Source organism: Amborella trichopoda, chromosome 10, assembly GCF_054954075.1.
Source record: "Amborella trichopoda isolate Santa Cruz 75 chromosome 10, AtrichopodaSantaCruz75HAP2 v2.0, whole genome shotgun sequence".
Taxonomy (NCBI): Eukaryota; Viridiplantae; Streptophyta; class Magnoliopsida; order Amborellales; family Amborellaceae; genus Amborella; species Amborella trichopoda.
The window spans coordinates 3,586,347-3,658,435 of record NC_142345.1 but is presented as its reverse complement, the minus strand read 5'-3'; the positions used below and the strand labels follow the sequence as shown (position 1 = coordinate 3,658,435).

At 35.9% G+C, this 72,089-nt stretch overlaps 6 protein-coding genes across 8 annotated transcripts; 3 read left to right on the top strand and 3 right to left on the bottom strand.

The window, feature by feature from the left end:
• The first annotated feature begins 1,221 nt into the window (after positions 1-1,221).
• On the top strand, positions 1,222-20,578 carry LOC18438455 (uncharacterized). Of its 2 annotated transcripts, none has more exons than XM_011626745.3 (4): positions 1,222-2,043; positions 6,990-7,222; positions 8,312-9,161; positions 18,504-20,578. In XM_011626745.3, exons 2-4 carry the CDS (start codon positions 6,992-6,994, stop codon positions 20,411-20,413), a joined length of 2,991 nt encoding a protein of 996 aa, XP_011625047.2. In that variant the 5' UTR covers positions 1,222-2,043; positions 6,990-6,991; the 3' UTR covers positions 20,414-20,578. The 2 variants fall into 2 exon arrangements, with proteins under 2 accessions (XP_011625047.2, XP_006848703.3); XM_006848640.4 differs by having other exon boundaries at positions 6,936-7,222.
• A 4,850-nt stretch (positions 20,579-25,428) lies between these two features.
• LOC18438456 (pentatricopeptide repeat-containing protein At2g03380, mitochondrial) lies at positions 25,429-29,213 on the top strand. The gene has a single exon (XM_011626751.3). It carries the CDS (start codon positions 25,429-25,431, stop codon positions 27,634-27,636), a length of 2,208 nt encoding a protein of 735 aa, XP_011625053.1. The 3' UTR covers positions 27,637-29,213.
• LOC18438457 (UDP-glycosyltransferase CGT) lies at positions 27,728-29,175 on the bottom strand. Its single transcript, XM_006848642.4, has one exon. It carries the CDS (start codon positions 29,085-29,087, stop codon positions 27,777-27,779), a length of 1,311 nt encoding a protein of 436 aa, XP_006848705.1. The 5' UTR covers positions 29,088-29,175; the 3' UTR covers positions 27,728-27,776.
• Positions 29,214-47,307: 18,094 nt separating the features above from the next.
• Positions 47,308-50,040, top strand: LOC18438463 (pentatricopeptide repeat-containing protein At4g21300). Its single transcript, XM_006848644.2, has one exon. The coding sequence runs from the start codon at positions 47,579-47,581 to the stop codon at positions 49,940-49,942; it is 2,364 nt and encodes a 787-aa protein (XP_006848707.2). The 5' UTR covers positions 47,308-47,578; the 3' UTR covers positions 49,943-50,040.
• A 30-nt stretch (positions 50,041-50,070) lies between these two features.
• LOC105420991 (pentatricopeptide repeat-containing protein At1g11290, chloroplastic) lies at positions 50,071-52,762 on the bottom strand. The gene has a single exon (XM_011626752.3). It carries the CDS (start codon positions 52,532-52,534, stop codon positions 50,210-50,212), a length of 2,325 nt encoding a protein of 774 aa, XP_011625054.3. The 5' UTR covers positions 52,535-52,762; the 3' UTR covers positions 50,071-50,209.
• Positions 52,763-56,769: 4,007 nt separating this feature from the next.
• LOC18438465 (uvrB/uvrC motif-containing protein) lies at positions 56,770-68,375 on the bottom strand. Of its 2 annotated transcripts, none has more exons than XM_006848646.4 (10): positions 67,982-68,375; positions 66,038-66,417; positions 60,814-60,873; positions 60,610-60,707; positions 59,350-59,428; positions 59,096-59,189; positions 58,682-58,794; positions 58,292-58,337; positions 57,522-57,562; positions 56,770-57,402 (listed from the first exon to the last, which is right to left on the bottom strand). In XM_006848646.4, the coding sequence occupies exons 2-10, from the start codon at positions 66,368-66,370 to the stop codon at positions 57,238-57,240; spliced, it is 1,029 nt and encodes a 342-aa protein (XP_006848709.2). In that variant the 5' UTR covers positions 66,371-66,417; positions 67,982-68,375; the 3' UTR covers positions 56,770-57,237. The 2 variants fall into 2 exon arrangements, with proteins under 2 accessions (XP_006848709.2, XP_088706210.1); XM_088850084.1 differs by having other exon boundaries at positions 66,038-66,529; positions 67,982-68,167.
• Positions 68,376-72,089: the final 3,714 nt, after the last annotated feature.

Here is a 72,089-nt window from a genome sequence, read left to right as displayed (position 1 = left end):
ATTTGCAAAGGAAAATGGTTGGATAGCGCCACACATATCAAAATAAGTAAAGCCTCGCCTCATAACTCATAAAAAATTGCAATTCAAGTGTTGAAAAACCTTTAAATAGTCATCTCAGCTTGAATATTATGATTGTGCAAAAAAAATTAGGATTTCAAATACTAAAAATAGCGTATATTATAACAAATCATCTAGACTATCCATTTCACCCTAAAAAAATGTATTTACATATCCATAATATCTGTATCATTTTTTGAGTTTCAAAATTTATGGTCGGTGTTGAAAATTAATTAGAGCAATCGTGACGATTTCCGATACCAAAAATTCATTCTAGCTGAAGATTTGAGATGATGATTTATTTTGTTTTTATAAAACCTAGGCACTATAGAGACTTCATCAATTTGCGAATTGCATTCTCTAAGCACTCGAAGAAAATAATGTATCAAGTTTGAATAGAGACCCTCACTATAGGGCGAGACCTATTTGTCAAAGGGTGTGGTTTTTTATAAGATTAACCTAAAACAATCCAAGTAAGGCATACGTCCAAATTTATCATAACACGTAATTTTGGTATAAAAAATTCTTAAGATTATCTGAAAATCTATTTTCATATCTTATTATACAATTTCAAATTTCAAAAATGGTTAAAATCAAGTAGGTCTATAAATATATGAAATTTTTGAAAATAGACGGTCCAGATAATGTATTGCAAGATGCACCATTTCTGAAACTCAAAACTTTTTTTTGTATTCATACATTTGAAAATCTAATTTTGTATTCATACATTTTCAAAATAACATTTTCCAGTGAATTTTTGGGTTGCGTCTTTAATTTTACATTTTAAGGTTGCAATCATATATAAACTTTTGCCTTTGCTTAAAATTCGAATTTTTATTTTAAAAATAATAATCTAGCGATTCTTAGGTGGTTCTCAAAATCTAGAGATTGAAAAAAAAAAGTCCCAAGAAGATAGGCTAATAAAGAAAGTTTACCAAAAGTATGATCCCGCGGGAGTATAGCATACACGCTCGGAAGGCTGAATGTAAAGATGTGGGGGTAATAGTTATTATTAAAAGATGAAAGGGAGTAGGAGACGTTTAGTCATTGAGAAATATGATAAGGGTATTTCGGGTCATTCTCACTTAGTTCTTCAACGCTAGGAGTGGGGTTCATCTAAAACAAATTCCCATAATATATTATAAAATGTAGAGAGAGAAAGTAGAGAGAACTCATATTAAACTCAGATTTTAGAGAGAGAAAGTAGAGAGAATGTGCGTCTGTGTGATTGCGGTTAATTAATTGTTTTGCAGAAAAGTAGGGAGTTTGTATTGTGTTATCAGTAGAGAGAGAGAGGGAGGGCGACCCCAAAGAAACGGAAGCCGAGTAGTGAGAGAAAGTGCGAAAGAGAGAGAATCTGCGTGTTGGGGCAGAGAGAGAATCTAGAAACTGAAGTTGGTTTTTTTATTTTCTCTCTCTACATCAACAGGGGCCAGAAAAGGATGAATTGAGGCACTGCAGAAGCAGGTTTGGAAGAGTGAGCCTAGAGAGAGAAAGAGAGTTAGAGAGAGAGAGAGAGAGAGTTTTAGAGGGACCGAATGTTGACAAATCTCATGTCACTGTTTTAACTCTCGCCTAGGATCTCTCGGTCCCCTTGCAGAGTGGCCCAGCAGAGATCATCAGCACACCATAATCCCTATCCCCGCAGCCCAAATCATCTGAAACCCATCACATACCTTTTTGTTTTTCCTTATTTTAATTCATTTTATTGTTGTTTTTCATTGTTGTTGGTCTTCTTTCTCTTCATGGCAATGGTTGTTGGACTGGTTGTGAAACCCATCTCCTTATTGTTTTTTTTGGGGATTTGTATGGGTGAGAGAATGGATTTGTGTTTTGCTTCATCTGAGATTGAATGGACAGTCAATGTATTGTGAATTCTTCTTGGGTCATTTTTTTCCCCTTGAAATTTTGCTTTTCTTTTCATGAAAATTTGCCATGGAGAAGATTTAGCAAAGGATGAGCAACACAAGAGAAGGTGGTCATAAGGTACTCTCTTTCTCTCTCTCTAGTGGGTACTTTTGTTATGGGATTTTTCTCCCTCCGTCCCTATCTCTCTCTCTCTCTCTCTCTGTGTATTGCCGCTGAATATTTTTGTTGGGGTTAGATTAGATTTTGATTTTTGATATTTTTTTTCCTTAATGGGGCTGAGGAGATGAGAATCACTAAGTTGGCTTTGGGGCTTTCATGTGTTCAATAATGGACACTGATCAATTCGACTAAATTTCCCCTTTTCTTTCCTTCATTTCTTATTCCTTTTTCTGTTCTACCTGAGATTATAGTTTGTGGTGATGTGTACAGATTCTTCTCTTGCAAATTGGGGTTTAGGTTTATTCCTTGATTGTATATTCAGTTATTTGATATTTTGTTGGGTTATAGTCATTTTTCGTTTCCCCTGTGATTTGAGACTTTTTCAGGTCTTAGTTTCTATCATCTATCCTTCTGAGATTGTTTATTCATGTAATTACTGAAAGAGCAAGAAAGAAGATGTTCTTTATAATGGGCTTGCATTTTCAAATTTTTTAGGCATTTTGTTTCCATTCTTTATGCGTGAATGGTCTTACTTGAGTTTGTGGAGCATGTGATTTTCTTGCTTATAGTTGTTAAATAGGGATTATATGTGTTTTTCTTTCTCATAGTTGTTAAATTGGGCTTGCATACTCTGTTTAACTTCTCAAAGTGAATATGGGACTTGGAAAATTAGAAATTCTGCTTTTTCTCATGACTCTAAAATGTAGGTTTGGCTTGTGTTGAAGTTCAGGTTTGGATGTTATATGTTGCTGCACCATCTAGGGTTTTCCATTAGATACAAGGTTATAGACTTACAATTATGTCATTGTATGCTTAAAGAGTTTCCTGGATTATTTAGAGAATGGCCTTTCAGGAATGTTTATTCCCAATAATCTGGATTATCTCAACTGTCTATGCAGTTTTCAAGTCTGAAAGTTAGCACAATTAGTAATTTGCATTGCTTGGGTTGGAAACATGGGATTTGAAGTCATAAAGGTGTTGGTTGATGCAAAGAGGTCAATGCATCTGATTGTGATGCATGAGCTATTAGGGGACATTAACAGGATGAGTTATTGGATATTTGGTTTGAGCTGAATATAAATTTTCTTTTCAGTTCAACTTGACTTGAATATCAATGTCTAGCTACAGATGAGTACTGTTTAAACAACTATGTGCTCAGTTCAAGGGGAAGCTACAGTTTGATAGCCATCAAGTGATAAATAAACAAGGAAGAAATGAGGTGGAGTATATGGTGGGATGCCACTGAAAATGCTTAATCCATATATACAAGCATATACTCGGGGAAAAAAATAAAGGAAAAATAGAAAGGAGCAAATTATAACTTCAAGAAAAAAAAAGAAAGGAGCAAACTATTACTTCAAGAAAAAGAAAAGAAGCACTGAGTAAATGATGGTTTGATGGTCGATGAGGCTAAGGCATCAACTTAATGTGGTTTAGCAAAATGGATGATTTTAGTTAGATGGGTATTTGTGATGCAGACTACAAACTAGCTTGTCTTGTTGAGTTTCTTTTTTTCTTGCTTAGCAACATTCAATTAAGCAGCATAAGAAGTATATATAAGTAGTGCAATACATCTATGGAAAGTACAGAATTGAAATCTGGGTAGGGATCTCTCACTGGTAATTCATCTATTCGTTTGGCTATTGAGTCGCTAACTTGTTGGCCTCACGTGGAATGTGATAAAACAAGACTTCCAAGGCTTGATTATCTCGAAATTATGTTGAATCACACCTGTAATCAACCATGGGGCTGCAGCCTAATGTCTTTCCATCTCTTCATGGATAGAAAATCACATTCTGTGAGCGGCTCAACAAATGTATTGTGAATTAAAATGTCCCTAGCATTCCTCATAAAGAGTTAAAATGTCCTAAGGGCCAATGAAAGGCCTTTGTCTTAACATCTTGTTTGTCCCATAGCAGGTGTCCCATTCCCATGACTCAGATTCTTGAATGATTTGTCATCACAGTTAAGCTTGTGCCAATGAGGTCTGGAATGTGGGTTGGCTGCTCTCTTGAAAGCAATGCATTCTATTTACAAGTTCGATCACCCATCCTGATGCTGCCAAACTCTTAACTAACCAGGTGACCGTCTCTCTTAACTGACCAGTTTCCAAACAACCATCTGACAACGACAGTGGTCAATGGTGCATTGATCGAGCTCTTCCAAAGCGCAAACTAGAAATGAATTCAACTCTCCTTGCAAATGCATAATGAGTATGCTGGTGATCTATGCTTTATTTTTTTCGGTAATAGGTGATCAATGCATTTCCTTCCTCACTTTAAACATAATGCAAAAAAGTATAGGATTGGAGTCCAATGCTGTGAATGATCCCAGTGAAATTTCACACAGTATTGACAACCATCCAAAACCAAGAACCCTTTGGGGGTTGGACAATAACCCTTTGGGAGTTGGAGTGTCGGATACAAATGCCCTGTGGATGCTCTAGGACCTTCCTACTATTTTCCTAAAATTGACTTGGATATTACTGGATAAACCCTAGAACGCTTCTAGTCCCATATTCTCTTGTCATTCTCTATTGTAGGAAATAAATGTCTCATACACCCTAGCAGAAAACCTAATCGGCTTGTTATCTCTTCATCTATTCAGACCCCTCCTCATTTTGTTTTCCATGGAATTCTAGCACTTCAATTGGATCTGTAAAAAGGACCAAACTACCCTTTTATGCTTCTTATGTTGCTTTGAATTGTTAGTCTTTTGGACCTCTGTAGTTTTTTATATGATATTGATTTTAAGGATGTTAAGGCAGCCGTAGTTTATCATCTCGGTGTTGATCAACTTTAGGAGTACTATGGGATCACACATTGTGAGGAGATTGCTGAGTGCCATGGGATTGACGGTCTAGATTTTTTTTCTTTCTTTTTTTTTTTTCTCTTTTTTTTTTTTCTTTGCAATTATAGAGGCTATAACTATTTGGCCAATAGGCTAGCTAGCATGGTGCTCCAATATTTTTATTTGGGTATTCATCCTATTGGTCCAGTAATATTTGGTGGTGAGTTTCCTCTAAGGATTTTCCGCATAGCTTGTATTCCTTTCTAACGAATCATAATTATATATGGAGACCCATGTAAGTATGACTACTTCGACATGGATTCTTGGCTCCGTCCCGCTTTTGATGGGAAAAGATGCTAGAAAACTTCTTTGTGTGTAAATGAACATACTAGCATTTCTATTGGTGGGAACACTTACTGATTCTTAGTGTTTCCTGGTTTAAGTGTGTTCATGTTGACAGTTTGTGTAAGTTCAAATTTTGATTGACTCAGTTGTGCCTATGATGTTATTATGTGAAACTGTTCTCCTGTTTTTCCTTGGGAGGAAAGGGAGGGCGGTATAGATTTTTTTGTTCTCTTTTGGGTTAGAATATACAATACAGAAAAAGCAAAGATGGCATGACAAGATGAATTTACATATACTTAAAAGGGTTGGTATTGCGTCCACATGTTGTGGATACTTAAAAGGTACACAAGCACCTTTTAGTGGTTCAGATTGAACAAGCCTTATCCAAGGGCCAAAAACGACTTTTGCTTTCTATTTTTAATTTTTTTTAAGAGTGTTATTACTAAGAAATTTGGATTTTAGCTTCATTTTTATAAGTATAATTAAATGAAAATAATAATAAAATATTTCAGATGAAAAATATTGATCAAAATAAAATATTTTTCAATGACGATTTTTTTGGCACTCTTTATAAAAGTAATCATACACTCCAAAATTCAGATAAATATTTTATTTAATATAAATTAAAAATAAAATATAAAAAGAATTTTGGCTATTAGATATGGCCTTGCGAAATCTCAACCATTGGAAGGGTGCTTGTGCACCCTTCGACTTGTCCACATGATATTGATGTGATACTTTTCCTACTTCAAATGGAACTGGCACGATAAACCATGCAAAGTGCTGCTTTTTAGGGGTTAATTATCATATAAGTGTATCTAAATATTTTTGGACTTGCCCTTATTGCATTGTTTTCAATTATGTAAATTGAAAGACATTTAGTATGCTTTTATTTCTGGGTTGGTATTGTGTCCACATGCTTTGGATGCTCAAAAGGTGCACAATCACCTTTTAATGGTTCAGATTAACCATCCTCATCCAAGGGCTTAAAATAAATTGTGTTTTTTTATTTTTATTTATATTTTAAAATGATATTGATCTGAAATTTGGGTTTTAGCTTCATTTTTATGTAGACTTTAATAAGTATAATAAAAATTATTTTGAATAAAACATATTGATAAAAATAAATTTAAGTGTATTTTGGTCATTTTTTGTTTGACAGATTTGTTAGTAAATTTTATTTAGTTCTATTTATAAATATAAAACTGCACCCGCCCTAACATTCAGATAATTTTTTATTTAAATAAAAAATAAAACTGGAAATCAATTATTAGGTGTTAGATATGGCCTTGCGAAATCTCAACCATTGGAAGGGTGCTTGTGCACCCTGCCACCCGACCACATCATGTGGACGGGTTACTTTTCCTTTATTTATTTATTTACTTCCAGTATGGATATTGGTTGCTCTATCTTCATTCCAGCCTAATGATACTCACTGTGGTGTAAACAATAGTGAAGAATAGGCAAAAGGGTGTTGGGCCCTGTCATATATTTATTTGCACAATGGTTACGTGTCAAAAATAGTTATCTGTCAATCACAAAAATAAAAGTATAGTTACCTGAAAAAATGCTATGTTTGCTTGTCGTATTTGGTGAGGACAAGTTCTAAATTCATTAGATAGCGTAGTTGCTAAATTTGGAGCATATTATCCTGTATCAAATTCTTTTCTAGAGATTAAAGTTTATATTGTCGAAAATGAAGTATCTTCTTCCAGGTCCTTTGAAGACTATATTTGTTCTCATTTCTATTGCCATTGCAAACTCGGTAGGCATGGGTGCTAAAGTACAATTCAAAAGCTACGCGCCACTGTATTACTCAATGAAGGATCTGAATGAAGATGCTAAGAGTGATGCTTGGTCACATATTTATGAAGACAAAATGTTAAGGGGAGGGCATTATTATAATGGTTTCAGGCCTGTACATATGGATGGACATCTGGAGTATGACAAAGAAATACTTAAGCAGACAATGCTTAAGCATGAAGCCGTATTCAGGAATCAGGTATGTCCTTTCTCTCTTCCTAGTTCTTGTAGCAGGTAATTTTATGTAGCTAAAGTGAATTCTAGAATGCAACTGTATCTATTGGTAGAGGAAAATAGTATGCAACTACAAGTCTGGTATAATTATTCGAAAAGAAAAATTGTGCATTATATATGAAAAGAAAAATTGTGCATCCTTGTTAAGTGCCGTAGTAATGTTTTTTATCCCTTTTTGTCCCATTTGAAAATGACCAAAGTGCGTTAATCAATTAAATATCTTTAAGCCGTAGTTAAAAAAAAAAAGAAAGACATATTTTTATTTGTGCCAAAATTTTATACTCTTGGGGGAGTATGCTGTGTCCATTTACTCCCTCTGGTAAAATCCAATCTAGGAATAACTTTATGACTCCAAATTCTGGGGAAGTAACCTCTTCAATCTATAGACCAACCTTAATAAAACAATTTCCAAATTGCACTCTATCCACTTGAAAGAAAAAAAAAAGTCTCAAGAATGAACACAGACATTCCAATTTTTGAAGGGTGAGATTTAAGTGTTAGAAACTTAAAATTCAAATTTTTTCTTCTGAAAATAATCATCTAGTGATTCTTAGGTGGTTCTAAACATTTCAGATTGAAAAAAAATCTTCTCAAGTAGGTCTTCCGACTGGGGGAGTAGGTGTACAGTTTGCTCCTTCAGCAGCATAGTATGCATGCTCTTCATTTGTAGTTATTTCTAAGTTTCCAATGTGTTTTTTAATAATGAATATAAAAAGCAGAGGAAATGTTTGTAATTTGGAGAAAATGTTTGTCGGTTCGTTTTTTTTTTTTTTGGGTAAAAAGGATCCCTATGTCCAAGACTCCCTATCATGTCTTGTATTTCTAATTTTACTTTTTTTTTCCTCATTACTTTGAAATATCTGTTCTTATTCAAAATTTTGTTTCCATTTTTATATGATATGTATACCGGCAACTAGTTAATCATTAAGTCGGAACTACTCAATTGTGTTGGATTCATGGGTGAACTGTTCCTATGCAATTCTGGATTCGATTTCTTGATGGAAATTTTTTCGAGAGTATAAAACCTGGTTTTGAGCATATTCTTGTGTTCCAGGTCCACGAACTGCACCGCCTCTACAGAGTACAAAAAGAGTTGATGGAAGACCTTAAGACAAAAGAAAACAATAAAAATTCTTTACAGATGGGAGGTCCCCAAGCAAACCCATTATTCTTTCAAATGGCATCAGAGGGGAGAGAAAAAACAATTAAAACACCAATCATTGGCATGGGTATGGCACACGCAAGTTCTTTTAGTGGATCATCTATACCAGGTACTAACAATCTTCCATCTTCTGTGAAATTTTTGATGGAGAGTAGCACAGAGGTGGTATCAAAGCATGTCCATAATGAAGGGATGGTGAAAAATAATGCATGGTTGAAAGCCACAAAGCCGAGAAGAACTTTTGATCTCTGTCTTCCAGCTGATGAGTATATAGACATAGACGACCAAGAAAATGTAAAGGAAGAAAATATAGGTGGCGCATCTTTTAATGCTTATTCTGGAACTGGGTCTTCCCTTAAAGATCGTGGGATGCATCTTGAGAGTGAGGTGAAGCTTACACTTGGCAGTGGAAAACCAAGTTGTAAAGAAGATGGTTTGAAACTTGATAGCCTTGCATATTCCAATCCATACATTCAGAACTTGATCCAATTAAATGGACCCAAAGAAGGCTTATGCAATAAGGATGCAACTGGTTTGGCTTCGGTTGGTATTTTGGGTCCATTGATCCAGGGTGAAGATACTTCTAAGACACAATATTCCTTGCAACCAGTTACTGGTCTTCCAGGACCTTCGAGGGAGTTTTTCTCTTACAGTCAGAGAGACAATGATCCTAAGACTCACGGGAATCACACTGAACCAGGGGCAAGCAGAAGGGAGTGGCCAGCTTTTAATCTTGAACCTGGTGAGCATCTTACATCTGAAAGGCTTTTGTTTTTTGTTGTTGGATTGGTTATTTTATTCCTGAAATTTAAATCCATGCAGACAAAGTGGCTGCATTTTCCACAATTTTTATATTTGTTGAAGTCAATTTACGTTGGTATGTTCTGCTTATGCCTGCTTATGCAAGTATACATGTGAACACGCACATGCATGCACATCATGCATGTTTATAGGCATGCATAGTGCATATGTTTGTGTTGTGCAATGTATAAAGATTGTGCAGTTATTAATCTACCTTAGTCTTTTACCACTTAGTCATGGAGACTGTGGTAAATATGTATAACCTGTTCACTTAAATAATGTTGCAAATTATTAATTGTGATTTATTGGTTGCTTGTATGCCTTTCGAAAACATTTTGAATGGCCTTAAAAGTGTTAAAGGATGTATGGGGAACTTTAACATTTGAAGTCATTGAGTTATCATCATTATCCAAGCCTTATCCCAATTATTTGAGGTTGGCTACATGAATCATGTTATTCCATTCTTCTCTAACAAGGGCCATACCCTCAGTAAGATCAAAAGTCATCATATCTTTTCTCACTACTTATATCCATGTCCTTTTGCGTCTTTCCCTAGCTCTCTTAGAGCCTTTCACTTGAACCAAATCTCACCTCCTAACAGGTATTGCATTAAGTCTACGCTGCACATGATCAGGCTACCTAAGTCTACTTTCCCGCATCTTGTCGCCTATTGAAGCTACACCTAAGCTCTCTTGTATGTATTCATTCCAAATTCTATCTCATCTCAGCTATGCTCATCCTATGGATATGTTGTTTCTTGACCACTCAACACTCTATCCCATAAAGTATAGCTAGTGCTACAGCTGTCCTATAGAACTTCTCCTTTAGTCTCAATGGTGTGCTGCGATTACATAAAACTCCAGATGCACATCCTGACTTTGTCCATCCAGCTCTAATTCTATCTTCCTCAATCTCTCCATTCTCTTAGATTATCGACTCTAGATAACGGAAACAATCTCTTTTAGGCATTTCTTGACCATAAATCTTAATTACTTCCTCATTTCATCCTATTATTACTAAGCTTGCATTCCAAAATAGACCTTGGGGGCTTGTTGATTCTTTATGGTTCATTAGTAATTAGTAAAACTAGCGAGGGAAAGTTGTCAAAGTGGCATTAGAATGGTGAATTCATTCATTTTCATTGTAATTGTTATGTAATGAAAATGTAAACGTGCTTTCATTTTGGCCTTCTTTTCCTTGTCTCTTACTACATAAGCATGGTATAATATGAAAACACCTACTTTTTTCTTTTTTGTTGTAATCCGTTGTGTGTGAATAGCTTTCAATATCAAACATCTCAAGGATTGGGTTCAATTAGAATCCATATGATGAATGCGTACATATGTATGTGTAATTAGTGTAGGATGATCCATATTCATAATCTTTTCCCTTTATTGCCATGTACATATGAACAAATTATTTGTTGTTTTTGATGCGTTACACATTGATAATTAATAATTCAATGTTAAGCATCAGCTTACCACACAGGATTGAAGCCTACAGGGATATTGCTATCGTAAAGGAACCATACTGTTATCTCCCTTTCCTGTATACTACTGGCAATCCTTCCTTCTATAAGTCAGAACCATGTTCATAAAACTTACATTCAAATATTTATCGAGGGTACAGTTTTCGCAAGTCTGTCATTTATTATGCTCTACAATCGCCTATACTAACTATGATGATTTTTCATGCCAACCCGAGCTGATCAAAATTTTGCCCATCTTTTTGGTCTTTAAAATCACAATCTTACATTGTTAACTCACATGATTCCATGCATCCTATACTTGCACATTTTTTTCACATCAATGACATTTTGTTATAATTAACAATAAAAAAAAGTGTTTGAATTTCCTTTTCTTTTTTCTTATCTTCCTTCTTCTTTAAAGATGGCGGCCACCCTTTATGCTCTATTTTCTGATCTATTTTTTTTTTACCTGTTGATCGTGGATGGAGATTTTGTTGTTAATCCTTCTCAAGGCTTTACCTCATTAGATATTATCTCTCCTTCTTGATATCGAACCTTAACGAAGTAAGCAAACTGAAGCCAAATTTCTGGATGACTAAAGGCTCAGTTAGTAAATATGGTGTTTAACTTTGTACGGCATGTGTCCAATAAAATTCCTCTAAGTGATTCAACCAGTATCATTCATGGTCTATGGTAAATTTCTGGGGTGCTTTTTCAGCATAATAAATAATAAAGTACGTCGAGCTTTGCTCAGAAAAAAAGAAACGACCGAAACATCCACCTCTTCTACAAATATGACTAGAACACCTTAGTTCTTTAAAGACACCCATATAATCCTTCTTTTAAAATGCTAACTGTAAAAAGAAGTTTGGGAATGCCTCAATATATGGAATTTCATTGAACTGAAATTTGTGATTTTCTTGTTTCTAAGTTATTGGAATGTTTAGAATCAATTAATGGCATTAGACTTATCTAGTATTTTTTTTTGGGTGAAAGTTGACAATATATCGTTAAAATGTTATGGGTGTTATGGGGTACAAAAATGCTCACGAGGAGTGAGATGTTATGGAAGCCCACAGACCAGGTGCTCCTTTACAAAACTTATCAAGTGTTTTAACATTTGATACTTATGTTTGAGTAAAACTTGTTTCAGCAGTTATCCATTGAGTAAGCAGAAGTGCACCTGCCATTGCTTTAAACTTCTCTGGTGTAATTTCTTTGGGAGTTCTCAATGTAGTTAAGGATTTAGTTTTTTTTATTTTAGGGATATTCTGGTCATTTGTGTTAGAAAAGATTTTTTTTCTTTTTGGGGGGGGGGGGGGGGGGGGGGGGGAACTATAGGGTTGCAAAACTTTCCAGGTCTATCTGCTCGAGTTTGGGTTGGGCCCTGAAAGTTGGATGCAGTGGGTTGGATCTGGGTCTAGGCTGGACCTATCATGGTGGGTTTGAGCCTAGACCCATTGGGTCAGTCTAGGATTAGACCTGGGCCCTACTATGTTGGGTTTGACCTGACCCAGACTTGCCCTGTTTTTACCTCTTGTAAGATAACAATAAGCAACTAGGGTTTAGGTTTCTTTTGGGGCAAGTTTGCTTTATATGATTTTTCATTTTAAATATGTTTGCTGTTGTAAATAAATGAGAGGAGTTGAATTGAGTTAGGTCTTGGGAAAAGATCTCTGGGGTGACTCTAATTGTAGGCTTATTGACGGGACCAAATCTCTCAACGGTGGTGGAATTCCTTGCTAACCTTTGAGAGAGGGTATATTCTTTTAGTTCTCTTTTTTTCCCTATATTTGTACATTATTGGTATTCCAAAATATGGGCTTCCCTATTTGTTCTTTGAGTTTTTTTTTTCCCTCTTACTCTTGATGAGTAAGAGAATGATGAAATAGTGCTTCGAGTATACCTTATCCCTAATTACCATGAAATACACCAAAGTGGAATCATGTCTACTTTTAGTTCATTTGATGCATAAAATGCTTCCCAACCAAATGAAACCAGTCTTTACCTGGATCATAAGACAACTGGAACATCCATAACTAACCCTCATGGCCAACCAATGAAATCCTAATGAAAATTGCTCCGTTTCATTGGGAAAAAAGTTATGAGGGATATTAAGCCTTCCATCCATATCAGTCTGTGGCATGCCTTTGGAACAATTGGGTGAGATATTGTTATCCATCTCTTGTAGGAGGGTGTTATTGAATCATGTGGGGCTATTGCACGAAGAATTTAAGTCATATCTCATTGCAGTATGCTCAAACACATGGAGAGATTAAATTGAACCCCACAAATAACTCCTGGAATTAGTTGTTGGTCAGGATCATGCTCTTCTTTCAACAATTAATGGTCTCTTTTCATTAAGATATACTACTATTTCTCCTATTGTTGGAAGTTTAGTTTCTTGAATAGCCACAAGTTTTCCAAATAGAAAAGACACATAATGCTGCAATTGTTACATATCAGTCATTTCACTTGTGCTTGGTGTTGGAGACTTGATTGGCTTTCGACCTGTGAATTTGCAGAGGAATGCACAAAGCACAATCTCCTCGTCTCCTTATTCGTCAGGAAGTGGTAAACGGAACTCATGGACCAAAGAGCCAACATTTTCTAATAACATCAATGAAGGAAAATGTAGGAAAAAGATAGAGAAAGAAATATACCTCTCATAGGTCTACAAGGGTGTCCCCACTGAATTACCCAAAAAAAAAGGTCTATAAGGGTGTCCACCTAACATTTGAGAGATTTGACCCTCTCTCTATGCTAACAAGGGAGTCCACCCTACGGTAACTTTTTCATAAAACCTAGACTCAATTCAACTTCTCTCCTCCCTTTATAAAAAGCATATAAAAAGTCATAAATACCTAACTTGTCTCGGATGAAACCTAAACCTTAATTACTTGTTATGTTACCCCTAAAATTTCTACAAACACAAATGACTAAAAATATCTCTAGCAAAGAAAAAGATTATACCAAAACCCTAATCATTCGTAATTTAACCCCAAAATCTCTACAAATATAAATGACTAGAATTTCCTCAAGAGGAAAAAAAAGAAACCCTAATTCCCTAACTATGTCATTCTTCCGAGGTTGGGAGAAGCTCAATCTCGAGTCTTTTGAGCTGATCATATAGTTCAAAGACCTCTTCAGTAGTTGGTGATACCATTTCTCTAGGTATTTTTTCCATTTCAACCAACAAATTAATAAAACAATTAATGTGAAATTTGCAGTGAAACTCTGCAATATTGATTTCTCTTTTGTGCTCGAAGGTTTGTACTTCATATGACAGCTACCATTTGTTTTTTCTGTTCTTTTGGAAATGTTAACATTGTAATTTTGTAAAGAGGTATTACAGCTCAAAAGATTTCCAAAATGTTTTTGTTGTGATTTACCGATCTGGCTCCCTCTTTGGTGAGAGCATGCGCTCTAGAGTTTTCCTAGCACCACACAAGTCAAGAGTTGGTGCAAACATGCTTGCAAATATAAAACATTTGTTCAAAGATTATTGGAGTTTGTGGTGGTTTTCGGTTGATGTTGCAATCGAGATTTGATGATTGATTAACCAGATTGTGATCGACCTCTTCACCATAAAGATTTCTCTAATTCTTCAGACTGCTGATTTAATTTATGTATTTCTCCTTGAAGTTTCCAATCCATACTCGGAAACATAGACACGGGGAACTTAGTTGGGGGGTGGCAATCCCACTTGGATACTCTCCCCCCATGCAATCTTGGAGCTGGAGCCCAAGCGGAGCCTGCTCCTCCCATCATGGGAGCTCGATCCCTATCTTATAAGGATCTTGATCCCTGAATAAAAGGTATTTTTTTTGTTTTGGTTGGGGATCGCAACCCCATTGAAAATGGGGTGCCAACATGGTTTGAAGGGATCTTGACCCTAGGGGAAGTTTCAAAAGTTTCTGAATTTTGAAAGCAACACGTTTGTGTTATTTATTTGCTTTTTGTCGATTTCTTGCTAACGACCACTTGTAGACGATTTTTGTTTCCCGTTTTCATGGTCGCGGTATGAGCAAGTGGTTGAAAACTGGTGAGCCAACTGGGAATCATCTGAGTCAGCTTGGACCTAGGGTGCTCCCTAGTCTGGAATGGTCTTGAAGAAGGGAATTGCCAGGGTTGTCTAGAATCGGGCGGTTCTTACTGTGTATCGTTTAGTTAGGGACTTGGGCAATTCCTAAGTTCGGTTCTTATCATAGCTCTCCAATCTCATTTTTCTAAAAAATTTTATGGGACTTTCAAGCTATGGGTCTCATTGTGCATGTGTAGATAATGCTAAAAAGTGGATTATATATTTCTCAAACAATCTCAGCAACCCCATGGTCGGGAGCTTCAGCCATGGGTCAATCCAAGGTTTTCCAATCCCGCTACCGCTACCACACACACCCGTTCATTGTCAAAGCCTTTTCCCAACTAATTAGGGTCGGCTACACCAATCCTGACCCGTCATTCTGTTCTATTAAGCGCCATACTCTTAGTGAGGCTATAAGTACCCATATTTTTTCTCACTACTTCTAACTATGTCCTTTTGGGCCTACCCCTTGCCTTTTTTGAGCTAGATTTGGCAAAGTTTTATGTTGGCTGCCTACCTAACACAAGCTCGACAATCATCTCTTAAATTGGTCACAACCTAATTCATCTCCTTGAATTTTGAAATAAGATTCGCCATGAACTTTTGTAGCAAATCCTCGATCATGGGAGCGATCTTTGACAACATTGTTATGTAGGGATCTTCTAAAGCTATGATCATAGTTGTTGGAAATGATTTTAATTCCGACTCGTTTTTGGATTGGAATCGCGGAATCGTGGGTGGCTAAAAGATTCATGTTTTCGGAATCGACATCCGCACAAGAGGAATCATGAGAAATGAGATTATTATTTTATAGTAAAGAGATTCGACCAAAATGGAATCGAGATCCCTATGTAGATGGAATCAAGATTCCTAGCTCTATGGAATTGAGTTTCCGACCTATTTGGAATCGACCAATATGGAATCGAAATTCCTTCATTTACGGAATTAAGATTCCGCCATCTTTGAAATCGAGATTCTTAGGCATTTTGAATCGAGATTCATACCAATTTGGAATCGAGATTCATAGCAGTCTAGATTCGAGTTTTGACTCATCTGGCAATCAAGATTTGTACAGCCTTATAATCAAGCATCAAGCAGGCACATGGATAGATAATGACAAATATTAGACATTAGTTGGAGATTACATATTAGATCAATACAAAGCTTACTTAAAGAGTAAGTGCAGAATGTGGACAACCACTTTGGTTTCTATTGGTCATTCATGCCAAAAAAGATGGCTACACCTTGTAGTTTGAGATTGGGTGTCTAGCTCGAGTTGATGCCTTGAAAAAAAAGGAAAAAAAAGGAAATGGCAGAATTCCAGTAAATATTGAGGGATATGTGCCTTTGATACTAGGGGTGAAGACATGTAGTAATCAATTTTTAACGTTGCAAGGGAAAGTTATGTTATTTTAATACTCTCAGGCCCTACAAAAGAAGTCATGTTTGCCATTATTACGTGTAAGATAATTGTCTCCAGTTTCTATTTCCAAATAACCCAAATCAAAATCCATAAATATTTCAGCCAATTATAAATCACATATTTATGCACCTAGAATATTAGTATAATGATTTTATGGTATTACGATTCCAAAAAAACATATCAAGGTTCTATGAAGTGGAAACAAGATTCAATGTTTGATTAGTTTGATGTTTCTTGCATCTACAACTTGTTGTTCAGGAGTCTGGACTCGAAAACAATTGGATCGAGTATTGTGATGTGGAAACCAGTTTCAAGAAGTATGGAATTGAGATTCACCAATTGTAAATTTGAGAAACAATTAATATTTGAAATGAGATTCTATAAGTGTGAATCAAGATTCCAAAAATAAGGAGTTGAGATTCCAGACTTTCATGGAAATGGGTTCTGTGAAGAGTCCTCAACATAATCACCTAATTGGGGTTCCAAACTGGAATCGCTACCTTTAGTGAGAGATTCAGGTAACTATGGTTATGATACCAAATGATGCATGAAACAGAAATAAGAAATAAGAAAAAAACGAAAAAATAAAAACAAATACGAGAATATACCATTCTCAAAGGTCTGCAAAGGAGTCCGACGTGCATCTGAGAGATGTGATTCACTATGTAGTCCTACAAGGGAGTCAACCCCAAGAAATATTTCCACTTGACCTCAACTCAATTCAACTGCTTTCCTCTATTTACAAAAATATAGATAATTATAAAGAAAAATTAACTTGCCCCATAAGAATCTGATACCCTAGAACTTACTCATATTTTACCCCAAAAGCTCTACAAACACAAATGATTAGAAATCCCTCGGAATGGATAGAGAAACCTAAAATTTTTCTCAAACAATAGGACAGAGAAACCTAAAAGCTTAATTACTATTCCTATTTTACCCATGAAATATATGTATATATATATATATATATATATATATATATATATATATATATATATATATTTAGAGAAGTTCACTATAATTGTATTGCAGAATAATAGAGTATGCAAAAAGAGGTGACCAAAATGGTCACTGTACAATCCTGAGGGGGAAAGAGAGGCAAAGAACCACTCCTAGCAGAGGAAAAGGAATACAAATGGCAAAAAGGCTTATCAAACTCGGAAGCCGATAGATTGGCCAGAGAAGGGTACCCCTGAAATATTTACAAACACAGGATTGGAATATCTATAAGAAAGAAAAAGGGAAAATTTCTTATAGAATCCTAATTCCTCATATTATTTCATGGTAGACCCTCCTTCTGTTTTTTTTTCAAGAGGCATAAAAAAACCCCTAAATATTTCACCTTACCCTCTCATCTCTTATCTCCATCTGTTATTGACTTTTGATTGTAAAAATTAACCCCAAAAACTTTTTTAATGGGTGGAAAGAGAAAATGAGGGTTAAAAAAGTTTTTGGGTTGAAATGGGTATAAAAAGATTTGTTGGGGCTAATTTTTATGGTAAAAAGTCAATAAAAGAGGGAGATAAGAGATGAGCGGGTGCGGTGAAATCTTTAGGGGTTTCTTTATGCCGCTTGAAAGAAAAACGGAATGAGGGTCTATCATGAAATAATATGAGGAATTAGGGTTCTATATGAAATTTTCCCAAAGAAAAAAGAAACCCTAATTTCTCAAACACCAGCTTCCTTGGTTCTCAATGGCCTCTTACCATGCAATGCTGGCTTGATGTTATGTGTATTTACAATATCAAACCAAATTTAATCATACTTAACCAAAAAAAAACCAAATTTAATCATACTTATCCAAAAAAAAACCAAATTTAATCATGTAAAGCTTATGGTATTCTTGACCTAGTCTGTGTCTGTTCATGAAATAATTAAATAATGGGGATAAATCCTTGGGGAACTTTGTATGTACCTCAGTATTTAAAGCCATGGTGGAATTCTTATTCTCAAGGTTCTAAGAGAATTTGTAAAGATCAACTTCTGGGATGGAGATGAGCTTTTGGAATTCTTGATGTTGGAGCCTGGGGGTGTGGACAGAGAAAGTTATGGTAGAATCCTGTCTCTCTCTCTCTGTCTATCTATTTATCTACCTACCTATATATATATATATATATATATATATATATATATATATATGATAATTTGGTTAAATTCAGCTTATTGCTTTTGGGCAGGTTGTTCTGATTGCTCACCTTAATGCTTGTTGCATTTTACCAACCCTTGAAGCCAATTTTTTATTCTTTTAGATTATTCTTTTGGTTATCTATCAGATAGTAAAATGTCTACCTGCCTTTGATTACAGTGCACTGCAGAAGCAATGGGACTCCATTTCCCAATGGATTTAATCATTCTAATTTCCCCGTGGCTTATGAGCATCCACCATATTTATTGAAAAATGGTTTCGAGCTCCCTTCATTTCCATTGCCTGATCAGACGCAAAATGAAATATGGTTCAGAGAGAGAGCTGGCTATGGAATCCGAGTCCCTGAAACAAATTCTGGTCTAAATAAGCCCCCCTGTGCAGGAGCTGTATCTTCTTTCCCATCATTACCAGGTTCTGTGACACTTAAATTTCAACCTGTTGATCCCAATAGTGGGTCTTCCTCAACATTTAACAACTTGAATCATGTCCCATTTTTGAGTCCATATAAAGGTTCTGAGATATCCAAAAGTTCTGAATATACAGAGGAGAGGTGGCATCCAAATAGTAGTTCAGGGGTCTGCCAGAGCTCCAATTGTAAATCTTCCAACCAGAAAGGACATGCCCATGTATTGGAGTTTGACCTCAATGCATCCTCGTCTGAAGCCAATTTGTTCCTTTCTGAGAAGCCAAATGTTTCTAATGGTGAATGCGAGGCCTACAAGAGTCACGAAGACAAGGGCCCCAAAAAACGTTTTAAGGGCTTTGACTTAACGCTGATGCCTTCTGATGATTCTGAAGGGGAAACTGGACTCCAATCAGATAATGGAGAGAGAAAGCCTGATAGAGAGAGAAAGCAATTAGATACAACTGGGTCAAGCACTATAGAAACTCATTTGGTATTTAAGAATGCAACGGTTCCATCGGTTATTACCCAAGATTCAGAAATGGGTGATCTTTCCAACACCCTATTGGATATCTTGCCATCTGATTCTGTTCCAGCAAACTGCAAGAACATTAATGTTAAGGAACATGAAATTGTTGAGATTATACCAAGAGGTGTTTCAATTTGTTGCGTGGTTCCTCATTTTGAAGAGAAGTCTTTGGTGAATGTGAGAGAAAGAGGTACAGGTCTAGTGAGAGAAGGGAAGCTCTATGAAGGTTTATATGAGAAAAAAACTCCTCGAAAAAATGAAGGAATGTTAGCAGATGAGGGAGGGGGAGCTGGAAAAAATCATATAGCCGCATGTATTAATGAGAGAGAATCAGGTCTCAGTGAGGGAGAACTGGGCCTTGCAAATCACGAGGCACAAGAAGAAATAGTCTCCAAAGAAGGGAGCATCATGTCAGTGGCTGAAGCTCTCATCCTCTTGTCAGTGGACCAACACCAACCAGATTGTGGCACCGGTCATGAGCCTACACCTGCCACTTGGCAGCCCCTCGATTGCCTTGCTGAGGCTGCCTGTGAATCGCAGCTGCCAGATGAGGCAGTGGCCGCAAGGTGCGAGAGTGAAGAAAATGGCATTGATTTCTTTGAGTCCATGACGCTCATGCTTACTGAGACAAACTTCGAGGAAGAAGATTGGTTCAAATATAAAAGGGTAGAGGCTGAGGCAGGCCCTGGCCCGGGCTCTAATGGACCTGAGATGGGTTCATCAGGGCCCACGAGAGGAAGGCGGAGGCGACGTCGAGATTTTCAAAGAGAGATATTACCCGGCTTGGCATCGCTGGCTAGGCATGAGGTCACAGAGGACATGCAAATAATTGGTGGGCTTATTCGGGCCTCGGGTTGCTCATGGCCCATGGGCCCAGCGAGAAGGGGCACACGTGCTCGCCGCACAAGTTGCACTTTTCCCATTAATGATGCAGGCTTGGCCCTTGTTGGCACCATGGGCCTTGGAGGTGGACCTAGGGATAAGGTGGACCTTGGAGGCGAGCTGGAGAGTGAGGTGGGGCAATTGCAGGGGATTTCGTGGGGAAAGACGACGAGGAGGAGGCGTAGAGTGCAGAGATTTTCGGGGACGGTTTTGGCCCCGAGCCTTTCCTTTAAGGCAAGTGAGAATATGTGCTGAGAGAGAGAGAGAGAGAGGGAGCTCATGGGGCCTGGTGGTTTTTTAGTGTTATAGATGATGCCTTTGTAAATGTCAATGTGCGGGCCCAAATGGGTGTCCGACTATCTGTGAGTTAACAATTTGTATAATTAATTCCATAATAATGGTGATTATTGTTTTGTGTGAGTATGTAGTGTGACTGATTTCCTCTTCCTTAGTTTCTATTTTACAATTCATGTTATTCATCCTTTTCTGGTTTATGTCCATACATTTTACCCGTTTTCTTTGGCATTTCATAATTCACTCTCTATTTGCATCTTTTTCAAAAAACTTGGAAGCTTAGGAACCACGAGAGAAGGGATTTTTAATGTTTTATGGTTGAAAGAACTTTAAATTGGATAAACAAATCACGAGCTTGTATAAACTACTGCCGACCAAAAATGGAAGAATACACAACTTGGGTGATGAAGAATATCAATGCTTCTCACTAGTGTTTTAAAAAACGTCGAGTCGAACCGGACTCGACTGGTTCGACTCAGGAATCGGCACAGTCCGTGTCGGTTTTGGTATTTTACACAGAATTACCCGATTCTAGAGAGACCAGGCGATTCTGTATAGTGCATCGCCGATTCACTGTATAGAATCGGCGAGTCTCATGAAGAACACGGGCTGCACAGTATTCTTCACGGGTTTCTTTAAATTTTATCTTTTTTTTATCATTTTTCTTCTTCTTTTTGTCATGTGATCGAATATTTAGGCGTTATGCAGCTCTTTTTAGCCTTTTCATGCATTAAATGGTTGAAAAATTGCAATTTTTTGGTTCATGAAGTTGTGGGTTTTAGGGTTTCCGCTTTTCGTTTTGTTTCATTCCAAATAGGGCATGAATTTGTGAAAAGTTTGAGACATATTGATCGTAAATGTGTTCATTAGAAATTTCTATTACGCATTTGTGATTATCTTTGAGAAAAACATATTAATTTGGAGATTGAAGCCACGGGTTCACGAAACCAGGTAAGAACTCTGTGTTTTTTTTTTTCCGCCATTTGATCAATTTCAGTCCATACTCTGAAAATAATCAGTTAAATTTGTAGGGTTTTAATCTTTATCATGTATTTTATCATTTACCATATTCAATTTTATTAAATTTACTCAATTGCAGCCTGAGTTTTTAGAATAACACAGTGATGTCTGTGAAAAAAAAAATTTGCCTTTTTTTTTTTTTTGCCTTTCGATCTATTGTTCACGATATATTACAAATAATGTTTAGATTTCTAGGGTTTTGAATCGTTATAGTCCTGTTTATAATCAGATGTATTCAATTTGATTTGATTTATTCAATTTGAGCTTCATATTTTAGATTCAATAACTGTTGTCTGTGAAGAACTGCGTTTTTTTTTTTTTGCTCAATTTAATCGATTTGATTTGATTTATTAATGGTAATGTGTTCATAATTTAGGGTTTTGATTCTTTATAGTGTTGTTTATCAAAACATGTACTCAATTGGATGTAATTTATTCGTTTGGAGGTGGATTTTTGAGTTGAAATGGCTGATGTAAGGTGGCGCTGTGAAGAACAGAATTTTTTTTTTTTTGTCGCAATCCATGATCGAATTTTTTGAAAATTTGTGATTTTCCGAAAAGATGTGAAAATCGTGATAAGGTTTTGATTATCATGAGGTATTAAGCCATATTTTTAATTTTTATTGTTTGAGTTTGCTGTACTTTTCTTTTTATTTATTTTTATCCATGATTAAATTTTTGAAAAGTGATGATTTTCCTAAAAGATGTGAAAATCGTGACCAGGTTTTGATTATCATGAGGTACTAAACCATATTTTTACTTTTTATTGTTTTAGTTTGCTGTAATTTTTTTTTTTTTTTATCCATGATTGAATTTTTTGAAAAAGGATGATTTTCCTAAAAGATGTGAAAATCGTGACCAGGATTTGATTATCATAAGGTATTAAACCATATTTTTAATTTTTATTGTTAAAGTTTTTGTTGAAAAATTGTATGTTGATAGATTATTTATGCAAAAAAATACATGTTATTATATTTTTAATGCAAAACTATATCTTTTTAATTTGTTGTTAATGCATTTTTTAGTTGGAATGACTGATGTTAGGTGGCTCTGTGAAGAATTATTTTTTTTTGTTTTTTTATTTAATACATGATCGATTTTTCTTGAAAAATCGTGAATTTCCAAAAAGATGTGAAAATAGCGACGAGGTTTTGATTATGATGAGGTATTAAACCATATTTTTAATTTTTATTATTAAATTTTTTGTTGAAAAAGTTGTATGTTGATAGATTATTTATACAAAAAAATGCATGTTATTATATTTTTAATGCAAAATTGTATTTTTTTAATTTGTTGTTAATGCATTTTTGAGTTGGAATGAATGATGTTAGGTGGCTCTATGAAGAATTGTTTTTTTTTGTTTTTTGTTTTAATTATAATGAGGTATTAAACCATAGTTTTAATTTTTATTGTTAAAGTTTTTGTTGAAAAAATTACATGTTGATAGAATATTGATGCTTCGGGGATTTTGGATTGGAAACACAACAAAACACTAATACTCAGGGATTTGGCTATAGTCAGACGCCTGCTAATATCGATGATTCGTTTTTAGATCGAATCAATGAATTGTCAAACGAATTCAATCAATGGCACCAACGTGACCAAGAAGAAGAACAACGTCGTCTGTCATTTTATTTTTAGATCATATGTTACTAATTGTATGTTTTATTATAGTCCATGTATGTTGATATATTTATTCCATAATAATTCTATATTTATCCTATTGTGTGATGTAAATTAAATGGTAAATAGTAATTCACGCAGAGAAAGAACATATTAATATTCGCATATTCATACAAAGAAATGAAAATTCTTAATAGAGTACCCTCATTTTTTATTGAATTTCTAAAAAACAATATTTATAATGAATTTTAATAATTTTTTAGAATTTTTTTGAAACTTTAATATGACCGATACGGCCGATTTTCGATCCAGATCGCCGATTCATCGATCTGGATCAATTTTTGAGGGGCGCAACCTAAGTCACCGATCCGCTCTTTAAACCATTGCTTCGCACCCATTAAACCAGCGTTTTAAAAAACGCCGAGTCGAACCTGGTTCGACTCGAAAATCGCAAAAAGTGGATCGTATCGACTAAAAAATCGGAAATTGTCCGGTTCTAGAGAGAACCGGACGATTCTGTACAGTGACTCGCCGATTCATTGTACGGAATCGGCGAGTCCGAACAGTGAATCGGCGAGTCCAGTACGGAATTGTTTTTTTTTTTTTTTTTTTTTTTTTTTTTTTTTTTTTTTTGTTGTTTGTAATCCATGATAGATTTTTTTGTAATACTTGATCGATTTTTTTGTAATCCATGATCGAATTGTTTTTGTTTTTTTGTAATCCATGATCGAATTTTTTGCTTTTTTGTAACCCATGATAGAATTTTTTGTAATCCATGATCGAATTTTTTGTAATCCATGATCGAAATATTTGTTTTTTTTTCTTGTAATCCATGATCGAATTTTTTGATTTTTTTTTTTTTTTTGTAACCCATGATAGAATTTTTTGTAATCCATGATCGAACGTTTTGTAATACATGATCGAAATGTTTGTTTTTTTTTTGTAATCCATGATCGAAATGTTTGTTTTTTTTTTTGTAATCCATGATTGAATTTTTTGTTTTTTGCTTTTTTTGTAACCCATGATAGAGTTTTTTGTAATCCATGATTGAATTTTTTGTAATCCATGATCGAATTGTTTTTTTCTTTTTTTGTAATCCACGATTGAATTTTTTGTTTTTTTTTGTAATCCATGATCGAATTTTATGTAATCCATGATCGAATTTTATGTAATCCATGATCGAATTTTTTGTAATCCATGATCGAATTTTTTGTAATCCATGATTAAATTTTTTGAAAATTTGTGATTTTTTTTTTTTAATCCATGATCGAATTTTTTTTTGTAATCCATGATAGAATTTTTGGAAAATTTGTGATTTTTTTTTTTTTAATCCATGATCAAATTTTTTTTTGTAATCCATGATAGAATTTTTTGAAAATTTGTGATTTTTTTTTTTAATCCATGATCGATTTTTTTGAAAATTTGTTATTTTTTTTTTAATCCATATTATTCAAAGAGAAAATGAGAGAGATGATGATTCTGAGGCCACCCTATCCCAGCCATATTATTCACATATCGAGTCCTAACAGCAACAGTGTAGGGATGAGCACGACAGTGCAGGTGAGCATGAAGGATGGACAATCTTCGGAGATTTTAGATTGGGAACACAACAAAACACTAACACTCAGGGATTTGATAATAGTCAGACGCCTGCTAATATCGATGATTCGTTTTTAGATCGAATCAATGAATTGTTAAACGAATTCAATCAATGGCACCAGCGTGACCAAGAAGAACAATAACGTCGTCTATCATTTTATTTTTAGATCATATGTTACTAATTTTATGCTTTATTGTAGTCCATGTAAGTTGATATACTTATTCCATGATAATTATATGTTTATCCTTTTGTGTGATGTAAATTAAATGCTGAATGGCGGTTCATGCAGGGAAAGAACATATCAATATTCGCATATTCATTCAAAAACATGAAAATTCTTAATGGAGTACCCCCATTTTTTATTGAATTCCTAAAAAACAATATTTATAATGAATTTTAATAATTTTTTCGGATTTTTTTTTAAGCTTCATTATGACCGATGCACCCGATTTTCGATCCGAATAGCCGATTCGCCGATCCGGATCGATTTTTTGGAAGCCCAATCCGGGTTACCGATCCGTTTTTTAAACCATTGCTTGGCACCCGTTAAGAGCCCACATTGCTTTGCTTTGTATTACCAGATATGGTTTCTAGTAATCCTCTCTCTCTCTCATCCCCCCTCACACCCTTTTCTCTCTCTAGGCTTCTTCCTCAAAAATCGAAAACCTTCTCTCTCTTCCATTTGCGTGGACTGGTAAAACCAGTCTATTCAGATCGAAACACACTACTTTTCCATGCTGGGTTCTTGCAGGAGCCTGGGTACTCGTAGCTATCCTTCCTCACTGACAAACAATCATGTACTCTCTCTCACTGAAATTCTTTGCAAGAGTTTGCGATGTTTCACACTGGTTTCTGTTCAAGAGCAGCTGAAACCGGTGGAAATAGATCAAAACCGGCTGGTTTCCATGTTGGGTTCTTGCAAAAACGTGGAATCTTTAAAGAAGTTACACGCCCAGTTCTTGGTACTGGGTTTCTCTGAGAATTTATTTAGCGTAACAAAGATGTTAACGATGTATTTTATATTAGGAAGCTGGGAATCGGGCCGGTTGATTTTTAACCATATAAAAAACCCTGATCTTTATTCATGGAAGCTGATGCTTGGGCTATACTTAACATCTAATTTGTATTCTGAACTTCTTTGTTTTTACCGGAGCATGAAAGTTTACTGTCTAGAGAGTGATAATAGAGTTTTCGCTATAGTACTGAGGGCCTGTTCAGAACTAAGATCTTTGAATGTAGGGAGAGAAATACACTCCCAGATTATCAAAATGGGCAATCCTGATAGTTTTATCTTTTCGGGTTTGATCAATCTGTACATGAAATGCTCGATAATGGATGATGCCAAATTAGTCTTTGACGAAATGCCTGAGAAAAATGTGGTTGCTTGGACCTCCATGATTGCTGGCTTTTTGCAGAATGAAGCCCCTGAAGAAAGCTTGGTCTTCTTTAATCCAATGCAAAGGGCCAAGGTCAAACCTAACCAGTTTACTATGGTGAGCTTGCTTTCAGGTTGTTCTCGACTGAATTATGGGCATCAAGGCAAATGGGTTCACTGTTACATGATCAAAACTGGATTAAATTCTAATTCTTTCACTGCAACAGCTCTATTGGATATGTACTCGAAGTGTGGAACTCTTATTGATGCTTGTGCAATCTTTGATGATATGCATAGCACAGATGTGGTTTCATGGACAGCCATGATTTCCGGATACACCCAAAAAGGCTCCCCTTTTGATGCTCTGAAGCTTTTTAGGGAGATGCGAAGGCTGGCTTTATTGCCAAATTCTCTCACTATTGCGAGTGTTCTCTCAGCTTGTGCGAAATTAGGCTCCCCAAAACAAGGATTGTCAATTCATAAACTTGTAATTATGCTTGGATTAGAAGGCAATTTACTAGTAAGGAATGCACTAATAGATATGTATGGCAAGTGTGGTATGATAGATGAATCTTCCTGTATATTTGAAAGTATTCAAGAGAAGGATCTTGTTACATGGAATTCCATGATATCAGGTTATTCTCAATTGGGTTTTGGGCACGAAGCTCTAGTCTTGTTTCAGGGGATGAGATCGAATGATGTGCTTCCTGATCCAATCACAATGGTGAGTGTTATTTTAGCTTGTTCATGGTTGGGTTCTCTAAAAATGGGCGAGTCTTTTCATGGCTTTTCCACCAAAGCTGGATTTCTCTTGAATGTTTATGTGGGCACCTCTCTCATAGACCTTTACGCAAAATGTGGATATCCTAAGGTAGCAAGAAGTGTGTTCAATGAGATGAGAGAGAAAAACATTGTGAGTTACAGTGCAATGATAAGTGGGTATGGCATTCATGGCGACGCAGAAAATTCCCTCTCTTTGCTCAGAGACCTAGAAAGAGAAAAACTACAACCCAACGACATCATTTTCACAGGAATCTTAGCAGCTTGCAGTCACAAGGGGCTGGTCACCGAAGGCCGGAAGTGCTTTAATAGAATTAGTAGAGATTATGGAATTAGTCCTTCGATGAAGCATTATGCTTGTATGGTTGATCTTTTAGGGAGAGCTGGAAAGCTCAATGAAGCTCTGGAATTCATAACGAAGATGCCCATAAAGCCTCAAGAGGCTATATGGGGAGCCTTGCTTCATGCTTGTAGGCTTCACATGGACGTTGAGATTGCAGAAATTGCAGCTAATCAGCTATTTGATCTCAAGTCTGAAACACCAGGTTATTATGTGTTAATGTCGAATATATATGCGGAGGCAGGAAGGTGGGATGGTGTGAAAATGGTGAGAGAGATGATGAGAGAGCGAAGGGTGAGGAAATTGCCTGGTTGGAGCTCCATAGAGGTTGAGAACAGAGTGCACTCATTTACAGTCGGGGATGCATCGAGCCCATTGACTGTACAGATACATGACGTGCTTGAGAGGCTTTCAAGACATATGGAGGAGACTATGTGGGAGCTATAGGCATGCATATGTGCATTCATGTTTCCCTTTATGTGTTGGTCAGGTGCTGTTATATGAAGTTATTGAGAGAGAGAGAGAGAGAGATCAAATCTTATCATCAAACTCAAGCTTTTATTAATGATTTATCAACCATCAGCTACCTAATGGTGACTCCATTTTTCCATGGCTCTCACGAGCCCCAAATGAGAATCCCCACCATCAGCAACCGCTTTCCTTGCCTCCTCCCTCACTCTTGCTGCACCCTCCCTCGCACACACATCCCCCATAAATCCTTTTATTTGTTTGCAAACATCTTCTCGATTCACAACCCTTTCACCGCACCAACCCTGAGGCCACACCCCAAGCCCACTCTTCTCCACCACGCCAGCATTGATCATCTGATCGCCAAATTGAGGCCAAGCCAGTATAGGCACCCCATTCAAAGCCGCCTCAGCCACTGAGTTCCAACCACAATGGCTCACGAACCCACCAACTGATTGGTGCCCAAGCACTGAACCCTGATCAACCCAACCGTCCACCACTATTCCCCTTCCCTTAACCACAGACAACCCCTGAGCCCCCTCATCCACCACCTTGGACTTGACCACCGCCAAGAACCTCACTCCACTAGCCTCAAGCCCAGCCCCCAATTCGTCAACTTGGTTTTTCGATATGGTAGTTCGACTTCCAAAGCTCACATATATGACCGACCCATTCGGTTGCCCGTCAAGCCAATCCATGGGAGCTGATGGACCCAGTGGATCAGGAGGCAATGGGCCTATGGGGAAGATTGGGGGGACATGGGCTTGCATAGCAAGGGCACTGAGAGCGTCAGTCTCGAAAGCTCTAAAGGTATTTAAGATTATGCCTGTGGCCTTGGGGAGGGCATTCGAATTGGCTTGAAAGAGAGTGGTGAATGCATGGTTCGGGTCTTTCAAAGCTGGAGGGATCGAAGCTGGAGGAAATGGAGGTAGGCCTGGGATGTCAACTGGGTGGTTGGCGAAATCAGTCGAGAGGGATGGGAAGTGTGCAACGAAGGCTAGCATCAAGGCAGAGGAGGTAAAGAAGATATAATTTGGAATGCCCAATTGGTTAGTAAGGGGAAGCATTGCGCCCGCGAGGCTTATATCGGTTATGAGAGCAGAGAGGCCATTGAGGTTTTCAAGAATGGGCTTTAGTTCATCGATCGAGCGACTAATGAGACCCCATTGTTTAAAGAATGGGTCGATGTTATCAGAGAGAGGTGGGGGAAGAGAGTAGGGGAGACGGTGGATGTCGAGGCCTGAGGAGAAGAGGGCATCGAGGGTTCGCGACTCAGGAACTGAGACAAGTGAAGTAGGCACAAGGATCGTGACGGTGAAGCCATGGTCTTTTGCGAGGAGGGTGGCGAGGCGAGTGAACGGGGCTAAGTGGCCCATGCCTGAGCTTGGTAGCATGGCCACATGAGGCCTTCGGTGCTCTTGGCCTGCCATTGCAAGAACTTCGAATCTTCGAAGTGTGGTGGTTTGAAAAACTTAGAAAGCAATCTCTGTCATGGACACAAAGCCTGTTGCATTGCACTGTTCAAGGGAGTGATTCGGATACTTTATATATAATGCACCTAACCTTTATCCTTGTTAGGTAGAAGCCATGGTTGTTATTTCCTGTATTTATTAAATATTTAATACTTTATATTTAAGTACCTAACCATTTGGACCTTTATGTCAAGTAAAAGCTATTGATGCGATTCCCAATATTTGCTAATAACCTAATATTTATGTACTTTATATCAATGTACCTAACCATTGGACGGTCATGATATCTACAAGCTACGGTGTCGTGATTCCGAATATTTGTTAATAGGAAAAGCTTTCTATACTTCCCCTACACCATAGAAAATATATACTTTTTTTATCTAGCCGTTCAATTTATATCAGAGCTATGGACCATTTGATCTAGGTTTTTCCTTTAGTTTTTTTTTCTACAAATTGTATGAAGAAAATATATACTTTTTTTATCTAGCGATCAATTTATATCAGATCTATGGACCATTTGATCTAGATTTTCCCTTTAGTTTTTTTTTTTACAAATTGTATGAATATGAAATTTGATACCTGCCATCTTCTCAATGGGATGTACCTAAAAAAACTATTTAAATGATTTTTTGATAGAATATAATGATCAAAATACCCCTTGAAACTTTTTAAGGTATTTTGATCATTTTATTTTATTGAAAATATTGTTTTTATATTTTTTACAAATGTAAGTTTAAGAGATGAGTGGGCGCCCAAAATTCGGTGGCTAAATATTTTGTAGAAAAAAAAATCTAAAAATAAAATAGAGTAGAGATGTAACATTGTGATTAGGGTCATCTCAGTCATCCATTCAAATAGACAGTTGCATGAGTGAAGTTTGGGTGTTGTTTGTATTGAGCCTAGGCTCTAAACAATCAAATTAGAGCCTACCTTCAAATAATGTCAATAAATGTGGTTTCAATACTAAAATATTTGTGATAGTTTTAAAATATATTTTCATCGTTATTTACGAAGTTTAAAGCTTCAATAATAGTGTAGATCGACAGATCTATGAAAACTTGAAAATATTGAAAATTGACGGTCCAAAAATGTGTTACAAAATACACTATTTTCAAAACTTGAAATCCATTTTTTTCTCATATCCATGCGTCTTGATGGCGAGATGATCAATTTGAGGATATTTGGGCATCAAAACAACCTCTTCTAGTGAAATTTTTTATGTAGGCTCCAATTTGATGGTTTAGAGCCTCGGCTCTATATAAACTTTCCCCTATAAATTTTATGCAATAGGAAAGATGGAAAGTTTGCCCGTATAGAATAACCTACTATTTATATATTTTATATCAATTTACCTAACCTAAGTCATTGTGAAACATATGTTTCTCATGGGTGTTTAAGCTATATATATATATATATATATATATATATATATATATATATGGAAAAAGCTGGGATTAGCCTACTAGCTCATATGAACATATAAGCTTGAGCTCAACTGCCCAAATTGAATCTGGACCAATCTGACGATCACAGATATCCCGTAATTTTTTAATTTTATTTTTTTTCTATAAATCCAAATCATTTGAAATTTTAGACGTGCGTTTATAAAAAATAAGTGAATCTTTGAAAAATATCAAAAAAATATTTTACATAAATAAATTGATCAAAATACCCCCAAAAAGTTTTATGGGGGTATTTTAGTCATTTTATTTTCACGAATTATTATTTTTTATATTTTTATTAGGTACATCTTGATGAGAAGAACACACACCTAAAATTTTAAATGATTTGGATTTTTTAAAAAAATAATAATAAAATTCAAGCACTACCGGACATCCGTAATCGTCAAATCGGCCCAAATTCAATCTGGATCGTTGGGTTATAAATTAGTGGGCTAATCCCTGCTTTTTCATATATATATATATATATATATATATATATATGGGATAATCTAAACTTTACAACCTACAAAATTTCAAGATAGAGAGAGTTTTGAAGAGTAGATTTATTAGTTTTGAAGATGGAGGATGTGAGTGTGGACTTTCAATTTACTCGATTTCATTGATTGGACGGTGATAAGCTTCATGACTAGATTATGTTCTTGCTCCTTCGTTTAAAATATGAACTTTGAGAAATCCATAAACCTCATTTTTTTCTTTTTTTTCTTTCTAAACCCAAAATTCTGATATCTATCCCCTTGCCCCCGAATAACTTTGTTTATTTTTATTTAAACTTTTAACTCAAACAAATTAAAAAATACTTATTTTTTTAACTCTCTCCTCGCAGTTTCAATCTCTCCTCGAGTTTTTCCCTCTAGACTTCTTCCTCTCTCTTTCTACGACCCATTTCTTTCAAGCTCAACAATGGTGGAAGCCGGGATATTGTAGAGAAAATGGGCCACGTTCTCCGACGAGGTCCCGCAATCTCCTTTCCTGGCAAATCTCCTTTCCCAGAGATTAATGCATCGAGATCGCCGCAAAAGTGTTTGGGAAAAGAGATGGGTTTTTTTCTCTGGCGTTAGTGACTTTTTCACGGCAAAACAAGCAGAGAAAACAAACTTCAAGCCCAAAAAGACGATCAAGACTCCTATTTCACGGAGTCGTTTCCAAAATATTGGCCATGTCTTCACCAAAAATCTACTATTGGGCTGGAACCTTCACCGGAAATCGACTAATAGCAGCGGCTAATGCGAGTTATATTGTGGGTGGCGATATCAACGGCGGCCGAATGGTTCCGGTTATCTAATAGAATCCCAAATCGCTCTGCGAGAAAGAGCCGGTCATTGAGTCGCCCCCAATCTACCCCGCTCACTAAGGAAGCTTTTTTACTGAGCTCGTTACACTAGAAATAGCCTATCCTACTTTGCTCACTAGGTTGCTATGGCCCGAGCCCCGCCCTCACTCATTTTCTCTGTTATTCATGTAAATTGGGGCTAAATTCAGTCCGTGAAACCCTAAAGTTCAGGCAATAAAACTACAATCAGCATTATCTGCGTTTTCTCTTTCTTCCTGCAATTTCTTGTCGATTTTCCTGCCATCAAGCACCAACTCGTAGTTCTGTCCAATCTATCTTTAAATTTGTGCCAAAGTTACTGTCATCAAACCCTAATTCCTTTGCTGCTTCGATTCCCTGCACATTTTGGTCAAAATTCCAGCCAAAATGGAGGCCGTGAAAGTGGATCCCCTATCATTTCGCTGGAGAAACACGGTTCCGGCCACTGTGTCCATCGAGCTCCGGCTACCTTTGAAACCTCAAAGTTTGAGCTTTCCCATGGCCTCCCTGGCTCTAAAGAGTTGGGGAAGATAGAGAGAGAGAGGGATTTGGGAGGTTGATCAGGGGAGAGAGAAAGGGAATCATGTCGAGAGAGAGAGAGAGGAGTTTAAAATTAATATCCTTTTTAAATTTGTTTGCGTTAAAAAAATTTGTAATAAATAAATAAAATATGTTTACAAGGTTATGAGATATAATAGTATAAATTTTTATGTAGTAAAATAGGTTTTTGCAATCTTAGATGAATAGATAAATAAACGTTGAAAATAAAATCTACGGAGATATTTTCACTATAATTAATTGAGTCCCATCAAATCGATTGGGTAGACTTGTAATTTTCGTTTTTATTTGCTTCTCTTGTGATTGTGCATTTCTGACTTGTCTTTATATTGCATATATTATTTGATATAATTAGAGATTAAATTAGAAAATAAAAGAGATGAATTTTAGGCAATCTAGACCGTCCAAAAACATATCGATTTTATAAAGAAATATATACAATGAGATCATATATTTTTTATGTAAGAATGACACAATCATTATTGACTGTTCGATGTGAAATCCGGTGGTTGGGGATGCATTATTAATTGAACATATTTTAATCCATTATATTTCTAATGGATTAAAAAATAATTGTGACATCTTCGTATTAAAAGTGAATGGTCTTCTATTATATAATCTCTTTTGATAATAGCAATTGTCATGGGCTAGTTTTCACTTAGATGACAAAGCAAAGTCGAACCCGGATTACGACATACAAAAGAAGAAAGTGTTGGGAATTAGGTAGGTGAAAATAGGGTTAAGAAAAAACTAAATAGGCCAAATACCTTTTTGTTTTTGGGCACGCAAGAGCGTTTTTTTAGGATAATATTTGTCCCCCTTCAATACTATAATTGGTATACATAAGAAGGGCAATTCGTTATCGGGATATAGGAAACAAAATATTCTCTTTTTCAATGCTTCAAAGTTCCATGCACGGATCTTAAAGCCCATTGTAGAGCGTCAAAGTCTCGTGTTTTTAGAGAGAGAAAGAGATAAAAATGAGTGTAGAAAGAGAGGGCTGAGTGCTCTTTGATGTTGTAAAAATTTGTCTAGAGAATAAAAAAGATAGTCCCTTATATAGAGTGCTTGGTGGTTGCAAATTTACTATTCAAGAGAGCAGTTTCATGTGGTAATTTGAAATATACACAAGTATTTTACAAAATAAAAAATACTAACATTTCTTCTACTATTTCAAAATAACCAGGAAAAAAAAATAAGAAACATATTATTTACATACCATAAGGGTATCTTTCGATTTAAGTCTTCATTTAGAATATACACTACAAAGTCCATCAAGTACAATGATAACATCTAGCTTTGAACCAAGTTTTGAATTCAAATTTTGCAGGGCTATTGGTCAACTACATCTTCCCAATAAGGTGTATGGTCCAATGTTATAAAAAACAGATACGGAGTTGATGCGGTCGGAGATCCGAATCCAGATGCGGCTTTGATGAGGCCCCGATGCAAGGAGATATGTTGTTATGTGATCAATAAATTATAAAAATTTTAAAAATCATAAAGATATAAAAAATGTGTAGGAAAATAGAAATATCTAATTTATGTGATAGTATAAATTCTAATTTAGTATTATTTTTTTAAAAAATATACTAGTTGTCTATGTCGCATAAAAAGTCATAGAATAAAGTAATCCATTCCATACCAATTATAATGATAATTTGAAGAATATTTGATATTTGGAAATCCGTAGATTTTTATGAATTTCAAATATTCAAAATTTTTAATTTCTACCTATCCAAACATACCCTTAAAAATAGAAAAAATTTATATGCCCTTAAAAATAGAAAAAATTTATATAAGATTGAGGGCCTAAACAATTAAACTAGAAGAAGTTTCGATGCCAAATACTCTAAAATAGAAAAAATCCATGGATGACATGTGGATCCTTTAAAAAATTTCAATTGGCTTGGAGGCTCCACACGCCCCACGTGATACTGAAAAGATGGGTCTCAATCAGGTGGGGAGATTCTTATGGCAATTACTATTTCCAAAAGTTGCGCATTCCAATATTTCAACCAAGGGTCTTCGTAGGTTGTCTTCCATATGACTGTGAAAGGAAATAACCGTTTTATTGGTTGTTATGGCCGGTAATATTTTTTAAGAAAAATATCTTTATATCTTTTATTTTTAGATTTTATTTTTTAATAGATTTAAAGTTTCAAAAAATATCTTTTAATTCTTGGCCACTTTAAATCTATTATTTAACCTAAACAAATGTGAGAAAAACATGTTCTCTTTAAACTCAATCATTTATCTCTCTTCATTTATATACCCCAAACTTATCTGTTTCTCCATGTTTTAATTTTTCTATCCTCCCGTGTTTATCTAAATACCTCTATTTCTCTTCCGTATTTATACAAACTCCCCTCTCTCCTCCCGATAACCTCTTACCACCAAGCATCTCTCTCATCCGTGTTTATTCGAACACCTCTTGTTCTTTTCCTGTGTTTATCCAAACACATCTCTCTCACTCCTCCCAATAACCTCTCACCATCAAGCACCTCTTTCTCTTTTCATGTGTTTATCTAAACACATCTTTCTCACTCCTCCCAATAACCTCCCACTACTCCCAATAACCTCTCACTACTAAGCATCTCTCACCTCTCGTGTTTATCCAAATATCTCTATCTCTTCTTGTATTTATCAAAACACCTCTCTTTTCCCGGTAACCTCTCATCACTAAACACCTCTCTTGCTTCTTGTGTTTATCCAAACACCTCTATTTCTCTCCTTATACTGTGTATTCGGGAGTAGAGAGGGTGAGGGTGCGAGAGAGAATAGAAAGAGAGAGAACTTTGAGAGGATGGCTTTTAAAAAATAAATATCGTTTTAAATTTGTTTGGTCTAAACAAACAATTTAAAGTAGCTACGGGGGTTAAAATAAATAAAATCTACAATTTTTATGCCTCAATATATCTTTTAAAATCTTGGGTCTATTATGAAATAAAACCTAAAAATAGGGGGCATCAAGATATTTTTCCTATTTTATATTATTATTTTTCCTATACCCATTAATAAAGGCAGTGTTCCATTGTGGTCTACCATGGCAGCATATTTTTTATCAACCCAGCTTAATTCTGAGGGTGTGGTTTGTATGAGGTTGAGGCGCATTTTCAAATAGTGTCAAAATATGTTGTTTCAATATTGGAAATTGTTGTGATGGCCTGAAAATTTATTTTCATATCTAATTATGAAATTTAAAGCTTAAAAAATACAATAGATGGAGCAGATCTATGAATACTTGAAAATCATAAAAATTGACAATCCAAAAAATACAATACAAGATGCACTATTTTCAAGACTTAAAATCCACTTTTTCTCAGGTCCATACATCTTGAGGTCAAGATGATCAATTTGGTGACTTTTAGGCATTGACATAACCTCTTTTAGTGAATTTTTAAGGTGGGGCTTAATTTGATTGTTTAGGGCCTCACCTTTATATAAATTTTTTTCTATTTCTCAATGCCACCAAGACACCCCACTGTAAAACCAAAAACCTGTTTTATTTTTTGAAGGAAGGGCACTTCTTGGATATGAATACCATTGTTCAAGTAATTATCAAATTTCATTATGAGAGCTCTTCGTTTTGGACCAAAAAAAAAAAAAAACAGGACTTTGGTTGTTCAGAAGATTGGGGGGACTGCATTCGTATAACTAGAAAAATAAAAAATAGGTACAACTTGGCATTTTTAATAAAAAGCACATCCTACAAAATCGTCAAATATCTGGTTCCAATAGGTAATAACATGAGAAAAAATAAACTTAGGTAGGCTGGCCATATGTAGCATAAACTAAATATAATAAAGTTAGGTGGGGTGATTTAGTTCAAGTGAAAGGTTCTAAAAAAGTAAAGTGAAATCTCTAAAGGCCATGAATGGAGCAATGATAAGGGATATGATGATGTATGATTTGAATGAGAGTATGGCTCTTAATATAATAGAATGGCGGAGCAAGATTCGTGTAGCCAACCTGGATAAGGCTCGGATGACGATGATGAAAATGTTGTATATTCTATAGCAGCTTTTACGTATATACATGATAAAATTTTACTAAATTCATTTTAGTGGGGAATTGATTTAGTTCAATCTGGTTTAGGGCATGAAGCCAAATACTTAGATCAATTCGGGATAGTAGTAGAGAACATGATAACACTGTGTTTAAGGCTACATATTTTGGGGATTGCTCAATGAGATAAACATGGTTATATCTTTCATATCAATGGTATGACTACCATAATGTCCGAATGAGCCATTAATAGAAGCCACATGACATAAATATGATTTTATGTCACAGACAAGTAGGAAGAGAGTTGTGGCTTAATCGTTAGCTCTTGACGATCGGCAACGCTACGTCCGAGGCTCAATTCCTACCAAGAGTAGAGACCTCTTCCCACTAACTCACCCAAAAAAACAATGTCAAAGACAAGCATATTATTGTTATAGCCACAAATCACTTATCACTTAACACTAGCTATGGTTGGGCCTTCCATTTCTCCATGGCCCTAACTAGCTCCAAATAGGACTCCACACCTTCCCTCTCGTTGCCTCCTCTCTCATCCTCACTGCACCTTCTCTCACACTAACATCACTCATGAATGATTGCACACGCTCGCAAGCTTTTTCTCAGTACACAACCGTTTCGCTACACCACCCCTCCTGCCAGACCCCAAGTCCGGCTCTATCGACTACCCCGGCACCCCATACCAAGCAGCCCGAATATCGAGTTCGACCCACAGTGGGTCATGAACCCACCGACGGATTGGTGTGAAAGAAAGAGTAATGCAATCTTGCCTGGGAATATATTTTTTTATTTTTTTTATTTTTTACCCATTTTCTTTTCTTTTGGCAAAGATCACTTACTAGTAGTCTTATTACAATAACTTTTGCTTCAAAGAAAATAAAACTAACAAATCTAAGATCTTACAAACTTTGATGTCATGAAACTAATTTTCTTTAAACAAAGAAAATATCCGCGATTCTTATACTTGGGAATATAAAGACAATATAATTAAATATGACAAGAAACAAAAAAAAAGTGTCAGAGATTACCCCAACTGGACTTATTACACCCCATACCGAGCCACCACCATCCGATGACGCGAGATCAATGATCAACTTTCAATCTCAATCGGGAAAGCAAGTTTAAGCCAAGGTACACTAATAGAATATGAACCTCTTTAATCACAAACTCGAACTCTAGGTGAATTCCCTTAGCAACCTAGCTTGAGAGAGATGGATTCTCTTTTTGTTAGACTCTAAAACCCTTAACCATAAATCCATAGTTGAGAGATATGAGAGAGAAAAACTCAATAACTTAAACCCTTAGGTTCTTTTACAATGTGGGAGAGAGAGATCAAAGATGAGAGAGTGGGGTGTGCCCCTTTTGTGGGATATGAGAGAGAAATATAGAATTATGTACAATAGATAAGATGTGTAAGATTTTTGGGTAGAAACAATCCATTTTTTATAGGATTTGAATAAGATTAGGGTTTCTTAATGTTTTCTTTGGCTTGCCTCTTCTTGTGACATTGAATATGAATCAGTGATCTTGAGTGACTTGTGGGGTGAGAGATTTAAGTCATCTATTCCATAGATAGGTCATCAACATTATGGAAGGTGCATGAACCATTATCCCCTTTTCTTAAACCATTTCCCCATCAATAGAAATTAAATACATTAAATCTAATCAAAATATTGTGCATACCATAAAATAGCACAAGTCTATTCAATCTTTCCACAAAATCTTTCAAATATATATCAAGTCAATGTTTAATCAATATCTTTCAACCATATGGCCACATGTCATATCACTAAAAAATAGAAAAGAGAATAAGGGTGGGGTGTGCCACCCAAGGGAGGTACTCATGGGCCCCACCTTCTAAAAATATGGTGGGCCCATGTGCACAATAGATCCCCATGGTATCTTTATATTTTTAAAATCAATAAAATAATTTTAGAATATTATTTGAATATTTAAACCATGGTAAAATCAATATCTTTAAGTTTATAAATCTAAAATTATAAATAAAATATCCAATGGTTCATAAAAATTCAAATAATACTTCTAAAATAATTTCTATCATAAAACAAACATAATTAAATTAATTTGATGGAAAAATGATCTATATGGTTTAGGAATCGAATCAACAATAATGGGGCACTCCACCTTCAACTGTGGATTACATATCACACTTGCATTATCAGATCGACCCAGTGTTTCCCATGATCTACAGTCCAAGCAAGGGCTCATTAGCAGGTTACCAAAGTCTGGCCAATGAGCCAAGGGGTTACAATCCCAGTCTGTAGATTACAGGTCCGCCCTTAGAGACGAGTTAAGGTCACCTAGACTTGATGCGACCACAACGCTATGGCGTATAGGGGTATCTCTTGCACATGCATACGCTTCACCCTGAAGGTGGATTACTTGCTTTTCCGAATGATCTATCAATATGCATGTCATGTGATGGCACATAAATGAGGCTTTGGCTCCTGTCTTTTTAGGCCACCATAACACACAAGGGTCACACAGTCCATAAGCTTACTCATCCGGACATATGTTTCGACTTCATCAAAGGATGACCCATTAGAACCCTTCTCAGTATGTTCTCTATAACCAAGTACCATGGGTGTTTTCCAACTGACTGGCCTAGATCGTTAAGCACAGTCCGGGATCTGCAAACTTTGTTTGCATACTATGGTCCATGAGGGACCACACTCCCATTGAGTTCATGTTCCACTATATTATTTCATTTTACAAGCACTCACAAGGCCTTGAAAGGCCACATATACGCAACATCTCCCACTTAGCCTTTGAAGGCCTTACATTATCTCTTCTTCACTTTTTCTCATCCTCATCTCTATCTCCCAATTACAATCTTTTTCTCAAGCATTTTTCACTTATTCTCTTTCAATACAATAATCATGGCTTTCGTCATCAATCTTTTCACAAAAAGACTTATATATACAATGCTTTTTTCTCTTTGCTACTCGGATCATTTGCCAAAAGTGGTCATAGCCCATCTTTCACATGGCATTATGAATAATGGATATGTTGTCGCAGAAGACCATCACATACCTTCATCGCATGGGGTCGTATGTCCATGGGCTCAAAAGAGTTTCAAATAAGTTGTTCCCTTTTGTAGCCATACAATCATCACCACACATCTGGGTTTCATGTGTAAACAACATTACAGGCTGTTGTTCCATTTGGCCTGTCAAATATTAGCAAGTGCACCGACATAAATATTTAGTTTATCTGGATCTTGATCTTTCTCAATCTCACTTCATTCTTCAGGTGACAAAAACATGCTTTTATGTGTTTAGAGTTCTTATGGAATCGTAACTCCTTTGACATGCATATCGTCTTCGTGTTGTCATATAAAATCCTTATTGCCTCATAACGCACGGGGTGAAAGTCAAGTCAATTAAAAAATTTATTAATTCATACAGCCTCCTTGGCTGCCAAACAGCACGCGACGTACTTTGGCTCTATGTTCACCTCTTGTTTCTTTGATTTCCAAGAAACTGTACCCCCTCCAAGCAAGAACACATATCCAGCTATAGACTTTGCATCATCTGGATCCGTGAGATAGCTTGCACATATATATCTGCATATCCAAGCACCTAAAAAAAAAATGTGGAACTGTAGCAGCTCCCATTCAATTATTGCATATACAACATATACATTCTCAACATTCTTATACATGTATCATGAGATAACATAACAAGTCTTATGCAATATGTAATTCAATACTAGTTGGTTTCACAATATGCAAAACCTTCATGAACCACAAATGTTCAACCATACTAGTCATCTTGGTAGTAAATCCATACAAATCAAGTTATCTAATCAACACGACATGTATCAATGAAGCCTAGCATGATGACCTTCCTTCAACATTCTTTATGGTTCAAGGTCTTAGGTAATCGAAGATTTTAAATAACCAGAAACATGGATCAAGGAACATAGGTATTTAAAAACCAGTGCATGACATTTTTTCTCTCATTTTTATAAATACCGTCAAGACACAATGTTTTTCTCTTTAATAGAAAATATTGACTTGGTATATATATAATAGCATGACAATTTAAAATGATTTTCATAAAAGTTTAATAGACTTTGCAAGACTATGTGGTTTTCTCAAAATCATATTCATAAACTTAGGTTTTTCTCAAATCATCCAATTTTAATTTTAAAATACATGCTTAGCCTTCATAAATCATTTGGCCGCATTCTTTTTTTAAATTTCCTATCAAGTCAAGTTCATGGCTAAAAAAAAAAATCGTAAATACCAGCTTATAATTTTATCCAAAATAAATCATGACTGAAGAATGTCTATTGAAACATTGACAAAATATTTCATTTTTGGCAAATATGGAGACTTTATCAATAGATCATCATTATATGCAACACATCATATTATAGACATTATTGGGAGAATGATCACTTAGACCGAGTTCCATTAGAACACTCCCTTCGTGCTTACATATTTGAATGAGCTATACACATATCTCGTATTTCATTATTAGGGCTCAAAGCCTATGATCAAATCACATCTTTATATGTATTACTGCCTTAAGTAGTTCATACTCTAGCACAAGGAGGCACTAAAACATAGCGTATTTAAAAATTAGTTCTTTCAAATTTGTTAACACCTATCACTTAATGTCCATACACTCCATACATATTCATAAAATAATTAGCCAAAATATAACCAAAGCATATTAAACATAAAATAAAAAGTTATTTAATCATTTTTTCCTATATGGCCTTACCATGTAACGTGGGATAGATTTCATACCTCAAAACCATGTAGTACGGTACCTGGGTTTTCTTCATTCATTACTTTTACTTGTTTGACAATCTTTTGTGATCTTGGAGGAGCATGCAACTTTAATTCTTCGATTTGTTCTTTCCAGATCACAGTTTGGCTTCCAAAGCTCACATATCGGACTGACCCAATTGGTTGATTGTCAAACCAGGAGCCTCAATCGCTCAGGGACCAAGGGGCTTATTGGAAGATAGATGGCATATTGGGTTGTAAGGCAAGGGCGTTAAGACCGTCGGGATCGAGGGCTCAAAATATGATCAAGAGTATGCCCGAGGCCTTAGGGAGAGCTAGCGAATTGGTTCGAAAGATATTGGTGAATGCATGTAATGGTGAATGCATGGTTTGGGTCTCTTAGTGCTGAAGGGATAGAAGAAGCAGGCAAAGGAGCTAGGCCTGGTATATGGACACTTTCTTTGGTGAGGTTTTGTCAAATTGGATGCGGTGAGGTTTTGTCAAAATGGATGCGAAATGCGCTAAAAAGGCGAGCATAGAGGCCGAAGAAATGAACATGATGTAATTCGGAAGGCCCAAGTGGTCAGTGAGAGTGAAACTAGTGTCACTTGCAAGGGTTATATCAGTTATGATAGCCGAGAGGTCAGTGAGGTTTGCTATAAGTGGCTCAAGCACATCGAGTGAGCCACGGATGAGTTCCCATTGTTTCAAGAAAGGGTCTGAATTGTTTGTGGGATGGGGGGGGGGAGGGAGTAGCAGAGAGGGCGGATGTCGAGGCCCTTGGAGAAGAGAGCCTTGAGGCTATAGGATTCAGGCACTGAGACAATTGGATAGGCACAATGAAGGTGACAGTGAAGCCATGGTTTATCGCAAGGAGCTCGACGAAGTGAGCGAATGGGCCTATATGGCCCATGCCCGAGCTTGGAAGCATGGCCACATGAGGCCTCTTTGTGCTCTCCATTGTACTCCAGCCTCAACAAAATGCAACCTGGGGTGGGCTCAAAACAAGAGGGATTAGTATAATTTCTTTGGTAATGGAAAGAGTAAACCTCAAATTGTGGTAAGGCTAAAAAACACTAGGGATTAGAGACCTTGATTTAGTCATGGATGGCTCAAATCAAAGGGGTAAGTTAGTTTATGCCTCTTCTTGGAGATGAAAATGAGTGAGATTGAGACTTGTGGGTGGGCTTAAACTAAGAAATCAATGTGTCTCTATGGAGCTGATGCTAGGAATTGCATTGTGGCTTTTGGTTTAAGGGCATGTGCCATGAGCTTTATTAGCCTCCCCTACAATTATTGGGGTACTTCTTTCCAGGTGAAAGTCAGAAATTATTGAATAAATTTAACCTGTGGAGCTTGTTGGTCCTTAACATTTTCAGCAACACTGTGACACCTACAAGTCAGTGACTACTCTTTTTTTGCGGTTTTAAGAGTAATAGTGAGATCTTGTGGAAGTCATTTAATACTTTTTTTTGTTGTAGATTGTGGTTTATGTGTTGGGTCATTCACAGCGTCCGACAGAGAGTAGATGAATGGATGATATCAAACACATGTAAATTATATATGCGGAGATGCATACGATACTCATCTTACAGTGGCTCAATCTTGCTTAGATGGATGGCTAGGAGTGAACAATAACAATGTCACGAGGCCATACCTGTTTCTATCATGTCATAATTAAAGTATAGAATCGAGTGGCTACGGATCTCTACATACATATAAGATATATAAAATATAATGAAAGTGTATTATTATATGAAAACCCTGTATTATTGCATACATATACATAAAGGCTTTTTCTTAAGTAATGAATGAGCATTCTATGTAATGTTGTTAGATTTGCTTCAAAATCTTGTTTGGTTTGGTGAGAAAAAAGAAACAATTCGGTGTTTCAGCCGATTCGCAGAAGACTTCAGATTTTTTTTAAATTTAATATAAATAAATTACATATTTGTATATACAAATATATAAAAATAATGAAAATTTAAAAATAAATTTTTTTTTTAATTTAGATATTTGTTTGCTTAGGCCAAAGAGGGCAAAGCTTCAGATGAATCAGCCTGAAGCATACCCGAATCTGACCGAAAAACAGCTCTAGGCTTCGCTTTGCTTCGATGTAGGCCTAAAATCCGAAGGCTTTGGGCGAAACAAAGCAAATTTGACAACATTAATCTTATGTCTCAACATTCATGTTGCATTTCTTTTTAAGAAAGATGTAGAATCACTATCCATTCGAGTTACTTGGAATAAAACAATAATAGGAGGTGAGTGAAGAGAGTGGACCCATGTTTGTTTTTGCTTTTGTTTTTGTTTTTGTTTTTGTTTTTGTTTTTTTTTTGTTGTTTTTTTTGTTTTTTTTTTTTTTTTGTTTGGGTGTATTATCCGGGAGAGGGCCACTACCTTTGATAAAAATTGCGCCTAGGATGTAGCCTTACAAATCCAGCGCTAGCCGCTTAGTGAGTTCGCTCTATGTTACTATATGCCGAAAGATGTTATACTTCCATAGAAGTACAATGCCCATTTACTCTCACTTAAAATCCAGCCAACAAATAACTTTGTAACCCCAAATAAGCGCATATACTATGCTCCTTAAGGCGCTTTACTACTACTCCGTCGGCCAGATGACCTACTTAAAGAGGATTTTTCAATCTGAAATTTTAGAAACCGTCCTTTGAGAATTGCTAAATGATTATTCTCAAAAAAAAAAAAAAAAAAAATTGAAATTTGAGTTTTTTAACACTTGAGGTCATCCTCCAAAAATTATACAGTTTCAATTCAAACTTGAGATATTATTTTTTTTCAAATGCTTAAAGGGTGCAATTAGAAAAAAAAAATTTATTTAGCTTAATCTATGTGTTAAAAGGTTTTATCCCAAAATTTAAGGCCATAAACTTAATCCTAGGTGGGGTTTTATCCAAGAGAGTAAATGAAAAATATGCTCTTAAGCGAGTAGGATATCTTTTGGCATCCCAAATTTTGAGGATGTGACCTATTCAATCCATGGACTAACCTCGATAATTCGTTTTTCCCAAATTGTACGCTCTATGCAATTGAAAAATGTGAACACGGACCGTTCAGTTTTCCAATGATGAGATACAAGTGCTAGAAAACTCAATTCAAAATCAATATTTTAAGAAAATGCTGATCCATATCGGAACCGACCAATCCGAATCAAAAAACATCAGAGGACAAACCGCTTCCTGCAAAACATCGGGAACCGGGTAGTTTTATTTTTTCATATTTTTAATGATAACCAGTTCAGAAGACTGGATCACAGATCAGCTGAACCGGGTCGAAAATCTAAAAGGGCATATAGGTCATAGATTCACTTTTAAAATCTTGTTCAAATGCTTCTTTTAAAAATAATCATCTAGCAATTACTTTTAAAATTTTCAAATTGAAAAAATTTTCTCAAGATTTTTAAGTGTTCATAAAATTGCTTAAAATCTACACTATTTTTTAATCGTTAAATTTTATAATTAAAGATAAAAATATATATTTAGACCATTACAAAGATTTCTTATACTAAAAACATGTTTATGCACCTTACTTTGATTGGCTTGGGCTTCAGCCTTATACAAGCCACACCTTTCTTAAATGAATACACATTTCATATTTTAGACTTTTGTGGGACTGTATAATATATTTAAATTTTATGGAATAGTAGTTGGTAAGAGTACGCGTAACTGTATTTGTGTTCCCGAGGTATCACACATCGATCTTAAAAATGAATGTTGGAGTTGTTGGTATCTTCAAAATAAAATAAAATCAACAGTCTAAAATTTAGAAAAATTATAAAAAACCCCAAGAGTACACTTTCTATGCAACTTACGCGGAACCTAACTTTTGCTCTCACTCTTTTCCCCAAAATGTACTTTCTATGCAAATACCCCCAATCAAATAAAAAATAAAAAAATACCTAAACTACCTTCCCTTATTTTTACCTTACCTACGCCTCTCTCCTCTATCCCGCACTATATAAAGTGCGATCCGACAGTAGTCAGTTTCGGTCCAGTAGTTGTCTTAGGGAGGTTCAACACTTGTGCGCTCTGCCAATGTGATGTTGCGCTCCGACAATGTACTACTGGGTCCAAAAGTTAACGCGAAATCTGTCCAAAAATGATTTTTGTGTATGGGAAGGGCATTTCTGTCCAAAAACATGAACTTTTTTCTTTGGGTTTTATTTGAATAGAAAGTTTGTTTTGGGGAACAAAATGAGAGAAATAGTTAGGTTGGGTGTAAGTTGCATAGCAAGTGTGATCTTGAGGGTTTTTTGTAATTTCTCTTAAAAAAATTTTCAAAAAAATATTATTTTTTTAATATATATATATATATTTTTTACGCATTCATGATCTTCATGGTAGATATTATATAAACCTAATTTTATTGCTTTTTATATAACATTGAATTAGGTTAAAACTTGGGGCACCATCACCCTCTTATAAAAATATAAAAAATAAGGAAAATTGCTAAAAACCCCTAGAATGTACTCTAAAGACACTTTACCCCCACCCCAAACTTTTCTCACTTCTTATTATAAAAAACCAACTTTTATAACTAAAACCCCCCAAACCTAAAAACATAAAAATTAGGACAAAATTACCTCTCCTTTTTAATTTACTTTTTTTTTTTTTACCCTTACCTTATACCCCTGGGTTAGTCCGGAAGTTTGTCGGCACTCCGGCACTGTCACCGCAAGGGTTCGACAATTTGCTTCCTGGGCTTATGGGCACTCCGACACACTGACCATTGCAGTGCGACGATTTGCTTCCTGGTGTCATGGTACCCCGGCACATTTATGCGGCAGTCTGGCCATCTCGTTACTGGCTTCATCAGCACTTCGGCACTGTAACCGTAGCAGTCCAGCGATTCATTTCCTGGAGTCATGGCACTACGGTAGAGTCACACGGCAGTCCGAAAAAGCGTGGGCACTTCCGCAAGGGTCCGGGGATTGGCTTCTTGGATTCATGGCGCACCGGCACAATCATGCAGTAGTCCGGTGATATTTTTCCTGGATTCATCGCCACTCCGGTGCTCTAACCGTGGCAATCTGCCGATTTTTGGCACTGTTAAAGAAGAACTCCGGCGTTGCAGAGCTGCACTTCGGTGGTTTGTTAACTGGAGTAGGAAGTCTGGCAAATCATTGTCTGGGTTCGACGCTTTGTAATCTAAGGTCTGGCGTTAGTTGTCTACGGTCCGGCGTATCGATGTCTAAATAAGCAATCCGGTATTGCAGTAAATCAGACCGGCATATGTGATGAGTTTGGCAAATAAGTACCGCAGTCCGGCGAATGTATTATTGGGGTCCGTCGTTCGATACATTGAACGTATGAGAAGGGGTAGTTTCATCAAAAAATTACAACTTTTTTAGTTAGGGGGGTTTTAGTTATAAAAGTTTATAAAACAAAGTAAAAAAAGTTTGCTGTGGGGGTAGAGTGTTTATAGAGTACATTTTAGGGGGCTTTTAACAATTCTCCCCATAAAATCTACCCTGCCAGATTAAGGGGTATTGGGTATTTTAATAAATTTATTTATTTTTCATGAATGATGGGATTTTCACGTCCATTGAGCTTAATCTAGTGTATGAAAAATGTCAAAACTTAAATGCACAATACACTCTTGAAAGACATGATTGAGCATAACATATGAAATATTGAGGATTATTTTTAAATTTTGAAAATAAAATAAAAATTTTCTGTAAAATTTTCCTTTTTTGAAAAAAACGCTATTTTGGTCAACTTTGAAAAAGCAGTTTTTGAGACCGTTGCGTTTCTTAAAGGCTTAATAAACTATTCAGAGCCCTTTTTTTTTCCTTTTTTTTCTTTTTTGTTTTTAATGTTAAACTTAACCTCAGAACCCTTTTTTTAAGTTAAATTCAGATTTCAGACCCACTGGATCATTTTTTCCTTATGAATTTAAATTCTTTTCTTATCAGGCTTATACTTCCATTCAATGTGATAACATATATACCGTTTATTGCAAAAAAAATCACTTTATAAGAAAAACGTTATTTTGGTGAACTTTGAAAAAGCAGTTTTTGAGACCGTTGCGTTTCTTAAAGGCTTAATAAACTATTCAGAGCCCTTTTTTTGTTTCTTGTTTTTCTTTTTTGTTTTTAATGTAAACTTAACCTCAGAACCCTTTTTTTAAGTTAAATTCAGATTTCAGACCCACTGTATCATTTTTTCCTTATGAATTTAAATTCTTTTCTTATCAGGCTTATACTTCCATTCAATGTGATAACATATATACCGTTTATTGCAAAAAAAATCACTTTATAAAAAAAAAATCGACTGTTAGCATCACTGATTCTTAGGTTTGAATCGAACCAGGAATGCATAATTATATTTGTCATTTTTTCCGCCATTTTTTGTCATTTCTCCTATTGGGTATTGTTCAATTTTTCATAGAAACGCCAGTTTCCATTCTTACCATGCATACATTCCTTCCATTACTGGAAAATTGCATTAACATTCAATCTCTGAGAAAGCTACATGCTTCCATTATCACCCATGGTCTTCAAAATAGCATATATTTGGGATCTAAGCTTCTCAATTCATACGCCGAATTTGGTAGCTTAACAGATTCAAGAGCCGTATTCCATAGGATTATCAATAGGAATCTCTCTCTGTGGACTTCAATCTCAATTGGGTATTTTAGAACTGGTTATTTCAGTGAAGTTCTAAGGCTATATTCGTGCGTGAAGAGAGAAGGGATTGGTTATAACAGTTCTACTTTTACATTTGCTTTCAAGAGTTGCACTGAACTTGAGAGCTCAAAGATTGGGCAAGGAATTCATGGAGATGCTTTGAAACTAGGACTAAGTGCCGATAGATTTGTGGCCTCATCCCTTATCGGTTTATATTCGATATGTGGTTCTATGCAAAATGCTCAAATGGTGTTTGATGAGATGTCTGAAAGAGATTTAGTTGCATATACTGCCATAATTACCGGTTATGCGGAGGCGACAATGACTGATGATTCATATAATTCTTTTAGAATTTTGGGTTTGATGCAAAATGAAGGTTTCAGTCCTAATCGGGTCACACTGGTAAGTTTGATTAGGGCAGCAACAAAAATTGGAGCTCTTTTCGAGGTCAAATCCATCCATTGTTTTGCTCTTAGAAGGGGAGTTGGTCATGGTGATGAAATTTTTGAGACATCTCTAATAGATGGTTATGTGAAGTGTGGTGCTCTCGAAATAACGGGGGCCATTTTTAGTGGGGTTGGGAAGCGAAATGTCGGCTCTTGGAATGTGATTATTTCAGGCTATGTTCAGTACGGAAATCCCTTAAGAGCTTTGAATTTCTTCCATTTCATGATGATAGAGAGGAATCTCAAGCCAGACCTGATTTCTTTGGCAAATGCTCTCTTGGGTTGTGCCGATCTGATGTGCTTGAGCTTAGGAGCGAGTATTCATGGATATATAATCAGAAGAGAAATTGATCTTGATTTAATTGCAGCCACTGCTCTGATAGAAATGTATGGTAAGTGCAGGAAGATAGAGAAGGCCAAAGAGGTCTTTGATACGGTTAAGTTCAAGGATGTGGTATCTTGCAATGTGATGATTGGTGCTTATCTTCATAGTGGGTTGACTGAGCAGGCCTTTGGTGTCTTATCTCTAGTTAGAGAAACTGGCATGAGATTTAACACTGCTACAATGCTGAATTTGCTCTCAGCCTGTGCTAATCTAACAGATATCCAAAGGGGGAGGCAACTACATGGGTGCGTAGTAAAGTATGGGTTTGGTTCAGATTTGGAAGTGTGTAATCAGATGGTGGACATGTATGCGAAATGCGGGTGCCTTGATCTTGCTAGGAAATTTCTTGATGGGATGAGAGAGAAAGATTTGGTTTCATGGGTGTCGATGATGATGGGTTACGTGAATTTTGGCCATGCTGATAAAGCCATAGCAGTGTTTCAAATGATGCAACTACTAAGGGGAGAGAAGCCTGATTCAGTGACCATTATTGCCCTTCTTCAGGCTTTGTCTCAGCTAGGATCCTCAAGAAAAGTAAAAGAAGTCCATGGTTGTGTGTATAAGCTTGGGTTGGAGAGAGAATCCAGCATCATTAATTCTCTCATCTTTACATATGCAAAATGTGGGAAGCTTGAGGCTTCAGAAGCTCTATTCAAGAACATGGAAGAAAGCGACCTGGCCTCTTGGAATTCAATGATAGGAGCATATAAATCACATGGAAATTGCTTGAAAGCACTAGAGCTTTTAAACATGATGAGAGAGAGAAGAATTAGACCAGATGAAGTTACATTCACCTCCATTCTATCTGCTTGCAGTCATGTGGGCTTAGTAGAAGAAGGATGGAAGATCTTCTATTCCATGATTGATGAGTACTCCATGACCCCATGTGAAGAACACTATGGATGCATGGTCGATCTATTGGGACGAGCAGGCCATCTTGAAGAGGCTTATAGTTTCATAAGGAGTGTGCCTTTGTTGCAAAAGAGTACAAGTACTTTGGGTGCATTACTTGGGGCTTGTAGAATTCATGGAAATGTGAAGATGGGGGAGGTTGTAGCAAGTCAGCTCTTAAGTTTGGAACCTGAAAACTCAGGTACTTATACTCTTTTGTCAAACATTTATGCTGATGCAGGCCAATGGAGAAGTGCAGAAAGGTTGAGGACAAGTGCAAGAGAGAGAGGCTTAAAGAAAATACCAGGATATAGCTTGACAAATTAGATAAAATGCGTTCACTCATTCATGGAGCATGAGTCTCCCCCAATACTGTATCAATGATTCTATTACTTGTGAAAAGTGAACAAACGATAAATGACAAATACACCTATGCATGTCATACACACACAATATGGAATGCTTTAATTACTCATTAGAACATAAAAAAGGAAATGAAAAATTAATGTTAATATCAATCTGGCTTCTATGGATGCATGTATCTGTGTGCATGTAAATGTATATTTATGTACGAATGCATTTATGCATGTACGATCACCAATATTCTCCACATGAACAAGAACCATCCTTGAAATGGTGGAAACGGTTCAAATCTCTCATGATAATCTCTCTGCCTGTGACCTTAGCAACAAACTTTGTGAAACTGTGGCAGTTAGAGCAAATACGCAGATTTTTCGTGATACGAATTGTCACCCCTGGGTTCGTGCTGATGATCCCAAAAGCCATAGCTAGCTTCTCACTGTGGCTTCTAAGAACAATTTCCTTCCTTTCTTCCTCTATATTGAGCCTCAAGGACGCTTGGAGTGGTGGGTAACCTCTCTCTTCTTCTTCCAAACTTTCCATGGACTCCAGAAACCTCATAACCTCCTCCAGTTTTGGATGCGAAGTATCCCCGGCAACAAATTTATGAGCCTTTCCATTCATTTCAACTAGGCTATATCCAGGTGCCTTCTTTATTCCCATATCTTTCATCATTGTTCTTAACCTTCCAAAGTCTTCCCATCTCCCACTATCAGCATAAATATTTGATAGCAAGACATAGTATCCATCATTCTCTGGTTCTAGCTCTAAAATATGCTTCTGAATATCTTTGATAAGGTCCATCCTTTGATAGATTTTACAGCCACCAAGCAAAGCACCCCACATACTAGCATTGGGTTTCACAGGGCACGATGCTATGAACTCATATGCATCATCAAGTTGGCCTGCGCGACTTAGAAGGTCAACCATGCAAGCATAGTGTTCTAGTATTGGAATAATTTGGTAATCTCTTTTCATGGATACGAAATAGAACCAGCCTGTCTCAACACTTCCACTATGGCTAGAAGCTGAAAGCATGCTCACGAAAGTAACAGTGTTTGGCTTCACACACGAACCTTCCATTTTTTTGAACAGTGAAATCGCCTTTGCCAGATAGCCATGCATGCCATAACCTGCAATCATGGCACTCCATGAGACTACATTCTTCTCTCTCATGTTTTCAAACACTTTTCGAGCCATTTCAATGTCTCCACACTTTGCATACATGTCAATGAGAGATGTAGAAACATAAGAATCATTATCAAAACCATGGGTAATGGACTTTTGGTGGATCCATCTTCCTTTCTCTAGAAAACCCAGATGGGAACAAGCCTGAATTGCACTGAGAAAGGTCACCCTATTAGGCTCAGGGTATTCTCTAAGCATCCTATCGAAAAGGGTTATCGCTTCAACAGAATTACCATTTTGTCCATACCCACAGATCATCGAATTCCAAGCCACAAGACCTTTGTCTTCTATGTTCTCGAAGATCTTCCATGCATCACACACAAACCCACATTTACAGTGCATATCTATGAGGGAGTTATGAACAAATTCATTAGATTCAAAGCCAGTTTTTATTACAACACAATAGGCTTGACTCCCAAGCACAAAGTTTCCTAGATTTGCACAAGATGAGAAAGAAACAGCAAAGGTAAAAGAATCAGGCCCAAATCCTTGTCTCATCATTTGACTGAAAAGTCTCAATGCCTCCTCATATAAACCATTTTGAGCATAGATAGTAACCATCTTATTCCATAGAACAACACTTTTTTCCGGCATCACTGAAAACAACTTATGCGCACTATCTAAGCAACCACAGTTGATATATAAGGAAATTAGTGAATTCTCAACCGACCAATCAATTGAAATCCCCCTCCTCAGTAAATAACCATGTATCAGCTTCCCCTGTTTTAAAGACCCCACATTAGAGAAAGCTTGAGTCACCCCAAGCAAGGTCACAGAATCGATCTCCACACCTCTCAAACTCATCTCTGAAAAAGTCTCAATAGCTTGGATAGTCCTCCCATTGTGTGCATAACCAGAAACCATAGAGCTCCATGAAACCACATCTCTCTCCAAAATTCTATCGAAAACTTTACGAGCATCATCCAAACAACTGCAAGTTGTGTACATATGCACCAGAGAAGTCTGAATTATATTATCTGATTCAAACCCATTTTGAATTATGATACCATGGATCTTCTTGCCCATAATCAGATGGTTTAGACCAGAGCAAGCTCTAAGTACAGGTGGGTATGTGAAATTACCAGGCAAAAGCTGCAAAAGAAGCATGTCATGGTAAAGCATAATGGGTTCCTCAAAGAACCCATTCCATACATAGCTTTTCATCATAACTCCATAGAGAAAAGCATCTGGGTCAGTGACCCTTCTAAAGACTAATGTAGCAGGCTCGACGTCACCAAATTTAGAATAAACGTTGACAAGTTTAGTAGCTATTTGGGCCTTTTTATGGAGGCCTGTGACCAATAGCTGGGCATGGATTTGGAGGAGGGTCCTTGTGGAGGTGCAGGCTCTAAAGAAAGGTTCATAAAACATGTCTATGTCATTAAGAATAAGCGGTACTATTTGACACAGATACAAGTATCAAAAATGTGATTTTTAGTACTTTTATATTGTGTATCACGTGTTTGTGGATCTTTCAAGAGAGTAGGATTAAGTACTTTTTATAGACATATGTCGAGAAGAAAATGTGTCTTAAGTTTGTAAAGTATCAAATATAGTGTCATATTAGTATTGTATCTATACATGTATCTGCATTGCATCTATGCACGCAAAAGACTACAGGCATGCGTGTCCATGTTTCATAGGTAGCTAGTTGTTTGGTTTTTAACTTTCAGTTTAAGGAGATTTGTTAAGAACTAAGCTCTTGTTTTCTCAAAGATGGCTTTGTTTTATTTTTTTTGTTTGATTTTAAGAGTTTGAGAAGAATTCAAGTTCCTTTATTATATTACTTGACATCTTGAGTGGAACTCTCAAAGGTTGGTGATTGAGTAGTGTCTAGACTTGTGGAACAGGGGTTTCCCATTTAATTTGGCCTGCCCTTCCAAAGAATTCTTGCAAGGATCCTTGTACGTCTTTTTCCTCCATCACTTTTCCTTCCTTTTAATACAGGTTCTTTGCACGATTCAACGAAGTCAAGAACCAAAATCCCTAAGATTCGAAGCAAAACCTTGGTTTTTTCTTTAATAGAGTATTGATCGATAAGCATCAAACTGAATGTAGTTTTTTTAAGCATGGGACTACTATTTGTCACCATCAAGTTTATTTTTCTACATTAGAAGTGGTTTGTACGGCAAGCACGGGAGCCCCACCTTTTGAAATTGGACGGTCTCTGTTTAATCTTGAGACTTTTTATATTTTTTTCAAGTGCATAGAGAGTGTGATTTGAATTTTTTTTCTTTTAAGGTTAGACTATGGGTTGATGATGTTAGATCTTCAAATTTTCATCATCAGAGTCTTATCCCAACTCTTTAGGGTCAGCTAATATCCCCAAAATTTGGCATCGGAAAACTACTACATTAGATTTTACCCGAGGGAGTAGATGGATAGCATGCTCCCGCCGGAGCATGAAATCTTTTGGTTTTAAATATTCTCTTGATCACTCTTATGACCTCACTACATTCGCTCTATCTCACTCAAAATCAATTGGAATTTGTTTCTCTTATCTTCCCTGTATCTTTTATATATGATTTCTTTTCTTAAATATGGATATCTTTTCTTTTAGGATTTTTTTTTTTTTTTCTTGTCATGTTCCTTAGTTTATGCCTTCTGATTTCTTCTTTGCCGAATGAACCAAATTACAGTTCGAATAGAAGCATCCCAAAGCATTCGAATTTGTTCTTATAACTTCTTTTGATATTTGCTTCCAATGCTTCCTAAATTTATGTTTCTGCATTTCTTTTAGAACCACTTTGTCTGACATTGTTAGGAGCTTTAGATGTTTCCTTCCAATAATTAACTCGGTTTCTTTGTTCGTTCGGAACCAGTGTTCGCAAAATCGAACCTGGACGGTTGACCGGACATAAGGCTAGGAGCGGTTAGAACCGGAACCGGACTCACCGGTCCGGTGAATTTGTTTTGAAAAAAAAAAAAAAGGGTCAAAAACCCCCAAAAAAAATTAAAAAATAAAAAAACTAAGATTAAGTGTATATTATCTTATAAAAAAAAAATTTGAAACAACTTTTTACAAAAATTAATATATCAGTACTTTGGAGATATGCAAGACAATTTATAATTTGATATTAATTTAATTGATAGAGTTACAAAGTCCAACTAACAATGGCTAGTAGTAATCAGAGTGGTAAGGGGGTTAAAGTACTCTTGTATTTTTCCGACGTATTTTCTTTGTTTTTCTGATCCAACAATAGTTTTGAAGTAATCATATTAACCGTTCATGATTACATTCATCAATTGAGCAGCAAAGTAAGCTATATGAGCAGTCCTTAAGGCAAAATAAGAAAATGATAAGAAGGAACTGAGCATTATGGATCCTAAGTAAATATCAGAATCCAAGACAGTTATTTAAAAGCAAGATCAAATTTTTTCTATAATAAAAAAGTTTGAAATTGTGAATGCTTCTACCAACGTAATTATAATCCCATTTCCATTACTCAATTACAATCCCCATTCCATTATTACAGCAATTACAATTACATTCCCATTTACATTATTACAAATATAACTATATCATGCACTTTAAAAAATAAAAAAAGAGAAAAAATCGAACAAAAAAAAATGAAGCAAAAAGTAAGACCGACATTATCATGTACTTTTTTTTTTGTTTGTTAGAAAAAATATATATAACATTTTAAGAAAAAAGAATCGATTTTTTTGTCATATTCATCAAAAAACATGTGTTTATCATAAAAACATAATTTTATCAAAAAAATGTAATTTTAGTAAGCAAAATAGAAACACACTTCCCATATTCATCATAAAAAATAATTTTATTACCTTAATAATATTAAGTAAAATTAATTTTTTTTTGAAAAAGTGGTTTCTCAAAAACCCCTAAAATTGAGCAACATTTCAAGCAAAAACGACGCTCAATGTTCGGAAAATCGAACAAATCAATACAAAAGCTTTGTAAAGGCTTCCATCTTGGTATTTTTTTATTTAATTTTAAAATCGCAAAAAATTTAGACCTATGAAATTTTCATGACATCAAGCAAGAAATAAATTCATGTAAAAACCTTTACTCAATTATAAATCAACGTACCTATTTTATATGACAGATGAAGCCTTGATGATCAAAATCCATAAAGCAATTTGATAAAAAAAAGACTAGTAAATTGATCCAAAATCTATTTTTTGGATCGAACACAAGTTCTTGTTTTTTGAGGCCAAAACCAACCTCAAAATATCTTGTTTTGAGGCCAAAATCAACCTCAAATATCTTGTTTTTTTAAAAAATTGAAATACGGATATGATAACCAATTCGATTATGATTCAAAATCCTCAACTTTCATCAATAATCATCGCGTATTGAAGATGAAATTAACAAATGACAGATCGAATTAGGGTTCTTCGAGCAGCTCAAACACATGTTGTTCGAGCAAATTTTCGGGCCAAAATCAACCCCCTATATCTTGTTTTTTGAACAAATTGAAACAGGGATATGGTAACCAATTCAATTATGATTCAAAACTCTCAAATTTCATCAATAATCATTACCTATTGGAGAAGAAATTGATGAAATGGCAAAAATTTCAAAAGGTTAGAAAATCCGCCATTTCAATCCACAACTATTGTTTTTTTTTTTTTTATCTTTGATTCAAAATTTGTTGTTTTATAGACAATCAATACTGGTTTACAACACTAAAGCACCAAAAACGCCCAAAACTGGCATGGAAATTGAATAAAAAAAGCAAAAAAATTGATTCACATGTCATGCTGCAAACAATGGGCTCTATTTCAAAAAACGCCGTTATTTCGTTTTGCTAAAAAAAACCGTTTTAATAGAAAACCGGTCCGACTAATCGAAACCGGCCGGTTTTTAATAAAATTCACCAATTTGAGGCCTAACCGGCTGATTTTGAACCCAAAATTTCTCTGAGGTGCTCATTAGACTACTGGTACTATAAAACAGCGCCTAACCGGACTCAAAACGATCACGGTTCCGAGCCAACCGGCCGGTTCCCATTCAAACAAGCTAGTTTTGCGAACAATGTTCGGAACAAAGTACTGCTATTTCTCATCATCAAATTAGGTCTCTTTCTCTCTCTTAAAAAGAATGCTTAGTTCACATATTTCCAAGACGTGTCCATGCCTCTGCAGAAATCCATGTCATAATCAAACCAGTCATGGCCCATGCTCATGAGTTGATACGAGCATGTCTCCGTGTGCCAACAAAAATTTTCAAGAGACTTTAAGCTGAGGAACAACATTCCTGAATAATCGTTGACATCGAATAGTCCGAGGACCTGTTAGCATCCTGTTTCTAGACAAATATGCACCATCGCACACTCCTTAATTCTGTCACATATGGGTTACATTACCTTCATTTCAATTCCCTACTGTGCATTGGAATGAGTAAAGAATTCTTTCCTTTTTCCATTTCAAGAAATATGCATGCCAACTTCACGTGTGCATCCCAACATGTTAGAGAGAGAGGTGATATTTTGGACAATTTAAAACAACGCAATAATCAAAGAGCAAACTAGAAAATTTTCCCAACCTCAAGTCATGGAAGAACTCTCAACACCTCCATCAATTTCCTGCTTAAAAAAATAGTAAAGATGGATGAAGTCACATTTTCTTAGACAGTCATAGCCCACAAGAAATTCTTGAACCATTAGAATTTCCATGCATTTTATACAAATAGTAGTTCAATTTTTTCTCCAATTTCTATTGTCACTAGAGACGCTGCTGATTTACATGCATGCATCTATATTCTATACAGCAGCATACAATAAGAAGCATGAAAGAGAAACCTGACTGAAAAAAAGGGGTAGAATACAATAAAACCCTTCAGCTTTGGTACAAAATGTCAAAATGCCGCATGTGAATAGGGTAGCTAGAGATATGTCAGTTCTCTGCAAAAAGTTTAATAAAATTTTTCCTCGTACTTTGAGCACAGCCCACGCCACAACTGCAGCCGCTTGATTGCACATCTGATAGCTGGGGTGAATGTTACCTTGTACTAAACAACTTTATTGTATACTTTCGCTTAAAAGAGGTATGAGAGTGACCATTATGGCTAGGAATCTCGTCTTCTATATATATATATATATATATAGTCATGGCAAGGAGTCTGGTTCACCATCGTCTTCATCATTTCTTTCTACTGGAACTTCATGTCGAGGCCTGTTATACTTTTCCCGCAATTGTTTTATAGGGACGAAATCTCCAGCTGTGTCCATACCGTAAAATAGGAATGAAACATATGGGTGATCAAACCAGTCCTGCAAAGTGAAAAGATTAATCAAACAGAGATAAAGAGAGCACAAAACTACAGAAAAAAAAAATCGTTTCATGTGTATCTGTGTGGATAATGCTTTGAGCTCTCATGGCTTCCACTCACCAAGTCAGGTTCATCCATAGCAAGCAAATTCTCCTCAGCGACTGCCATATAGCCAGAATTGTTAGTAAATGTCAACCCCAAACAATATTTTTAGTGAAACTGTTGTAATGATAAACTAGATTGCACACGAGTTTGTTCGTTAATGGCTTCGCAAAAGATAAAAACTAAATCTTATTAATGAAATTTATATATAAAATTTATTTACCCAAAAAACTTATATATAAAATCTATATAAAAAAGAGTACCACGAATGAAATGAAAATGTGAAGACTGAGTTATTGTAATTTCCAATTTAAGTTAAACATTGTCGACGCATCACCAAAATTGAAAGAAATTTGGGAACACCATCGCATCAGTCTTAGTAGTAATCTGCCACATGACAATTGTCTTGGGAACTGGTGAACACTACCATAGCACTTTAAAGTTCCTTTTGAGGACTCCTAAGTAAGCGGCTCGTCCAGATGGCTCTAATTCAGGCCAAGTTAGGGAACTCACTCATTTCTATAAAAGTAAATACGAGCTCAATGGCCAATCATTAATGGGCCAATTTATTGGCTTTGGTCCAGCCGTTCCCATGTTCACCAAGTTCTTGAACCATGCTCAGCCATAAACCCACCCAAGTTTGGGCAAGAGTGATAAACCAGGTACCCACAAGTATGAATTCGTAAGCTTTGCAGGCTAAGCTCTAAGAGATGGTGTAGCACAAAGATCAGAAAAGAAATTCAGGGTCTATAAGTAAAAGAAATCAAGTCAATATTTGCATATCGTACCATATGCAACCAGGAGGTTGGGATCTGCATGAACATCAACCAGGACCTGCGTAATGATAATTGAGAAACATAATTTCAGCTTGATGTACTTATTTGAAGCAGCACATCTCTCTCTCTCTCTCTCTCTCTCTCTCTCTCTCTCTCTCTCTCTATTGTTTTTTTTGGCATCAAGATACATATCTTATATGCATGAAATTATCTGGTAAAAAAGGTCCATGTCTATCATTCTTGCAAGTATGAAAACTTCAGTACCAAACCACTTTTTGCATATATACTTCCATTAATATTACTAAAAACAATTGTTGCTTATATAATGGACACTAAAGGGTAAACATATGAACTTTGTTGGCTCTCTGAACTTCGAAACTTCTGAAACTTGATAAAGGTCACCTGATAAAACGGTTGATTAGAACCTCGAGACAACTTGTCAACATGTGCAACCTCCATCCATGAACTTGATTCACAACACAAAGGATCCATTCCACAGATCACAGCTCGATAACCTAAAAAGTCATCACCAAGTTTAGTCAAATTGCAAACAAGACACTGACCATAAGACCTAACCAATCATATGTCTGAAAACAAAAGACTTACACTGCAGGACCATGTTTCTTCAGAATCATATTAGGTCCTATTAGGTAACATGGTACCTGATACTAATTACAAACTACAGAAAAGAAACACACAGGCATAGAAACAAAAATACATCCAATAATTACTTAGGTGAAATATGTTGCATGCAAGGCATAAAACTTTCTCCAAAATGGAAGAGGAAAGAGTAACGACAAGGGAATTACTCCGTACCAAACACTTTGTGCCTTACTTTCTGTCCCAGCCAAAAAGCATACTGTGCATTTGTATATACCAGAGCTTTTGCTGACGCAGCTAGAGACTCAGCCTATGATTAAAACAGTTTATTAACAAAATCCATGAAAGCTCCATGAGTATTCCAAAACACAAGAAAACATTGAAAGTATCATACCACACAGCTAATCAAAGGATAACACAACCTCTCTAGACCAGAAATGGGAAAGCTAACATGAACCCAACGTATTCACCTCAAGCTTTGAAATTTCATCACGCAACTCTGCAGCTAAAGCATAATTCTCATCCTCAATAGCTTTTTGGAGGTCTGTGCTGCAATGAAAAAGAAGGCACTATCCACGTCAAAAGCACTTTAACCAAAGACAGTCTCATTGAACATATCAATGAATATTGCAGGAGCAAAACAGTAATATTTAAATTATAAATACGAAGCAATTTTTAATACATATATTAATTCTTTCGCACTTATAGGTTTTGAGCCATGTGTCACCTCCAACAAAGCCATCACTATACCAACTAAAATGGCAGCTCAGAAGATCCAATGGTCAAATTCTCACAAGCTAAAGAAATAAAAGAAAGTGGAAAGCAAGCATAGATTTGATGTATATGGAGCACATCAAACTCATTTGTGCACATTTATTAATACAGGTTTGAAGAGTAACAGATGCCAGCCACATCATTAATCAATAAGCTGTAATTGCTTCGCATATACGATATAAGGGCTGGAAATTTTTTTGAAAGAACGACCAGAAATTTTGAGATGTTCTCATAACCAAATGAAATGGCTTTATTCATCTCCTGGTGTCAAGCTCTGATGTCATATTCTAAGATCTTGAGTAAATACGAATATAATATACATATACATACATACATACATACATGCATACATACTATTTTTTTTATAAGCCAACATTCATAAATATCTGAGAATGCTTAAATTTTGATCATCAGACACAATCAGAAGAAGCACAAAGCTTATCATTACAAAACAAGGAAAGACATCCCAATTAGCCGATAAATCAACCTCCATATAACTGCCTTGCACAAATATAAAGCTCAAAAAATCCTAGAACTCCTTTAAGACAGAAAGCCTCCAACGCAACAACTACCACATTTAAGGTGTGCCCAAACTAGCAATCTCAAGATATCTGGGCAAATATGGAAAGGCACGGCCTTCATCAATAGAGGATTTCCTCAAGATAAGAGCTCTTTGGAGCTCTCTCAGAATGTACATAAGGAAACTAATAACAGGGTTGTTTGTATTAAACCTATCCGAAGTTTAGGTGTTAATATAAAAAAGAGTATGTGGTTCCTCCCTGATTGTGGTTATGTTTTATTCTACTAACAATATAGAGAAACATCCAAGGGGTTAGAAGTTTACCACACATTTAATAGTAACATTCTCATCACCAAATGTATACCACAAGAAATGTTCCAAATTATTACAAGAATTCGTCATTGTAAGATACAGTCCTAATATAAATCAAACTCACCGAAGGCATAAAATACTTATAGCTTTATCTTGAGCTTCACTCTTTGAAGAAGTGGGTCCCCTCTTAACTTCTTGTTGCTTAGCTATCTCAGCTTCAACCTTCAAAGAAAAAACACATATAAGCTCACGTCAACCTCTTTTATGCCATTTCAAGGCAACAGCTAGCTTTGTAATTATCCAATAAATGAAGTTAAATAACGATTACCTCTGCCAGCTTGTTTCTAAACTGCTGAGCAATATCATACTGCTCCATATTCAATGCACACTGTAATATTTGAAGACCAATTTCTAGGATTAGACAACAAATTATACTAGAAACTAAACAAAGTATAAAACTTGAAAAACTTAAAATAGAATGGGATCGAGGACAATATGTTACCAATAAGACTTACTGAAGCTGTTACTTACAGAAGAATATGTAGTTTCCCAAATACTGAAGAATATTTTCAAATAAACCTGGTTTTAACCCATCATCATTCTAATGTCATGATAAATCATCTACTCTACCCTCATCACCATAATTATAACATGCATGATGAGAAACTAAAAAACCCACTCCAATTAGCCTGACACACCATTCTCAAAACTCTCAAGTAAGAAAGCAAAAGAACGGTGCTATCAGATTTACTTAATTTCAGCTTTTCAGCTTTCTTGGATGAAGTCTTCAGATTTTACATTAATTCCAAGGAAAATTGAATCCCTCAGCAATAAGTTTCAATAAATCAGTATTAATTTCAAAATACTCCCGATAGGTGTGAAAATTGATAAAAATACCTCTAGAGTATTTAAATTTTACCGTGATATTCAGTATTTGGAAATATACTTCATGGATTGGTATAATAGTAAAAATTCCTAGTAATACATATAACTTGAATTTTTCATTTTAATTTTAAAAATAAACCCAAAGACTTCCCACAAATCGGATGAAGAGCCAAAAGGCTTCCCTTCCCCGGCCAAAATGAAAAGCCCTCAAAGAGAATCTGATGGCATTGCAAAAGAATTTGTAAACGGCCTCCAGTGACCATAGAAAGATGCGCAAATGACGGGCAATGCAAGAAACTACAGTTGTAAAAATATAAACTAAATCAGTGAAATAGATTGTCTTTCGATAAAATTCAGTTCAAGATCACTAGTTTACAGTTTACGGAAGGAAATTGAGGAATTGGACAGGAAAATGAGGAAAGAGGACCGTCTGTATTGGAAAGCAAGCTAAATGTGTGGCTAAGGTTGAAGTTCAACATCGGCTAACAAATCAAAGAGAAATACTGGTACAATTGGTCCAGATTTAAGAGGTTGAAGGAAGGAGAGAGGAACACAAAGGATTTCCATGCCACAGCCAGCTAGAGAAGGCAGAGTGACTCTGCCAATAGCATATCAATAGCTGAGGAAAAAAATCCTTTTTGGTGGAGAATTAAACACTTCCAGGAAGTAATTAAAGAAGAGAAAAGACCTAGATCAACGACAGTAAATCCCCCTCAACACACTATCTCAGGCTTGAAAGACCCTTTAAAGAAAAGAATTTAGAACAGCTGTTCTCAATCATGAACCGAGATAAGGCTCTTAGACATAATAAGTATCCGATAACCTCTTTCAAGAACTTTTAGGATATGCTAAAGGAAGAAACCATTATCATGATTATAGAACTCTATCAGCGAGGATGAATCAACAGATGGGCGAATTCTCATTTATTGCCCAAATGCCGAAGAGAGAAAGAGAGTATAGAAGACATCAAAGACCCAAGGCCCAGAAGCCTTCTAACAAATGTAGATCTTGTTCCGGTACTTCTATATACGAGATCTCAACTCCAGCGATTCCTTGATATTAAGGTTCTTGCTAGGAGAAATCGGTGATCTCTATCCTATATTAATGGGACCTAGATCCCTATACCAAATATCATTGTTTCATGAGTAAGCCGGACCGCGATTCCGCCAACATGGAATCGAGTATCCTATGCTTCGGGTCTCAGTTTCAACAGAACCTTTTGGTTCATATACAATTGAGTGTGGATCTCCTTTTTTTTTATGATCTACAAGCTTTCTAAATGTCGTGATTTCCTATACACTTTACAGTTCATAACTTCACACATCTTGTGGATTGTGACTTGTGCCTAGTTTCAAAGAAAGGAATTTGAAGAGAATAAAAGTCCCCAATGAACGTATCTCTTCACCAGTTGATGAGAGAGCTAGAGGAAGAGGGGGAGAGAGATTGCTGAGGACAAAAAGCTCTATTCATGCCCAAGAACTTATTATAAGTATTACAACACCATATTGGTCGTTTAGCATCACCTCATTTGTGAAATCTTACTCCATTGATATCAAAACATCCAAGAGATTTTCAATGATATGATTATTATTTACATTGACACTTGGGTTTTTGTATTTGCAAACAGTTGAATAAATGGAACTCACTCCCATACTAACAATACAGTGGATAATTGAACTTCGGGCACCTCTATCCTAACACAGTGGAATGTGATCCCACCCGTAAGGCATCCGGTCCTTTACAGATATGGAACTCAATCCCAAAAAGTCAAGGATATCAATCCCTTGCCCATGTATGAAACTGGTTTCCTCGACCACAGAACTTCATGGCTTCCTTGCTCCGCACTTCCGCTCCCGATCCCGAAGTTTTTTCTCTCCTGCCCAGGCTTACTATGCACAAAATCATAGGAAGGTGCTGGCAGTGGGACTTAGAGAAGTCATTTACCAGGTAATTTGTGTCGAGTCTAGTTTACACCGCAAGCAGCATTGTTAAAGTCAATGCAAATATTGAATGCAGCTTTGGAAGTGTATGAGTGTAGGCACTCAAGGTATAGGGACCAAATGCTCGTAATCATATGCACACTAGAAAGCGTTTATTCAGGAATACTAGACAATGCAACAAGATTAAGGCGTTTTGGAGAAAAATGAAGAAAGTAAATAGCAGGGTACTTGTCTACAACGCATTTCTCCATCTTAAACATCATACCCCAAAAGTTATTTCCACACCTCCAAAGGTTTGAGGCAAGGGATGATTTCCTCCATTCCCATAGTAACCGAGTAATTCAAAAGACTGCTTGATGGAGTGCATGCTGCAGGTATGTTCTTTTGTTTCAAGATCTTAACAAATGGCCCTACAGTGTCACATCTACAATATGTAGACAACCTTGATATTTTCTGATGCTAGTGCTAATTAGATGAAGACTCTGCGCCTTTTTTTTCGAGGTGTTTTGAGGTGGCATGTGGTATTAATGTTACTGTCAAAGACATCCCTGCTTGGTATCTTGGTTCTGCATGAAGAGATTAAATTGCAAGGTGCGTAGGCTCTAAAATGGCTAGCCTACCTAGTTAAGTATTAGGGTTTACCACTTTGTCTAGGAAAGCCAGCCAAAACACAGGGGAGAGCATTCTGGAGAGGTCTTGCAAGTACTTGGCATCTTGGAAATCAGGAGGCCTAATAAAAGCTATAGTATCCAGCTTGCCTATTGATTACATATCTCTATATTCCATTCTAGTAGTGGCAAATACAATTTAGAAGATGACAAGGAACTTTCTATGGACTGGGTCATCAGAGAGAAAAGCAATTCACCTTGTCAACTGAGTACAGTGAGAAGACCAAGTCCAGAGAGGGGCTGGAGATTATACGAACAAGGTTTCACTCACCATGTGGTGGTGGAGATCCATGAAGCAGCTTGATTAGATTTGGAAAAAGATTATGGAATGTATGGAAATCCAACGCCATGCTGATAAGTGGGCAAAGGAAGGAGCAGCAGTGGTCAGATGACGATGCACTCCACGGATTGAAATCACCGCACTCCTCTCCTCTCTTCTGCTACCTCGTTTTCTTCTAAATTTTGTTTTCTCTCTTCCCACCTCATTATCCACTCTCTCTCTCCACTATATCCTACCCTGTTTCCCTCTTACTCTCTCTATCTCCCTCTACCCTCTCCTATCTCTATCGCCCCCATACATTTTCTTGTTTTGCTTGGAGTCTGTAGGCTGGAATTCCAGATGTATCATTTTTGGTTTAGAGCTCCCAGTTTGTGGGTAGCCATATTCAGGACTTTTTATACAAACTCTTTACCAATTAATAAAGTCAAGCACAAAAAGTATGGAAAGTAAGAAATTCCTTGGCTAGAGAGAGAACACCGCAGTAGGTAGAGACTATCAGGGACAGGGAGAGGGATTGAAAATTGGTATTCTTGCTACAAAGACAACATATGATTCTAGATAGGTAATGGAAGGCTAACCAGATTCTAGGCGGATGACTGGATTAGTACGCAGCAACTCATGAGAAAATACCCAAAACCTTACAATTTGGCTGTAAACCAAAATGTGTGGCCGAGGTGGTAGATGGAGAGGGGCATTCAACAAGTTGCACACCATGTTTAAGGAGAGACTTAAAGAAGAGATTTTGACCTTAACAAACATGATGCAGGAGCTGCAGCAGGTGGTCATTCAGTCCAATGTGTAGGATAATTTGATATGGGCACCTGACAACAAAGGGGCATTCTCAACAAGGTTGATGTATCAAGTCCTTCAACTGGACGAAACTCTGCTGATGCAAAGTTTTATTTAGGGAAATTTACATATATATCCTGTGTGTTTCATTATATTTAAAATAAATCTCATAAATTTCATATTTTACAATTAAGTCCCATTTTTTAGGAACATGAAGTGTATTTTAATTTTCTCTCTTTTTCTATATATCAAATTAAGCTCAAATTTGTATGGCTACACATATCATCATCATACACCTATAAAAAATATCTAAAACAAATTAAAAATTAATAAATTTACCAAACTACTCTTATACTATTTAGGGGTAGTTTGGTTAAAGTATTGATGATATACTTGAGTCCATTAAATGGACATGAGTCAAATCAGGCTGAAGCATGGTTCAGCTAATATGGATTGCTGGGTATAGAGAAGAAGTGGCTGAAAGTAGACACAGAATGGCACTCCGGATTCATGGTGTCTGCATGCTGTTTGAGGAAATTAAGGCACTCTTTGATTATTATATATATATATATATATATATAGATATATCCTTGACTGACATTTGGAGTGAATCCAATGCAGAAGCTAAGTCAAAGCTTTTGGTAACTTTTCTCAATGACTAGTATTATGAATAGAGCCTACTGTATACATGCTCGATATTGTAAATGAGAAGAAATATGCACATTTGTGCATCTATTTTGAAACTAATGAGAAACAGTTAACTTTCAACACACACACATGCATGCACACACACACTCACGCACACGCACACACACACTCATGCACATGTGCACACACGTGCACACACACTCACGCACGTACATGCAAGCATGCACACAGACACGCACACGCACATACAAAACAGATAAAAGGATAAATATGTAGAATTGATCAAATAAAATCAATAATATTGATCAAAGAAAATCAATAACATAAAGTAGCAGCGATCACCTGTACTCGAGTTGCCAAATCTAACTGGAAAAAGAATATCAATATGTCCTCATTAGCACTCTCACTTCGCTCTGAACTTGCAGTTGGCTCTTTCTCACCTCCTTTAAAAAGCCAGGCAGCTTTAACCCTCAAATTATACCACCTAGACCGATGCAATGATTTAGATGATGATCTCAATAAACATTGCTGATGAAAGCAGTGTTTATCTTGGGTACCAAATCTCGTATGGGTTTTAGTGATGACTTCATGGTCACTTCTCCAGTCATTATTTCCTCCATGATTATTTGAATATCCTGGTGCTGGAAACGTGCTTGATATGATTTCTAGTCCCATGTTTTTAGGTTATACCATTAACTGTTGCCAAGACTGATACTTCTCATCTGCTTCATCAAGGGTGATTTGAATTAGAAAGACTTATTTAACTGTTATTTCCAATCAATAAAGAAGTTTCTCTACAAACAAATCCATGTCTCATTCAATCAATTCTACACCCTGCCAATATTAAAATAGAACATAAGAAATAATATTAAGAATCAAATATTAGTTATGCATAGGATACCACATACATATTTAGTAACATAGAACACAAGAGTTTCAAGACAGATCAGTTATATCTTCGTTGTTTTCTAAACCATCATTTTTTATGAGACAAAATACATTCGAACTAGCTTAATCCCTACTAATTACAAAGAGGTAAGCAACTGTTAGACACTCAGACCCAATTAATAATTTCCCGCTTCGAGCTGAGGCATCTCTCAAGTCATCAACATCCTCGTGTGCATGATAAGGCAAAATTTTATGAGTTACTGAATAAATTGTCTCTAATACATTCCCAATAGTAAAAGGACTAGAAACATACTAGTACCCACACTAAGTCATCAGTGCAGTAAAAATTTTACAAATGTATCAAACATTCGATGGATATAAATGCATTTCATTATTGAAGCAAATCCACATTGCATGCATAAATGACATACATAAAACAATAAACATTTATTTTAATTTGAAAAATAAAATAAATATTATTACATAGCCAAATTATAACAGAAAAAACTATTCAGGAGCATGCTTTTCTTGGTCAAATATCTGTACCATGAGCCATGACAAACTTGCTATTGGTAGCAATGCTAATTATTTTCTTTTGTTTGTTATGTAGATAAAGTTTAGTGAGAAAACTCAGCGAATCCAACTGGGACATGCTGGAGTTACTCGGAATTGGCAGGCTAGGCTGTTGAGTTCGGAACCAAGCACACGAGAACAGGTCGAGTCTGGCCAGTTCCCAATATTTAATTCTTTCTTTATTGGACTCAGCCAAGTATCTGACATACTCGGCTGACTTGGAACCCTCGCGGGTCCTGAGATATCTTCACTTTCTTTCATGTAAATCATGCATATTAAAAATTCATCATTGCATAGATAATCATTAGAGAAGCCTTCGAGTGCTAAAATGATAATCATTTCCGTTCTTTCATTGAGGTTTTTTTTTTTGAAGAAGAAGAAGAAGAACTGAAAATATTTCTTAGTCATAATTCTACTCAGCAAGGGAAAGTACAGTAGATTATCAGAATTCCATACATGATAGAGTCAAAATTCCAAAATTTAGTATACTATTGCAAAAAGCACACTGCTCTGTGTTGAAAAAAGTTCAATTTACAACCCTAATCCCCGAAATAAACCCTTAGAAGCTAAATATTGGTAATCAAAATTAAAGCTTCAAAAGGAAATGCATCAAATAATGAAAAATGCTACACAGACTAGAAAGGATAAATCACAAACTAAATTCACGGGAACACCAATAGATCAATTTCAAATTAATCTCAAGCAATGCCGTTTGTTTAACAAGAAATCCAAAGAAAAAGAATTAGACTCTCCATTGAAAAACTCTCAAACAAAACATCGAAATATCAGGAAGAAATATAGAAATAAACCAGTAGAATATAATACCTTGCCTGTACTACGAATTGAGTGTGGTTTGAGAGAGAGAGAGAGGGGGGGCTGGATGGAGGCCCGTCCAAATAAGAGAATAGTGTTAGAGGGAGAAAGTCGTAAGTTGGTAGAGAGAGAGAGAGCGGTATGTCTGCACTTTAGAGAGAGAAAGAGAGAGAGATGCAAAATGGCTACTCCATTTTTAATTCCCGCTATCACACCAGAGACTCTATCATCCTATCCATGTATCATTTGGAACGTCTGATATTGCATCAGACGCATAGAAACATTTGTGCCAATTGCATGCCAAGGTTAACGGTCTCATTGCATTTTATTTCGGAAAAAGATTCTCTCAACTTCTCGTCCTACTTGTGAGCAGGATGGCCGGATTGTATATCGGACGGCTAGGCTTGGTTTTTGACAGGATGATGGGTGTTTTTATTTTGGAGATCGTATACAATGATAAATTGGAGGTCACAATTACTTACAATCTTATGATTTGAAATCTGATAGCTTGAATGTCTAGTAAAGTTCTAAAAAATTAAAAAAAATTATAAAAAACCCCTTAAAACACATTATTTATGCAACTTAGCGCATCCAAACCTTTTCTCTCATTTTTTTACCCACCATTAATTTGCTATACAAAAAAAACCCCAAAGTAAAAAGTTCCTATTTTTAGACAGAAATATGACTCCTATACAAAAAAAATCAATTTGGAAAAATTTGACGTATCACAAGTTCTACTGTCGGAGCGCCCTTTGCCACTATTGGAGCGCCCTTTACCACTGCCAGAGCGCTACCACCAGCACTACCAAAGCGCAACCCCCGGAACACCCTTTGCTACTGCCAGAGTGCTGTATCTCACAAGTTCTACTGCCGGAGCACCATTTGTAAACTATCGAAGCGCTACTACCAGAGCGCCCTTTGCAACTGCTAAATACTGCTGAAGAGCTACGGCCGGAGCGCCCTTAACTACTACCGGAGCGGTGTGTCTCACAGGTTCTACTTCCGGAGAGATAGGTGTAAGCAATCGTGTTAAGGGTAGTTTAGTCTTTTTTTCTTTTTTTTGGGTTGGGGTTTTTTGCATAGAAAGTCTGTTGTAAGGAAAAAACTGAGAGAAAAAGTTAGCTTGGGGTAAGTTGCATAGATAATCTAATCTTGGGGGTTTTTTGTAATTTTCCCAAACAATTACTTTTAAAGTGAGTTTGGACAATGGGAAAGTATAGAACGAGACCATTTACATTTTATACAAGGTGGTCGCATTAATCTTGAACATTGGATGTGAAATTGGGTGGTTGCAATTATTCCATTGGGCAAGCTCAAACTTCAAAAAAAAAATTTCAAAACTTTGTGACACATCCAAGCTATCAAATTTCACATCAAAGGATCGTAAAGAATTGCGACAACCTTGTATCAAAGGTAAAATAGTCTCATTGTATACAATCCCTTGGTCAATAAAAAATTGCAACCATCTAATTTCACATCATGGGAAAGGGGCTGAGGTCGTGGTTGTAGCACACCTCATACCTTAGTTCCCACTTGTTGCTTCAAAAACCACTAACTAATTCAAAAAATAGGTAGGTACATGTCTTCCCCATTGAGTTACCCAAAAAAAAAAATTCATATCCAATGGTCAAGATTACTTGTAACCATCTTGTACTAAAGATAAATGTTCACATTGTATACTTTTTCTTTTATTTTTTTGGGTATCATTTTTTTATTGGGATTATCTACAAATAAATCATTTATCTTTTGTACATGGAGGTCACAAACATTTCCATTCATTAGATGTCAAATTGGATGGCTTGGGGTAAGTCATGAAGTCTGAGAATTTTTTTTTTCTGGAACTTTATGTATATTCAATGACACTCTTACTACCATCTATTTTGAAATTTAAAGGACAATAATAATTGTGACCTCTATGTACAAAAATAAATAGTCTCTTGGTAGACAATCCCTTTTTAATTTTTCTAGTTTACCTAGGTCAAACCAAAGTTAGCAAGTCGGAGAATTATAAAATATCGACAAACGAAAACATCGGGAATAAATTGGTCTATTTAAAAAAGTCGGAGGAAAAATCGGGTCAAAAATACGGATCGCCAAAAAATAAAATAAGCTATAGAATCATGAATATTTCGAGTTTAGTTTAAAATAATGTAGTGGAAAAAGCATATATGTAAAAAAGACACAATATACAATTATGATTTGTAGTTATTATATAGTTATATTGAAACCATTAAACAATAATTTTGTAGCCTTAGTAAGAGCCGGTGAAACAATACTCTTGAATCCGATCCCAAATTTCCAAACCTAACATTTTCCTATTATAATATATTAGGGTGCAGTTTGCATAGGGATGCATTCGTAGGTGTAGAAGTAAGGTGCACTTTCAAATTTTATCATGATATATAATTTTGATGTAAAATGTTCTTAGGATTATCTCAAAATCTATTTTTATATCTAATTATAAAATTTTAAATTTCAAAAATGGTTAAAATCAAGTAGATCTATAAACATATGAAAATCTTGAAAATGGACGGTATAGATAATATATTGTAAAATGTACTATATCCAAGACTTAAAATCTTTTTATTTTTCTTAGTCATACATCTCAATGTCAAGATGATCAATCAAAGGTTTTTCAACATTAAAACTACCTTTTCCAGATGGATTTTTGAGGGGCATCCGTAGTTCTACATTTTAAGGTAGCATCCTTATATAAACTTTTTCCAATATATTATAGCGTTAGGATTCTTGCTTTATTTTTATTGGTGTCTACAAACCTAGATCAACGATCTACTAAACTGATTCAATTTTTTTTACTAGTCCGTGAAAAAAAATGGACCGGAGTTTATACGAGGTGTCAACCTTATAGTGTAGAATTAAGGCGCATACCAAGAACCAACTAAAACAAATTGTTTTGATAATGGAAAACCTTCCAATTGATCATCTTAACCTCAATATGTGTAGATATGAAGAAAAAAAAATTCAAGTATTGAAAATAGTGCATCTCATAATGCATTATTTGAAACGTACATTTTCAAGATTTTCAAATGCTTATAGGTCAACTTGATTTGCACTATTTTTAGAGTTTAAAATTTCATGATTTTGAACAAAACTAATTTTTTAGGCCACTATACAGTATGTTGGTATTAAAACTACATCTTTGAGCATAGCATGGAAGTGCACCTTACTCGATTGTTTAAGGTTGAAACCTTACACAAGCCGCAAATAAAGAAATCAACTTTCTGATGGTCCAGTTTCTATCCAAGTATCACACATTCATTAAACCCAAAATGACCGTGAAATTAGTGTTACGAATCTTACGACGAAAGGAAAATAAAAATCCAAAATTGGGTAAAAAAGTAGAGAAAATTACATATATATATATCTATTATATGTTACGTTATTACAGATGTACAAAAAAGTTTTCATTATTATATAGCGTAATTTAAAAAAAAAATGATTTTACCTTTTTTCAGGTGTTCAACATACGAATTAAAGGGTTTTTCAGATATTCAACATCCGAAAATAACTCGAAAGTTTAAAGTTCACATTCCGCATGCACATTTTCGGATGTTCAACATTTGAAAATGTGCTATTTTCGGATGTTCAACATCCGAAAATTTGCCAGCAAAATTCCATAAGGTTTCTTTCGCAGGCACATTTTCGGATGTTCAACATCGGAAAATATGACTGCGAACGTTAAACTTTCAACTATTTTCGGATGTTGAACATTTGACCCTTCAATTCGTATATTGAACATCCAAAAAAATGTAAATTCGTCTTTTTTAGAAAATTGTGTTATGAAAAGTAAAAAACGGATAGACATATAATAATGAAAACTTTTCGGTACATCCGTAATAACGTAAAATATAACGAATATATGTGTAATTTTCAACCTTTTTCAATTTCTAAAACCCATATCTATCAAGAAAATAAAGGGTCGGCTTACTATATATATTCCCATTTATATATATTTTACATGCATCCCTCATCTACTAACCGTCCAATCTGAATGGATGACTGAGATGGCTCCAATCGCAATGGATATCCTAAACATTTTTTTATTTTAATTTTTCTATAAAATTGACACCAAATTTTAGCATCCAATCATCTCTTCAAC

Coding starts and splice junctions, on each gene's coding strand:
- LOC18438463 (XM_006848644.2), top strand. CDS start 47,579: ATGCATAATTATATTTGTCATTTTTTCCGCCATTTTTTGTCATTTCTC.
- LOC18438456 (XM_011626751.3), top strand. CDS start 25,429: ATGCTGGGTTCTTGCAGGAGCCTGGGTACTCGTAGCTATCCTTCCTCA.
- LOC18438457 (XM_006848642.4), bottom strand. CDS start 29,087: ATGGCAGGCCAAGAGCACCGAAGGCCTCATGTGGCCATGCTACCAAGC.
- LOC18438465 (XM_006848646.4), bottom strand. CDS start 66,370: ATGGGACTAGAAATCATATCAAGCACGTTTCCAGCACCAGGATATTCA. Junction 58,795..59,095: donor AGTAAGGCACAAAGTGTTTG/GTACGGAGTAAT, acceptor ATGACTTTTTAG/GTTATCGAGCTGTGATCTGT. Junction 57,563..58,291: donor CAACCTCCTGGTTGCATATG/GTACGATATGCA, acceptor GCTATATGGCAG/TCGCTGAGGAGAATTTGCTT.
- LOC18438455 (XM_011626745.3), top strand. CDS start 6,992: ATGGGTGCTAAAGTACAATTCAAAAGCTACGCGCCACTGTATTACTCA. Junction 7,223..8,311: donor AAGCCGTATTCAGGAATCAG/GTATGTCCTTTC, acceptor CTTGTGTTCCAG/GTCCACGAACTGCACCGCCT. Junction 9,162..18,503: donor AGCTTTTAATCTTGAACCTG/GTGAGCATCTTA, acceptor CTTTGATTACAG/TGCACTGCAGAAGCAATGGG.
- LOC105420991 (XM_011626752.3), bottom strand. CDS start 52,534: ATGTTTTATGAACCTTTCTTTAGAGCCTGCACCTCCACAAGGACCCTC.